The sequence below is a fragment of the Silene latifolia genome, chromosome 1 (genome assembly GCF_048544455.1).
Source record: "Silene latifolia isolate original U9 population chromosome 1, ASM4854445v1, whole genome shotgun sequence".
Taxonomy (NCBI): domain Eukaryota; kingdom Viridiplantae; phylum Streptophyta; class Magnoliopsida; order Caryophyllales; family Caryophyllaceae; genus Silene; species Silene latifolia.
Genome location: NC_133526.1, coordinates 24,505,786 through 24,577,874, shown reverse-complemented (window position 1 = coordinate 24,577,874; position 72,089 = coordinate 24,505,786). Strand labels below are relative to the sequence as shown.

The window sequence follows — 72,089 nt, the reverse complement described above, 5'->3', positions numbered from 1 at the left end:
GATTACGATGAAAATGACTTCAAACTTGCCGAAAAGAACTCCAAAGCAATGTCGATTCTTCAACGTTGTGTTGGTGAGGGGGAAGTTAGTCGAATCTTTGGATGTCCTACGGCAAAATCTATTTGGGATTCTCTCATACTTGCTTATGAGGGGACCTCCCAAGTTAGAAAATACCGTATTGACCTTCTCATGCAACAATATGAGATGTTTAGAATGTCAAAAGATGAGTCCATAAATAGCTTTTCTTCTCGCTTTTCTTGTATTATTAACGAGCTAAAGAGTCTAGAAAGGAATTTCGAGTCCGAGGACATCATTCGAAAAATCCTTCGTAGTCTAACGTCTAAATGGCAACCCAAAGTTACCGCCATAGAGGAAGCCAAAGATTTGTCAACCCTGTCTCTTCATGAACTAATGGGATCACTAATGGCTCACGAGTTCAATCTCGACAAGCATTCTAGTGAGTTTTCAAAGGGAAAGAGTCTCGCCCTCACGTCCTCTCCAAGTGATGGAGAAGACGAGGAGGAAGACGAGTTTGCTATGTTCTCAAGGAATTTAGCCGGGTTAGTCAATGGTCAAGGTAGTAAAAGGTTCAATAATAATCACTTGAAAAAACGCTTTCCTAAGAAACGACCTAGTTCCACCGTGGGATGCTTTAAGTGTGGTGATAAAACTCACCAAATTAAAGAATGTCCCAAGTGGGATGAAATCAAATCTAAGGAAAAAGGAGACAAAGTTAAAAAGGACTACAAACATAGAGTCATGAGTGCTATTTTGGGAATGTCCGACTCCGAGGAAGATGAGGAACTCATCGAGGAGGAACTAGAGGCTAAAATGTGTCTTACAAGTCATCTCAAGGACAAAGTCTCAAAAACTTCAAAAATCGAACACCTTAGATGCCTCATGGCTAATCCCGATGACTCCGAATCCGATTCCGACAATGAGGTAAATCATCTAAAGGCCAAGGCTAGAACTTACTCCAAAGAGAAAGTATGTAAGCTTCTTAACCAACTTTTTGATAAGTGTCGGTTTCAAAATGATAAACTTGATGTCATGCAAAGTGAGATTGAGGAAATTGCTCAAGAGAACTTTAACCTCAAGAACGAACTAAAAGCAACAGATAGCGTCACTGTCACCTCTGAGGCTTACGAGGAAGTAAAGAGAGTCAACAAACTAAACAAACAATTGACTAAGGAACTAGAGTGTCTTAAGATGACCCCCACGGACGTCTCTGACCTTGAAAATGTCAACACCACCTTGGTGATGCAAGTCTCCTCGCTAACCAAGGAGCGTGATGATCTTTTAAAGGACAAAGATGCTCTCGAAAATGAAGTATATGACCTTGTGGTTGAAATAGTAGACTTGAGAGAAACAGTGTCTGAAACTGTTGCATCCAACAAAGACCTAGACAAGTCAAATGAAAACATCAAATGTTTGGTCAGTGAAAACGACCGTCTAAAGGGTGAAGTAGCTAATCTCAAGAAAGAAATAGGAGTCCTTCACGAAAGGCTTACCTTCCTTCAAAAGGGTATGCCCGAATGTAGTACTTCTAGATCCATACTTCACCAAAGATCCGAAGAATTCGTTGATCTAAACAAACGTCTTGATGAAATGACATCTAAGTATGAGGAGTCTAAGGAAAGAATTGGATATCTTGTGTCTAAACTAAATGCTCATACTCATGACTTCATAGTTGGAAAAAGGTCGTCAATAAAAGTTGAGAAGAATGATGAACTTAGAAGAGAAAAAGAAAAGAACATGCATCTTCTCACCAAAGTCAATGAATTGACTAAAGAACTTGTGAAAGCCAAAAATGTCACTAAAAAATGGGAATGAAATCAAACCGTGTTAAACTTCCTCACTAGTCAATCCAAGAGATGTGACAAGGTTGCCGGTTTGGGCTTTAAATGGAACAGTCGGACAGACTGTCACATCCAGAAGCCTAAGACCGACTTTAGGAGAAGAAAATACGTTGGTCTTCCCGAATATATTATTTGCAACTATTGTGGTAAGAATGTTCATGTCCTTAATGCTTGCAAGAAAAGATTCAATGACATTAACAAGAATATTAAAACTGTAAAACAAATGTGGTTTAGGAAGGACACCGTAAGATATGTTGATCACAAAAGGGGACCCAAGTTTGTTTGTGTTCCTAAACTCAAAGTCTAATCTTGTGTAGGGCTTGGTGAGAGGCGGCCGCAATTGGTACTTGGATATTGGATGATCTCGTCACATGACGGGTGATAAAAGCCAATTCCTCTCACTAAAGGCGTATAATGGTGGCATGGTAAGGTTTGGTGACAACAAAAAGGGTGAATTAATTGGCATTGGAAAGGTCGGTAAGTCACCATCTCTTTGTGTCGACAACGTGCAGCTTGTCAAAGGTTTGAAGCATAATCTCCTTAGCATTTCTCAACTAGCTATGTGATAAGGGTAATATTGTCGAATTTAGTGCTAATTTGTGTCGAATATTTGATGTCACTACTTATGAATTAATTCTCGAAGGAAGACGTGTCAAAGATGTGTACTTAACCAACTTGAACACTTTATCCGGTCATACCATGTCTTACATGAGTGTAATGAATAGTGATCTTTGGTTGTGGCATAAAAGGTTTGGACATGTTAGTGCTAAAACTCTTAACACCCTTAGAAAACTTAACTTGGTTGAAGGTTTTCCTAACATAAAATTTGATTTTGACAAAGTATGTGATGAATGTGCTAGAGGTAAACATGTTAGAAGTTCCTTTAAACCTAAAAGAATTGTGAACACACTTCGACCATTGCAACTTTTACATATCGACTTATGTGGACCAATAAGGACTAGGAGTAGAGGTGGTAGTCGTTATGTGTGTGTCATTGTTGATGATTATTCTAGGTTCGTTTGGGCACTCTTCTTAGGCTCTAAGAATGAGGCATTTGATGAGTTTCTAATTTGGTTAAGAAAGATTCAAAACAAACTCAATTTAAAACTTGTTTCCATAAGAACCGATCATGGAACCGAATTTGAAAACTTATCATTTGGTGCTTATTATGATGACAATGGTGTAGACCATAATTTCTCGGCTCCTAGAACACCACAACAAAATGGAGTGGTTGAAAGAATGAATATGACCCTTGAAAGTATGGCTAGAACTATGTTATTATGTAGTAAGTTGCCTAAGAACTTTTGGGCCGAAGCGGTAAACACCGCTTGCTATATTCATAATCGTGTCATGATAAGGAGTATAATCAATAAAACTCCCTACGAATTACTACGTGGAAGAAAGCCCAACATTTCATATTTTAGATGCTTTGGGAGCAAATGCTTTGTTCACAACAATGGTAAAAACAACTTGGGTAAGTTTGATCCACGTAGTGATGAAGGGGTGTTTATTGGCTACTCCGACCATAGCAAGGCTTATAAAGTCTACAATAAATGAACCATGTTAATTGAAGAAAGTGTCCATGTCATTTTTGATGAATCTAGTATGCTTGGACATGTACAAAATGTGGAAGAAGACGATGATGATGATGAGTTCGAAATAGGTCTTGTTCGAAATGACTTTGTGTTTGAGGAGGATGAAGCAATGGACAATGACGCTGATCAACAACAGTCTCAGGCACTGTCACCTCCAAAAGGAAAGCAACATTTCAGGAGGAACACGTGGTATCTCTGCCACTGCTTCCTCTCAGAATGCAACAGATCCAGCGACTGTTGCCTCCACTTCCAGAAATGAAGCAACTCATGGCAGTGTTGATGATGACCATTCCACACAAAAGGAATCAGTCACTGAGACTGACACTGCTGAGTGGGAATAAGAAACCATCGTTCCAAAGAAGTGGAATTATCAAAGCTCTCATCCTCTCTCAAACCTCACAAGTGATATTAACTCTGGAATTCGAACAAGATCATCTCTCAACAATCTTTCTCATCTTGATGAGTATTGTGCCCAAAATGCCTTTCTTTCTCAAATTGAACCTGCCAATGTGACAGTCGCTCTGACTGATGCAGACTGGTTAATTTCCATGCAAGAAGAACTCAATCAATTCAAAAGGAACAAGGTATGACACTTAGTCCCTAGACCGCCTAACCGTACCGTCATTGGTACTAGGTGGGTCTTTCGCAATAAGCTTGATGATTCCAGAGAAATCGTGAGGAACAAGGCTAGACTAGTGGTGCAAGGTTATAACCAACAAGAGGGTATTGATTACGACGAAACCTATGCACCGGTAGCTAGACTTGAGGCCATACGATTACTTATTCCTTTTGCGGCTCACAAAGGCATCAAGCTCTTCCAAATGGATGTCAAAACCGCTTTTCTAAATGGATATTTGGAAGAAGATGTCTTTGTAGAGCAACCTCCGGGCTTCCTAAACAATGATTTTCCAAAACATGTTTTCAAATTAGACACAGCTCTTTATGGTTTAAAACAAGCACCTAGGTGTTGGTATGATAGATTGTCTAAATTTCTAATTGAAAATGGTTTTAGAAGAGGTTCAATTGACAAAACATTGTTTTTGAAGCAACAGTCAGATGAACAGTTGGTTGTCCAAGTTTATGTGGACGATATTATTTTTGGTGCAACAAATGATGTACTCTATGCTTATTTTTCGGAACTAATGAAATCGGAATTTGAAATGAGCATAATGGGTGAGCTAGGATTTTTCCTTAGACTCCAAATTAAACAATCCAAAGAAGGAATTATGATCCATCAACAAAAGTATATTAAGGAAATGCTTAAGAAATTTGGGATGATTAATGGGAGCTCACTTCCTACACCTATGATGTAACACCCCCATACTCCAAGTGCCTTACCAGGACCACTCAGGTATGAGGATGCCACCATCTCGGTTACCCGAGGCATGATATTCATAAGACAATAACGAAACAACTTTAAAAGTAAATAAAGTTTAAAGTGATTACATAGCAATTCCAAACTGATAAAGAGAAATACAAGATTCTCAGACGGTCTACTGCTAAAACTATCAAAGCTACAAAACATCGTCTGACACAGCGGAAGACTTCTAACTGCCACGTGATGACTCATCCCAGCTATCCCATTCGCGTCATACCATACCTGCTCAATAATCGCTCACCACCCCCGAATGGATCACCACAGTTTTTAAAACATTTAAACGGGGTCAGTACTAATCACACAATTCATATAATCCAACAGTAAGATAAACAGACAGCTTAACTGTCACACACACACACACAGCCAACCAATTCCAATCGTCTCAATCACTGATCGTCCACTTTGGACCAACCCGCCGATGGGGGACCGCAGCCGTACCCACCAAATCCCCGCTCCACATAGTGAGCGATAACCCCTGTCCATTAATGTGCACATCCCTTCTGTGGCGGGTTCCACTGAAGGCGAAACTAGGGCGTGAAGCCACTCCCGCAAGTGACCCCACTCGGCCCGAGGCCACGCCTCGCTAACCATCAACAACGATCACAACCACAATCACAATACAATTATTATATCAAACAACCAAACACAATGCATCAACCAATATCCCATTATGGGATTAATGCGAGTAGGAAATCCTACCCGGTAAGCACACAATCGACGGTCTCTCTCTTTGAATCAAAAGCTTCCTCTATGAACCCTCCTCCTATCATTCAACACATAAAGGCTACCAAATCACATACTACACATAAACCCCCAAATCTCTAAATTAGGGTTTAACCAAATCAAAGGAAAGACAATAAAAAGGGTACATAGATCTTACCCTCGACGCAAGGAACTCAACGGTATAATCAACGCTAAGAACTGACCTTCCAAACTCCGGGGATTGCTAATTATGCGATTAGGATGAAGAACTTGCTTGCTTTCTCTCTTAAACAGTAATTTAGGTTTTGCAAAAGTGATTTAGAATAATGACGACAAAGCTTATATACCTTAATCGCATATTTAACAAAACCCGAGAAAATTCCCCGTAAAACCGGCTACTCGATCGAGTACCCAAGGCTACTCGATCGAGTACCCCCCTACTCTATCGAGTACCTAAGGCTACTCGATAGAGTACCCCCTTACTCTATCGAGTACCTAAGGCTACTTGATAGAGTACCCCCTTACTCTATCGAGTACCTAAGGCTACTTGATAGAGTACCCTACAGGTCAGAAACTATTTCTAAAACGCCACTTACCCTTACTCGACAGAGTAAGGCCTACTCGATAGAGTACCCGAAGACTCATAAATACGGAGTATTACAGTCTTCCCTCCTTAAAAAGAACTTCGTCCCCGAAGTTCAACCCATACTCTAAAAACAAACATACTAACTCGATCAAGACACAACAACGTGACTAAGAACTCAAAACAAAACTCCAACCCAAACATGAACTCGTAACACCAACTCCACTAACTATTCCTACCTCCACAACATGGCTCACGATATCGTATCAACTCCATAATATCTCTCTCAATACTAACTCTATACACTACCAAAATACCCATAACATCAAACGGAATGTTACATTCTACCACCCTTAAAAGGAACTTCGTCCTCGAAGTTTACTCAGACTCATAACATCATCCTCCAACTGTCAACACTATATAAAATATTCTCACACTCTGAAGCATCACACTACTACAAGCACGGCCATGGCCTTTTATAAGTATCATCCACAAAACAAATCCCTCCTTTACGCTACGCTAACACTCTACTTCCAATTATATTACAACATGCACCACCATGAAACTCTCTTTTATCGCATCCTACTCCTCTTAAGACAAATGTTACGTCCTCGTAACTCACTAATACTAAATCCTAGCTATATCGTCTCATTATCCTCATCACCACCGCATGTCAAAGATAACCACTTATAATCTAAACACTCGCCATGCATATATCCAAGGCTCTCTTACTTAAACATTCCTCATACCTCAACTCATTCGGCACACCACCTAACCTATACCATAAAACTCTTAGCAAAAATACCATACTAACTCTCCATTATTACTGTAAAACAACATACCTCTCAATGTAAAGCACCTATCTCCCAAACGTATAACTCACGATCCACACTCGTTACGTACACTCACACTAGATCCTCAAATTCTTTCCTTCATTACCGCAAGACTCATACATAACTTAACACGACACTTATTATTCAACACCCTACACTCACTGTCTCAACAAAGGATTATGAATCACCTGCATATATCAGATCATTACCACACCTGTTCTACGAATCACTTGTCATTACCATGTCCACTAAAGCCTTATCTAGAACAAGATCAAAATTACTGTAACAACCTCTCACAACCGTGTCCCATCAACAGAATATCACTATACCATGACAACAGCGAAAACATATACCACTCTATTTCATATCATACTCTACCCTCATTCCCAACTTAACTTGGTAAGAAACATCAATAACAAAACAACTGTCTATCTGTACAAACTGAAACTCACAGGAAGCAACATCAAACAAAACAACAATCTATGTATGACTGGTATGTACTTTCGAAACTCGAATCATAATCATCCTGCCTACTCCACCACAACCGGTGACGGCATCACAACACCGCCACCAACAGCTACACCGCAGTGCGAAAATACCCGCATCACAACACTAAATATCGTGCTCGGATCACCACTCGAGGCACCACAATCGCATTGATAGACATCACAACATACACAATCCCATAAACACTGACTCGGTATAGCATCTCGGACAAGAAAACTTACTCAAGACTGCCTTACTAGATCACAACACCATGTATCATACTGAATAACAGACAAGAATCTCATGCATACCATCCATACCTTTTTACAGAATAAACATATATCATGAATACACATGCAAGTATAACCAGTCATGTCAGACCACCCAAACTATCACTTGTGATCATCTTTCCATTTAGTTACCGTACCCAACATGTATCACAGAACATTCAGATAACAACCTATAATTATCACACTATGCCACTTCTTGTGAGGTCAGAACCTCACACAAACATTTATATATAACATAGACCCATAATCACATCCAACCAATCACTCCTGATCACGTAAGTTACCACTCAACAGAGGTTACCTGTCACCCGAGCTTAACTCGCATGCCCCTCATCACATTCTTCCATTCGCATAACTATCACCTCATGCCATACCATTAATATTCAACCACTAGCGCTCGCCTCATATAACCACATCTTATACTCCCTTACAACCATACATATCAATCTGGCCTTTGTAAAATCAACCTCTCCAGGACTGCTGTCTTTCTTATCTATCATCACCCTTAACCACTAGTGACAACACCACAATACCACCACTGCTCGTATATCAAACCTCTTACACTCATATCAAAACAACACGGTTTTTCTCCTATCTTTGGTTAACATCCCCAAATAAAGAACATCAAACTCATCAACAAAATTACCTCAACATTATTCCCAATACTATCTTAATTTTATCGTCATCTAACTTTCCACCAAAAATCTCATATCGTGTAAATACTCCACCAACTCTTACTCCCTTAATTCCTCGAAACTCATTATTAATCATGTTGTCTTGAAGCTCCCATATAACCATTAACTAACATCCTCATGATAATATCACACATTTCGATGATTCCTTAATTTTATATCACAGAACTCCGGTGCACATTTCCTTAGTTTTACTCCCCCCATTCTTTTCTTTTTACACTCGACAAAAGCAATTAACCATTCAACTCCTTATTACTTCTTCCTAACTCTTTAGTGCTCCGATCACCTTCTCATCACCCCACTCACTTACAAAAAAAAATCAACGTTTAAAGTTCAAACAATTACATCTCCCTTTTTACATCTCTAGAAATCAAAATTCTTTTTATACCGTTAATTGCCCAAGAAAATCACACATTAGTTTCGTCTCTCGATAACACAAATTTCCAAACTCAGTCACTATCTGCAAATCCACCTCGCGATATGTCTCCATTAAGTTCACTATATACCACTCTTCTCAATTCCTCTAGAACGACATTTCATTACATATATTCTTACTCAACTCTATTTCTAACCATCTCCCTCCATAATTCGTTATACATCTCAGGTTGCTACTATCCACATCCTTTGTTTCAATCTTTTCATTCTCACGTTCCTTAAACTTACCTCACTCTTTGCCCATATTCACTTATTCTTACATTACTCAACACACAATCATATCACTCATCCCGTCTCACAAAACATGCTTTATGCCTCAATTAAGCCATACCAATCTCCCTTTTCTTTTTCCACTATCTATCATAACACATAGAACTCATGTCCTCCCACCGAACTCCTACTCACCACAGGTGCCACTCACTACACCATAAGATTGGGTAACTTACGCATCAGGATCAATATACATATAAGACGGTGCATAAAGAAGCAAAATATTACCTTTAAATTAAACATAATATGCAACGAATGTCAAAAGATAAGCATATGACCCAAAACATGGGTCACTAGATCGAGTACAGGCCACTCGATCGAGTAAGTGACTTACTCGATCGAGTAGGTGAAGATCAGAAGCACGTAAAACAAATTATCAGGGCCACTCGATCGAGTAATCGACGTACTCGATCAGTACCCCTACTCGATCGAGTACCAAGGCTACTCGATCGAGTACCTACGCATTTCTCAGCACTGTCCAGTTTTCGTAAAACAGTCATAACTCATTCATTACTTGGTCGTTTTGGACGTGTGACCTATCGTTAGAATCGTAAAAGAACAAGCTATCACCTCCAATTGGGATCACATCAAAATCATTTATGCATCTCAAGTTATAACAGTTTAAAGACAACTTCTTTATAATCGAAAAACACAACTACTTGATTTTACTTCCAAACAACTTAAACAACAACCAAGCAAACAAAACCAGTCCAAAACTCATAAAACCAGTATTCATAATCATAGGTTACTCTTTTCAAAAGCCAAGCAACAACATTTATCATGCACTAGTGCACTACCTACATGCTTTTATTCTATAGCCTCTCGTAAGACAAATCATGCTCATACATTACAAATCCTATTCCATGTTACTAATACATCAATATTACAAATACACTTCGTCACCTAAACATATTCATAATCACAAAATTCGTATGCTCATGCTATTGCCACTCCATCTTTTCCAATCAATTCATCCATTTCAACCACATTCTTCATACAACATGTACATATGAACAATAGTAGGCATATATATTGAAATCATTATATAAAATTACACAAACAAAATTATGTATAATCATATCACATATGAACTACCCCCTTTTTCCACCACATCACTCATCATTCTCATGCACTTTTCTAACAATTCCAACCAACATTGTAAACCAACTATCATGCAACATGCTTTCAATCAACAACATTCCTATATACTTCACCAACCTTTCATTCACAAACTCGATCTTCTACTCCAAACATCCAACAATTACAACATACATCATCACATTCACATACAAGCTAACAAGCAACACATACAACCTTGACATACACCCCCCATGTGACCGGTTCAAAATTGTAGGGCAAGTTCGCGACTTCAGGACGTCTCCCAAGCCTTTGCATTAGCTCCTACAACCTTTACCCCGGGTTCATTTTAATCGACTCCCTATATTCATTAGATTTATTGGTTACAGGTTTCAGGATCGTCGCTCTGATACCATTTGTAACACCCCCATACTCCAAGTGCCTTACCAGGACCACTCAGGTATGAGGATACCACCATCTCGGTTACCCGAGGCATGATATTCATAAGACAATAACGAAACAACTTTAAAAGTAAATAAAGTTTAAAGTGATTACATAGCAATTCCAAACTGATAAAGAGAAATACAAGATTCTCGGACGGTCTCATCGCTAAAACTATCAAAGCTACAAAACATCGTCGACACAATGGAAGACTTCTAAGCGCCACGTGATGACTCATCCCGGCTATCCCATTCGCGTCATACCATACCCGCTCAATAACTGCTCACCACCCCGAATGGATCACCACAGTTTTTAAAACATTTAAACGGGGTCGATACTAATCACACAATTCATATAATCCAACAAGAAGATAAAGACAACCTTAATCACACACACACACACACCCAACCAATTCCAATCGTCTCAATCATCGATCGTCCACTTGGACCACCACGCGATGGGGGACCGCACCGTACCCACCAAATCCCCGCTCCACGTAGTGAGCGATAACCCTGTCCATTAATGTGCACATCCCTTCGTGGCGGGTTCCATGTAAGGCGAAACTAGGGCGTGAAGCCACTCCCGCAAGTGACCCCACTCGGCCGAGGACACGCCTCGAGAACCATCAACAACGATCACAACCACAATCACAATACAATTATTATATCAAACAACCAAACACAATGCATCAACCAATATCCCATTATGGGATTAATGCGAGTAGAAATCCTACCGGTAAGCACACAATCGACGGTCTCTCTTCTTTGAATCAAAAAGCTTCCTCTATGAACCCTCCTCCTATCATTCAACACATAAAGGCTACCAAATCACATACTACACATAAACCCCCAAATCTCTAAATTAGGGTTTAACCAAATCAAAGGAAAGACAATAAAAAGGGTACATAGATCTTACCCTCGACGCAAGGAACTCAACGGTATAATCAACGCTAAGAACTGACCTTCCAAACTCCGGGGATTGCTAATTATGCGATTAGGATGAAGAACTTGCTTGCTTTCTCTCTTAAACAGTAATTTAGGTTTTGCAAAAGTGATTTAGAATAATGACGACAAAGCTTATATACCTTAATCGCATATTTAACAAAACCCGAGAAAATTCCTCAGTAAAATGGCTACTCGATCGAGTACCCAAGGCTACTCGATCGAGTACCCCCCTACTCTATCGAGTACCTAAGGCTACTCGATAGAGTACCCCCTTACTCTATCGAGTACCTAAGGCTACTTGATAGAGTACCCCCTTACTCTATCGAGTACCTAAGGCTACTTGATAGAGTACCCTACAGGTCAGAAACTATTTCTAAAACGCCACTTACCCTTACTCGACAGAGTAAGGCCTACTCGATAGAGTACCCGAAGACTCATAAATACGGAGTATTACATATGATATCTAAGTCCAAATTGGACAAAGATGAGAATGGTAAGAGTATTAGTGATAAGGTGTATAGAGGTATGATTGGATCACTTCTCTATTTGACCGCAAGTCGTCCCGACATTCTTTTTAGCGTTTGTTTATGTGCTAGATTCTAATCAAATCCTAAAGAATCTCATTTCAAAGCGGTTAAACGTATTCTTCGATATTTGATTGGAACACAAGAACTTTATTTATGGTACCCCTTACATTGTCCTTTCGATCTTATAGGTTATTCGGATGCGGACTTTGTCGGGTGTAGCGTTGACCGAAAGAGCACTTCCGGAATTGCCACGTTCTTGGGGCCTTGCTTGATTTCGTGGGGCTCAAGAAAACAAAACACGGTTGCTCTTTCGACGGCCGAGAGTGAGTATGTTAGTGCCGCTCATTGTTGCTCTCAACTTCTTTGGGTAAAACAACAACTTCTTGACTTTGGAATTATTTATGACTCCGTTCCCATAATGTGTGATAATACGAGTGCAATAAATATTTCTAAAAATCCTATTCAACATTCTAAGACTAAGCATATTGAGATTCGTCATCATTTCATTCGAGACCATGTAGAAAAAGGGAATGTTAAACTTATCTTTTGCAAAACCCAAGACCAAATAGCCGATATATTTACTAAGCCACTTGAAAGGAAACAATTTGAGAAACTTAGACTTGACATAGGCTTAATTAATTGTTATTAAATTCATGATTATGATTATTCATTTTCTCCTAAATGATTGACTAATTAGGGACATGTTAGTATGATATTGTTCTTTCTCGTGTTTGCATATTGTTCGTTAATCATAAATTGATATCGTCTTTGTGAATTGGTAATCACTCAACCTCATGTCAAGGTCTATGTTTACATGTACACCACTTTGAAATCTTTATATGAATTGTTTGCATTTCATTAAATTGACCCAACCTACCCTCACCATCCAACATTTATTAGGCCATTTCACCTCATCATTTTCGTCCACTATCAATGACTCAAACCCATATCCTCAAAACATCCGTCCATCTCCTTCCAACTTCCCAAAATCCACCCAATCACGCCTACCAACTATCCATATCCCTACTTACCCTTACCATTTTACTATGGTAAAAACCTCATTCAACACTAAACTAAAGCCTACCCATATGTCAAATCAAACATCCAACCCTACCAACCCTACCAACGACCCTTCACTCTCTCAATCTGACATGGCTAAACGAAAGGGATCACATGCATTCTCAATCACTCCTGATCCCACTAACACCACTGAACCCGAAACTCCCCATGAACCACCACCTATTGCCACCCTCCCTCCTGACCAACCTTTACCACCTGAACCGCCGATCTCCTCTATGATTGGCAAAAGAACCCGAGGCTCACATCGCAAAAACTCTACCTCAGTGGGATCGTCATCTGCTATTATCACTGTTTTGGATGAGGAAAATGATGAACAATCCGAGGAGGAAGTGGATCAAAGGGGAAAAGAAGATGTTCCGGCTAAGTCTCAACGAGGGGGTAAAAGAAAGAGACAACTTGATCTCCCCGACATTAATGAAGAAGCCGAGGGTGATGATGTGAATGTTGAAAAGGAGGATACTGTTTTGGATAAAGAAAATCCGGATAAAACCGGGTCACCAACAAAATCTGATAAGGGAAAGGTAAGGAGTCGGGTCTTGATGAGGGAGACAAGGGTGTGGAGCCTAAGAAAAAGAGAGGAAGACTTCAAAAAGGGGTTCCAAATAAACGAGGGAAACCCGTGACAGTGGAAGAACCGAGGAAACCTTTTTTCATTGATCCAAATGATTCCGTCCCCTTGACTTCAAAATGGGATGAGGACACTTTATGGGCTCAAATCGAAGCTTTGGATCTTCCTCCCTCAATCTATCGTCATTGCAAGAGATTGATTTCTAAGGATGTTATCCACTCAACCCGTGTCTATGAGAAAACTTGGCTTAACCGACCCGCTTTCACCAAGGTCCGAGAAATGATAGCTGCTCAACAGTGGGAAAGCTTAATCGAGCTTAGGGAACCAGTGTATGCTTGTGAGGTTGTTCAATTCTATGCTTCCTTACGAGTTGATGAAACCGGAAAAACCCTCACTGCCAAAGTTAATGGTAAGCCCATAGAACTTTCTCAATCTGATTTTTCTGAAATCCTTAACATACCCAACGAAGGCTATGACAATCTACCCTCTGAAACCTGGCCTGCCCTTGATTATGCCTCACCCATGACCATTGCCAAAACTGTTTTTCCTAAGGCCATTACTTGTGGTGGCGTCGGGAACACTCAAATCTCTCCTCCTCTCCGCTTAATTTTCAATATACTTTGTCGTACCCTTTACCCTTCCGGAGACCGCACTAAACTTTCAATTGCCCAACAATACATCATTTACCACATTGCCACTCACCGCAAAATAAACCTCTCTGGTCTGATGTTTCGCCTTTTCTCGGCCATGACCATAAAACTTTACGACCCCAAAGATTCTAGTGATATCCGTCTACCTTATTGTATGTGGGTTTCCAAAGTTTTGAAAGCTAAGGGTGTGCTACTCTCGACAAGTGTGGGTTGTGTAAACTGTTATGATGTGATGAGTGATGGGCAGTTTGGCAAGATGTTGATTCGAATTGGTGATGATGGGTTGCACCCAATTAAGTCTCGGGGCAAGGATCTTGAATCTGCTTCATTTAGCAAAGGTTCGGGTCCATCTTTGGGAACGGTTCTCAAAGCAGTCCAAGAACTTGGTGCATGGGTTAAGACGGATTTAGAGAAGAAGGATGCTGCTATGGCTTGTGTGGAGGATGCCTTGGCTGGGATTGGTCGTCTTGGGAAGATTGTAGATGGGTTGAAAGGTGAAGTTGATATTATCTCTACTCTCCTCCAAGCAAAGGAAGATGGTCCCTCCGAGGGAAATTCTGATGATGAGTCCTCATCCTAGACCTAACCCTTATCCTCTCAAACTATTTTGCCTATTTTGTTACACCCCCTTCCCTTCATCGTATTATTGGTTTTGGTGGTGTACCCTTTAAACTTGATCTTGCCATGGTGAACAACGTGTGAACTATGTTTAAACTTTGCTTTGTGTTGACTTTGTTATCCTTTCACGATTGCGTTTATCTTTATGTGTTTTCTAACATGTGTTTTCCCATGATTGAACGGTAGCATCATTGCCCTTTTGATGATGTCAAGAGGGGGAAAAGATAAAACTCATGCCATGTCTTTTAGAACTAATTGATTAACCCGTGCCTTGCTCTAAATTTCTCGATTAATCCTTGATATATGGTTTGTGTTCTTATATCTAGTCTATCTTGCTTTAGGTGTTTGCTTTCATATGGTTAACTCTCTCTAATCTACATGCTCTTGGTGATACGTGACTATACATAAAAGGGGGAAATTTTAAACTTTTGATTTGCATTCATTTTGTTTGGACTTGTCATCATCAAAGGGGGAATTTGTTGGGTTCTCTTAATTGATGATGACATATCCATTTTAATTTGTGTTTTCTTAGTTTACTATTTCAGGCTTAATCGATCAATTTGCTTATTCTAATCATTCAAGGATCGTCAAGTAATTGCTACCCAAGACTTAGAGTCATTTGGTCTTGTATCGGTCATATTATGTACAAGTTGGAAGAGTAGAATACTTATAACAAAGATGATGATCGACATACCATTACCTAAGTAATGTGTAATGGTGTTCTTGACTATCTAGTTTGACCCGTCACACTTGAAGCAAACTTTTTATTTCAAATATTTTACGAATAGGCTCTCTCAAATCAGTTTTGGCATTCTAAAATATTTGAAAAGGTGGTATGTTAAAAAGAGTTTGTAAAGACTAGTTCAAAAGATTTCCCTTTTCATGAAACAACTTTTTCTTAACTTTCCATGAACCTTGTTTGGCTCTTTCCTTGTTTATCAATGAATTGTCTTCTTGCTAATGGCATCTCCTCTTTGTTTCTGAAAAGCCACGGATATTTTGAGGCTAAATACAAACTCTCTTTTCTCTCTTTTGCTCCTTAGAAGTAAGCCCTTTTGGTGCTAGTTTGGGAAGGTCAACTTCTCTTGTCTCGTGACCAAAGAACTTGACCACAAACCCTAACTTACATCCTCTTGTCCCTTCTCTATAAAAGGAGCACCACTCCTCACTTTGAAAGCAAGACTTTCCTGAGAATTTTCTTAAGTTTTCAAAATTGGTTTCAAGTTTAAAATCATTTTTACATTTTGCAAAAGCTTTCAAAGTCTTCAAGTGTTACAGTCACAACAACTGTTACTTTAAGTATTGAACTCTTTCACTTATGAACCGTTTGATCTTGTAAGTTATCCATATCAATTCTTGTTAAGAATCAGTCCGTGAAAACTTGATCCTTGTAAAACGTTCTAAGTAAGAGTGTTTAGTTCTAGGACGGAGTAGTCCTTGAACTTGTGTCGCAACCGGAGTAGGTTGTTGGTGTCGCAACCGGAGTAGGTTGTTGGTCTTTTTATTGTACGGGTTTTTAGTAGTCGGAGTAAATCACTAAAATAAAAAGTAGATTGGACGTAGACTTTTGAGTATTAGCCGAACTAATTCAAAAATCTTGTGTTCTATCTTTGCTTACTCTTATTCCGCTGCATTTATTCTTATCAAGCTTTTTTGTTTGCTTTACTTTGAAGTAATGATTCTACATCTTTGTCACATTCGTTCGTAGCTTGTACTTCATATGTTAAGCGATGAATATGTGAAAGAACCATTGTTACCCTCACAGTTCAAAGATGCGATTTACTTTTCAATACTCGTTTAATTCGTCAATATTAATCGATGTATTCACAACTTCTCCACATTATCAAACAACTTACTTTAATCCAATAAAGTTTAAGTTGAAATTTTAAAATAGTACCTAATTTACCCCCTCCCCCTCTTAGGTACTTGAATCCATAAACTCTTCATAAGTACATTAAAAAATAAAACTCTATAACTACCTTGCATACATTGCACATGATCTAAACTATTACTCCGTATTACATTACTTCTTCAAAACATCAAGAGTATAGAAAAAACAATCGCCTAATCGGTATAAAGCGTATCAAAAGCAATATGATGTGTATCCATTGCCTACATATCCATTGATCTAAATTCATTTTGACAATTATTAAGATTCCTCAACGGATCGGTTTTAATAAAATGTCGTGCCTTCTCAAATTCCCTATAATTTAATCTAAAAAAAAAAAATAGAATAAGCTTTAGCATAATCAAATTGGATTAAACAATTGGATTAAATTTCGACAATTAGCATCAGCTTTAGACGGTCCATAGTATTTGCAAACAATGATTTTTATACCATGTAGAAGAACAAACTCAATCAAGATCAAGAGTTTAAATGGATGACCGAAGGCTCATGAAGTATGAATGACCTATACTCCAATAACTAGTTTTATCCCGTGTAAAATTGCAACCGTATTTGGTTATTAAACTTCTTATTAAAAAGTTTAACAAAATTACAAAATATTGAAATCAGAATTTCACAAAATCAAATTTTAAAGTACTAATCAATACCATACATGAATGAAAAGTAATAGAGTTTATACATAATTTAACGACAGTATAAATATTGGGAAATCTTTATTATCCCATTTTCAAAATCATTATAAAACAATATTATTGTTTGCTTTTTATAAATTTGAACTATTAAATAAGTAATTCACCACAATTCTTAAAGCGAAAAAAAACTTCAAGAAAACATGAAAAAAACATTAATTTGATCATAATTCTTTGTTTGGTAGGAACCAACTTCTAATTGGAATTGGACAGCAATTATATGTGATGTTACCCATTGAAATTAACTTTTAGCCAAATTAATTTTGATGAGTTTGGAAAATTGGGAAAATGAGAAATAAAGATAGTAGTGGGAAGTTTTCTATGGTCATACAACACAAACAATGCGAGATGCGGGTCCCACATTTACTGAATTTTTAGGGAAAAAAAAGTTGTATATGATAATGTGGGTGAATGAAATTGTTTTAAATGTTCTTGATTTAATAAAGATCAATAAGTCTTGCTTGCGACGGGTCGGATCTTGCGACGGGTATTATGTGAGTGGAAATGGGTAGAGGGGACAAGGTGGGCACCCACCCCATGTGCTTTGTCTCTCACCCTTATGGGTTGTGTGTGAGAGAATATGGTACCCGTCTCTTATTTGTGACGGATACCTCCGTCACAAATAAGAATTTGTGAATAAAGATAAGATAGATGAGGCATCGAGTTCAACTAATTAACTAGGTAAAATCATAAAAAGCACGGTAGTACTAATGACATGAATTTGAATTTCGTCTATATTATACCCGGAGGACGGAGCCACTACGGAGGTATATGAGTAACGTGACTCTGATTACAACAAAAAAAAAAGGTAAACATTGACTTAACCTTTTTTTTCGGGAAAATTCACGCGGTACTTTAAAGGTTTGACATTTTGCATGAAATACTTAATTTTTTGATCAAAAAACTTTAAGAGACAATAACTCGTGTTTACGATCTCAAAAGGTGACGTTTTTTTCTTTTCAAATCGATCATCTTTTTTATAACTACGATTTGAAAAAAACTGTCGAGTTTGGAACTCATGAGTCATGACCAAGAGATATAATTACTCGAAGTTTGTTCGCTAAAAAAACATGATATCCAAAAATTCCTAGCTACGGGATCTAAATACGACAATTGTGTTTTTTTTTTTAAATCGTAGTTTTCAGAAAGATAATCGATTTGAAAAAACCCATCATTTTCTGAACTCGCAAACACTTTGACCTATTTGAGTTTTTCGAATGAAAAAACTGGATATATCGTGTAATGTCAAACTTCAGGGTTACCGCTTAAATTTTCCGTTTTAGAAAACATGTACTTCCTCCGTTCCATTTATTTCTTTACGTTTGCTTTTTCGACACTATTCACTACTGAGTAGAATCTCCAATACAGCTTCTAATATATAAGATAAAAGATAGTCATGTGAGATCTTGTTTTAATCGTCTCACTGAATGGATCATGAAAATCAAACTTTATAATTTTTAATAACATGTAGTTGTAGATATGAAGAAAAGAAAACGTGCATTGACATATCTATATAAAACAACACAAATTCTCATTATAGACGGACACTATCCGTCTATACGTATAGACGGATACCATTTACTCTCACAAAATAAAAGTGGGAAGCACATGGGGGTGCCCCACCTTGTCCCCCCTACCCATTTTATTAGAGGTCTTTACCCGTCTGTTCGCCCCACCCGTCTATACCAAGACCTATTGATAAAACAAACGTAAAAAATCAAATGGAACCTAACAAACATTGACCAATCTTGAATCAAAGAAAAAAAAACATTTGCTATAAAGGGAAAGAAGAAAAGGTAAAGTAGCAAGTTGTAGTTGGAAGTTACTCCGTACGTGGTTCAACTCATTGTCTACACAATTTCTCTCATTTTCAACACACAACACAACTATCCCCACCATTGTTCCTTTGATTCTAGTATCCCCACCATTTTAGTACACTTCATACTCCATTATATTAATAATAATACTATAAAATCATCAATTTTTAAGGAGCTATGGACAAATCAAACAAACATTCCAAGGACCCACGAAAGAATATTAACATGGTAATTATCAAAAATTTACTACACTTTTTTCTTTGCTTTAAATTTACTGTTTTCGAGTTTCTTTGTATGATTTCTGTGTAAATTATTTATGGGTTTGAGTTTTCTTGATGAAATATGAAGTGGGTTTTGTTTGAATCACGGTGAATTTAAGTTTTGTTGCTTCAATTTTCATTCTTGTTGCAGTACATTGTGTAATTTACTGAATATAAATGTGGGTTGAGTTTTATTGATGAAATGTAAAGTGGGTTTTGTTTGCTTTAAATTGACTATTTTTGAGTTTCTTTGTATGATTTCTGTGTAAATTATTTGTGGGTTTGAGTTTTCTTGATGAAATATGAAGTGGGTTTTGTTTGAATCACGGTGAATTTTAGTTTTGTTGCTTCAATTTTCATTCTTGTTGCAGTACATTCAATTTTTATTGATGAAATGTGAAGTGGGTTTTGTGTAGATTAGGGTGAATTTGTGTTTTGCTACTTCAATTTCCATGTTTCGTGCCATATTTGTATGTACAAGAGGATTTTAATGCTACATTATGAACGAAGGTTTTTTTTTTCAATCTCTTGTGTCTTTGGGTTTATGTAAAATTCTTGATATTAGGCTTACTTTACATTTTGTACGAAGCGTTCTTGCTTCTCGGTTAACTATAGGGTTTATGTGTTGGTCGCGTATGTAAAACCGTCTTGTATATGTGTATTTGTGTAACTTAAAAGAACTTCTTGAAAAAGGGTTCCTTTTGGGGGAATTAAAATAATGAGTAATGCTCAGTATAATGAATAATTTTCTGCTTAGTTTGATAAGTTGTGTCATAATGTCATATAATATGTTTGTTCAATCTTTTTTTTTTATTATATCTTTCCTCAGAATTGATACACCCATAACAGCAATCACCTGAACTTTATTGTATAAAAAAGTGCAGCTTATTGGAGGAGGGGACAGCACAAAATCCTAACATTTTGTACCATCTATAACCCATTGTTTTTTGTACTTATCAGCTGTAGTTTGATGGTTTTTCTCCTTGTGGATGACCCATGAAAAGCACAGTGGCATGGTATTTTTGTGTAAAGCGATGCCTTTGTCCTAAAAGAAATTTGGAGTCGACTAACATGAACATGGTAAATCAACAATGTTACTCGGTGCCTCAAGGGCTCCTGAAAATAACAGTGTAAATATTAATTGAAAATGAAAGAATTGGTCACTTTCTTGTGTTTCCTGCATTTTCTCTATAGTGGCTTCAATGTTAACCTGGTTGTTTGTTGACATTTTGTCAAGACAATCAAGCTGAAACTAAAGGTTTGAGAGTGTTATGGTCTTATGGGTGCATTTTGTTCTAGTCACTGCAGAAGCAAATGGATTAGGTTCTTAGTTTGATACTCCTTCCGTATCAATCATTTTTTTTCCTTTTTATAATCTTTGTGAGGGGTATTTTCATCGAAGGTAAATAAATGATTGGGACGGAGGAAATATAATCTAAAACTATTTCTGGGAGCATAAATCCATCAACTTCACTTTTTTGCTCCTTTATCTTCCTTGTTCCCATTTATGCATTTTGCTCAGAGAGAGTCAAACATACTACTTTGGAATTTTCAATTTGAAGGAAGTTAAAAATGTCCCTTAACACTGTATGTTCTTGTTGTATCATTGACATCTAACTCTACTGTGAGTCTTATTAGAATAATTGAGATAATGTTATAGTTTTGGAGTTAATAAGGCCGCAGCAACATGTTTACAAAGCATGTTTGAGCAAATTAGCATAGAGCTTATGTTGAGGTTCTCTTAAGAGTTGATGGGATACGAAATGCAGGAAGGAACATGGTCTCGTGCCATGAAGTTTTGCTTAGCTTGTTTAGTTTATTGAGCTCTCTTAGATTGTGACGCGTGTAATGAATTTTTGTTTTTCATTAACTGTTGAATTCTATTCCAAAACCCGGGAAAGGGTAAATGTGAATTTTAGTGATGATAAAAGTTAGTTTTTGTCTTGATGACTTTTTCGCTCCTGCATGATTAGATTATTAATGTGTTCAACTACGTTAATCTGCAGAAACATCTTATCCTTTTCTGGCTGCTTTTAGTCGGTTAAGTTGTCTCTAAAGTTCGTCTGGTTGGTGGGGGTATGTTGCTACCTTGCTGGAAATCCAAAATGTGCAGTTTAATTTGCAGATAATGTCTCATGTGATACACATAGCATAAAGCTTGCATTTTATTTGTGGCTTTACTTCTATGAATACAAAATCCACTCATCTCACTGAAACGACTACGTTACTTCCCTCTAACCACCGCAAAAAAAAAATGTTCATAGCAGTGAAACAGTTGTCGAGGAGGAGACATACTTTATTGGTTTAATATTTGCCTTTAGTTCATTGCTTAGCTGTGTATGTGAATATGTGATGATTGTAACATAATGAAGCACATATGCCATGAAATAATGTGCTAATTGTCTTTGACTGCTCATGTAGCTATTCTTCTCTGCAACGAGCATATAGTCTAAATCGTCAGTAAAGACAGTAATGATCAGTTTCACTCTTTCCTTTATATACATGTGTTTTGTTTTATGTTCAAATTAGATGTAGCTTAATGTTACGAATTGGATTGCTTAGCTGATTTTCACTCTTATCTGATCTCCAGCTCAAACCATGTGAGATTTGCGGAGATATTGGCTATCAGCCCATCAGCATTTGCTGTAGATGCAGGATAACACGTGAACACCCGTAAATACCCCTTATCTTCTAACTATTTCAATTTCCTGCATAGATCTTTTTTAGCACACATGTTTATGATATCTCTCTTTGTCGATGTTTCTTGCTGAAACTGTTGGACGCCCTCACCCTTTGCAAATTGCTATCTTTTGTTTTCCTGATCTTTGGCTACTTGTAATTTCCATATTAATCATTTACATGTGGCGTTCTTATCAATGTTTGCTGTAAGTGGGGTCCTAATATCAGGAAACGAGGTTTCTAGAGTGATAGAGGTGTTTGATTGTTAGTTTGCTGCCAGTTTATGCGCGATTGCAGCTTGGTCTCTTGTCGCCTGTTAGTTGTTGGGTTGTGCTGCCCTGTTTTGTTGTGGAAGTAGTCTTTTGTGTTTTTCACAACCTTGAGGTTTGTAAAACTACATAACGACACGAGATTAATTTAGGTGAATGTTGTCTAAGAATTCCACTTCTTTTACTTCATTTTGCACCATTACGCGGACGTCCTTCAGTGTGATTTAGGGATGCTCTTCGAACCGTGATTCCTGCATTATTTTAACAGTACGCTAATAGGGCGTGTTGACATGGGAAGAGGCTCCATCAATATCATATTCTTGTGTAGTTTGGATTTAATTATAATTCATAGAAATATTAGTGTCTTGACTGCTCCATTCCCTTATACAGATACTGTATGAAGATAATGCATTACGGTAACCCTAAAGATTGGGTTTGTGAAGAATGTGAGTTAGGAGATCAGAGACGTGCTTGTTCTTCAAAGCCTAGTATCTCCAAGTTAGGAGATCACGCACGTGCTTGTTCTTCAAAGCCTGGTATCTCCGAGTTAAGAGATCAGACACGTGCTTGTTCTTCCAAGCCTGGTATCTCCTTTGCTTGTTCTTTCCTGGCTATTGACCTCTGCAGTATTGTTAAAAATGTTCTTCATAATTGACTGCTGACTAATTCAGTAGCTTTTACATGGTGGAATTTTATGCAGGTCCAAGCAAAGAGCCTAATAACACAACCACAAGAGGTAAGATAATGAAACCACCTCGCAGCAAGGTGCAGTATTTACCCCCTGAGGATGCTAAGAGGCTGAAATCTGGTGCACTGAAAAAAAATGTAGCTTCACAGAGCAAATTAAATTTGTCATGTAGACCTACAGTGAACAGAACACCTCCACCCAAGCCGGAAGCTATTAAATGTAGTACAGTGAACAGAACATCTCCACTTAAGTCGGATGCTATTAGATGTTCTACAATGAACAGAGCACCTCCGAAATTCAGTGTGAAACCAAATACTCCCGACAAGCCTCCTGCCATAAAGCTTCAAAGTCCTAGCCATCTGCCTAACAGTCAACAAGATAAAAAATGGTCGAGTTCTAAAGGTATTAGATACTCACTACTTCATACTCCTATTCGATTCATCTGGATTCACTACATTTTCCTTTTTTGGGTAAATTTCGACTGTAAAAGATAAGTTACATGTCCGGAATACAAGATAAGCTGTGAACGTTTGGTGCCTGTTTCATAAAGATTTGTAGCAATGGGGCTACGAACTTGTGATCCCATTCATTGTTTGTTTGGATACTGGAAGTAAATGATTGTAGTAAGGTTTTGTTCTATTGAGTCTTGAGCATAATGTCACTGTTTCATAAGTTTTTCTGAAACGTTCTGAACTTTTCCGAACATTCTAAAATTATCTAAACATTGTTGAACTTCTCTGAATTTATTTTTGAAAAATTCTGAAGTAATGTGAACTTCTCAGAAAATTAGCAAAATGAGTTGAAAACTAAGAACGGGGTGAGAATGTGAGACCCTACTGTGCTCCTACAGAAGGTCGAAGCGGTATTCATACCTTTTTTACTTCCATTGGTCTCCGGATAACTTTTGTTGACGAAAATACAAAAAACTAAATAGGCTTAGAATTTTTTCTGGATCATTTCTACGAACTTCTTCAAAGTACCTTTTACTTTGTTGTTTTAATTTAAATATGTATTTTCGACTTCTATCAATATGTGACGGTTATAGGATCTTTGTGTCAGATACTGAAAAACATGTGGCTAAGAAACAGCGTGTCCGGCAAGATTCACCCTTGGCTATCCGGTCAGCTAAAGAGGCTCAAACATCAAATGCCACAGAGGAGGAGAGAAGTAAGCATCACGTTTGACTTATTTCTAGTACATAGCTCCTTAATTAACTCAAAAAGTGTGCCTCTTAAATCTTAATCCATGAATATCTGGAGAAAATATACTCGTTGATGCCAAGTAATTTGAGACTCGAGTGAACCAGGTAACTCAAGTAATCAAGGAAATGATATGACCCCTTTACGCTGCCATGCGGTATTTACAAATTGCAAGTCTCATCCTCGAGAGAACTCAATAAAATAATTCAGTTCGTTTTTCAATTGCTTGTACGATGGTGAATACTTTCTTATATCAGTGAGCAATTGTAGACTTTGTACTAACATTGTTGCAAGTCGAGAGCCTTTTGTGTTATGCAACAATAATAATAATCTTATTTGCATAAATGTTGTAAATACTGCTCAATTAGCTAATAGCTGTGAAATGTTTTCCTGAATCTGTTCTCGTGCATTTTGTACTTGATAAAGGAGCTGCACAGCCTTTTTGGCGGAATCCTTCAGCTTCTAAGCCATCTCCGGGAAAAAATATCAAACCTAATGCAGAAAGAGACAATAATAATCCAGGGCAGATCTCACGACAATTAGTTCAGGATTTACGTCCTGTGAGATCTGGTAGGTAGATTCGTGTTTCGTTCTTCTCAGGGCATACTTTCTCAAAAAAATGTGAAATTATGCTCATGAAACTCTCTGTCTGATGTCAAATCTAGTTTCTATTCCTTTGTTGTTTCGCCAATATATTACTTAGTGGGATTATTAGCTCTAGATGCAAAATTAACACTCCACTGGTTTTGTTGACATTTTTTTTCCAGATAAAGGACCTTCTCGACAACTCTACAGAGACAATTTCGCTGGGATGCCCGTGCCTTGTGAAAAAGTTCAATGTAATACAGAACGCGTTATTAAAAATGCTGGGCATGGCTCTATGCAACATGTCCGTCATTCAATTGCTACAAGTTCAGGTAAGTCTGTGTTAGTCTGGGCCTATGGGAACTCCCCTACAAAAAGTGAAGTACTCCTTGCGCGTTGGAGCTATGATCCCTTTGTTCTACGAACTTACTGGAGAAATCCTTAACACAAAATGGTCAATTTGACACGTTCCTCGTACAAAAAAAGGCACCTTGGTTATCGTAAGCTTTATGGATTTCGCTTTTTTGATAGCATGTAAGATTTGTGTTGATGTTCTTCGTATAAAAAAGTGCACTAGGTAGAATAATTGTGGTTTGTGTTGATACTTAAGGGTAAAATTTTGGTTTTGAAGGTAAAGAGTCTTTGGAACATGGGCTGGAACTTGATAGATATCTTCCAAACCATCCTGCGGAGTTTCCAACATGGGAGTAAGTCCTTTTTCATTTTTAATAGAACTTGCACGGAACATTTGAACCTCATTTTTGCATTCCTTCAACAGGGGAAGGTTTAATATCAGCATTGATGATGCTGATTTATGTCGTTCCATTGATGGGATTCGAGCACATCCGTCTTGCAAGGTGCAGAGGAAGGCGTATGATTTGTCCCGAAAATTGCCTGAAGTACTTGAGTTTGAGCTACTACCTCGATTGAACATCTGGGGGAACTTGTTTGATTATAGTGTCCCTGATTCACGAGACATTGGGCTTTATTTTCTATCCCCGAAAATGTAAGCTTAAGAGCTTTTGCTTTGTTTTATCGCTCTTTATGTCATGAGTTTTGGATTCTGAATAACCAATTCAATATAATTGCAGTAGTACTCTTCTGGACTACATGTATGAGCATAACATGCTCTTAAGATGTCAAATTGACGGAGTGGAACTATTGGTTTTTTCTTCACAACATCTAGCAGAATGTTCTCAAAGTAAGTTCATCTTTGGATTTATGAACTTTCATAGAAACTTATATGCGACCGTGTTATAGGTGATACCAACTCTTTAACCTTGTACTTAAATGAGGAACGCGTATGTATTTAGGTGAGACACAAAAAAAAATCCAATAGCTTTTTATCAAGCCTTTCAACTTCTGGCTTCGGAAGTTGTGATCTTCTATACCCTTTGGTGATTGTCTGTTTTTGTTGCAGCAATAAACAAGAAGTTTTTCTTGTGGGGTTTATTTCGACCACTTGAAGATAACACAGAAGCATTAGGCAGACTGCTAAAACTTCCCAAGGACGGCAATGCGGGCTCCACAGTGGTACCAAAAGCCCCCAATAATGCAAATGCGGACCCCACAGTACAGACAGTACGAGAATCTTCCAGGGACGCCAATCCGGAACCCACTGTACAGGCGGTGCCAAAACGTGTTAGGAACACCAATCGAGGACCCGCAGTACAAGAAGTTCAAAAACCTGCTAAGGACGTTATTCTGGATACCACAATGCTGCACAGAGTACAAAAATCTGCTAAGGACGCCTATCCAGGCCCCACAGTTGACAAGCTGACTCCTGTTAAACACGAAAGGCTTGACAGGGACCAACCGTTGGCAACTTCATATCTGCAGGATGAGTCGGAGTCTGACAGAGACCTGGAGCAACTTGGACAAGTTAAAGTAAAAAAAGTACAGGCAGTACCAAATTCGTCCAAGGATATCAATCTGGATCCTACAGTAAAGGCGGTGCCAAAACGTGCTAGAAACACCAATCAAGGACCCATACTACAGCCAATTCAAAAACCTGCTAAGGACGCGAATCCAGGCCCCACAATGGTGCAGGCAGTACCAAAACCTGCTAAGGACGCCAATCGAGGCCCTACAGTTGAGAAGCTGACTCCTGCTAAACAAGTAAGCCTTGACAAGGACCAACCTTTGGCAACTTCATATCTGCAGGATGAGTCGGAGTTTAAGAGGTGTTTTGACAAATTCGTGATGTTGGCTCAACCTGAACATGTTAAAGTCAAAGAAGAGGGTGGGAGCCCAGGTAGGTAGCTGATAGCCTTAGACCTAATTAGAGAGCAACTTATGCCAGGTAATCAATCAATCACGCACTACTATGTCTGTCGATATTACGATATATAGGATAGGTCGAGTTTTTTCTGTATTTTGGTCCAAAAGAAACTTCATATGCCATACTCGAGTTTGTCCGGCGTCACTTCATATCAGTGCTAAACCATCACGGTAATGTGCGGAATTTTTGGGTTGCCTGATATGAATGTCTTAGAACTAGTTTTGACAATGCAAGAAGGCAATAGGAGCTTGAATTGCAACACATCTTCTTCGATTAGAGTTTGATTCTAGGGAATATAGCAATGTTAAAACTCGGTGTACGCCACCTTGTGATTGTGCAAGTTGTAATTTTTGACACCAAATGGTACAAACCAAATATGCTTCACGAGTTTCATTCGACTACCATAATATTGAATTTCGACTCGATTAAATCTCTGTTTCTTTCCTTGTCCTCTCTTACAAGTTACAACTTCGGATGATCGTTTCTTTTTCACCTTTCACAAGTACTCCGATTGTCTCGCAATAACGTTCATACATAAGGTCCCATCATTATATGCTGAAAAATAATGAGACTTACAAACCTTATTGTGAGACACTCAGAAAGTGGGTGTACTCCTAATGTATCCAACAACCAACACTAGTAACTTATGTTGATCAGATGGTCTAGCTTGTGACGGAATAGTCCCGTCACAAATGAGAATTTGTGTATGTTGCTTTGTTGCTAATTTATCAAGTAGTTTTATTTTAAAAATTGTTAAATTGTTCTATTGTTATAACAAAACCCAAAAAAATATATTCCTACTTGAATTTGTGAGTCTCGTTTCATGATGGTGTTTGCAAGGATTATTAGGTATCATAATAATTGGTAAAATTACACACAAAAAGAAAAGTGAAATTTTTACCCTTAAAAATAAAGAGAGTGACCCTAAACTAATGTCCCTCATATAACACAACAATATAATCATCATTTTTTAACACACACACCTCTTTTTTATCATTTATCATTTTTTATTTTTTGTGAAGGGTGATTGTTTTAACACAAATTTTCATTGAAAACGCACACTATTCGTCATAAGTTGGAGACGATAGTGCTCCTCTCACAATATGCAAGTGGCAAATCAAGTGGGAATTAAATGGAGCACCCCACTTGCCCTTCCACTGTGAGAGGGGCACTATCCGTCTTCGGTTTGTAATGGATAGTGTCCGTCTTTAATGAGAGAAGCTGTTGTTTTAATTAAAAAGGGGAAATAACAAATAAGACGGAACAAGTATGTTGTATAAAAAAAACATTAATTATTATACCAACTGGACACTCTTAAAAAAAACAAAAAAACTATATAAGGTACCCAAGTTTTCTTACTAAACATACTAACTAAGCAATATTATGAATTTATGTTACTTCAACACTTCACTTTAACTATATCAAAACTTACATTATAGTAGTAACTTTTAGGAAATACAAAATAATATGAATCTTTTCTATGACTGTCCGTATTTACATCCGATAATTACTAATCAGTACCGTGTTACATCGAATCGAAACTTTGAGCCGAGTCGGAGTAAGATAGCCGAGGTCCAAGCATCAGGAGTCAGGACTATGACTAGGAGTCTAGGACTAGAAGTAGAACTAGAACTAACAAATGTTAGTCGCAGTCGGTATTAAAGCTCCGAAAGTTAGGGTTCGTTGATAAAGAACACAAATTGATCGTATCTCCATTTCCACAATCTACATCTTCCAAGAATTCAACATCCAACAAAAATGGCGATGGCAGCTTTGAGACGCGAAGGACGTCGTCTTACTCCTATGATCTACTCTAATCAAATTCCTACCATTCGTTCTTCTCTCCTCTCTCACGAGTACGCCCTCTCTTTCTCATTCCATCTATCCCTTCGTTTTTCGATTTCTACGCTTTTGATTTTGCTGTTTTGTTGTTAATTCACTGATTGAATTGATCGGATTGCATTTATCTGGAAAATGTTTATCTCATTTTGTGACATTTGATTTTGTTGATTTGGAATATACCGTCAATCGCTCCCATTTTTTGATTTGTTGATGAACAAAGTTTTCACCTTTTGATTGAATTTGATAGATTAATCATTTTTTTGTGATCGAATTAGTCTCTTGTATGGTGGTTTTGCGCAACAGTGTGTAAAATGGATCACCATTTTGGTTTGAAAGAATCACAAACTCTTAAGAAGTGGTACAAAAAACTATTTAACATAATTTCTTGTTTAAGACGGGCTTACACAATAATTTGTGATTTGTATGGGATGGGGGAATGTCAGGTTAGCTGAAAATGTAACAAATTTTGAGTCATGTAAATTGTAATGGAGCGGTTTTTTCGATTGTAAGGAGTAAGGACCCTGCAAGCTTTACTATTGACTGTTAGTGTGTGGTGCTTTTTTTTTTTTCATTTGAAAGAAATCGGTATCATGGAGAACTTGGTATCCTATTACCTATACTGATTAGAACAGTATGGCAGGTTATTATAAGAATGAAGTTGTGAGTAGTAGAGTTATGGAGGATTTAGTGTTTCGCAGAATGAAAATGGTAGGCGAGATTGTTTCGGGGGGTGAATACTTAAACGGAGTTTGACATAATTGTATATGATGGAATATTTGAGATATGGAGAGTGATATTTGCGGGAGTGTAAATTCTTCTACGATTGGCCGGACGATAATGGTATTCCTATGTTGATTTTCGGGTAGATGTCTGAGAATCTGGTACTAGGGTTGGCATGAGGGTCTATTTTTTATTTCATAATTGCATTTGAAATTCTGGTACCATGTTAAGAAACTATCCTTCAAATAAAATTTATATTTGCTTTGCGTAATTAAAGTTTTCATTTAGCGGGTTTTGTTTTGCAGGGAGCAGGTATCTCCAGGTGTTCGTTATGTTTCAACTCAAATTGGTGAGCACTTACAACTGAAGTTAGATGTTGGGTTGTAGCTGTTGTTACACATTTTTGTGCAATCATTGACTTTGATCTTTAATTTTTTTTTTTTTTTTTTTTTTTTTGCAAATACAGTTAGAACCCGCATGAAGAGTGTTAAGAACATCCAAAAGATCACAAAGGCTATGAAGATGGTTGCAGCCTCAAAGCTAAGACAAATCCAATCAAAAGCTGAAAACTCACGTGGCTTATGGCAACCTTTCACTGCACTTCTTGGGGACACTCCCAGTAAGCAGTTAATTTACATTTATTTATGTTCTGCCTGAACTTCATTATTGATTACAGTTAGCAGAGTGATTGTTACATTGCCTTTTCTGATATGCTAAAACGCACAGCTGTGGAGAATTTTCTTTGCAGTGTGTCTGAGGATCAAATTTGAAAGGTTTTGACATAAGTGGTGCTATAACTTACATGTCTTTGTCTTTTCATAAGTGGTGGGATAAAAAGAACTGATTTTGTTCTTAGGTTTTTCTTGTTTGTCTTTTAATGTATTTGAAACACTCCTCATGAGTCATGATATTTGTCTTCTTGTTATTCCTCCGGCTATATTGTTAGTCATCTTCTGGTAGATTCAAGATTTGTAGGTCAAATGTTGAGATGTCTAGTTTGTATTTGCTTAATGCTTGGCTATTAGTGTTGTCCTGGCTTTTCTGGTTTTGGCACAGGATGTATACTAATTTGCTTGCTGACTTAGGTGTTGATGTGAAGAGAAATGTGATTGTTACGATTTCCTCAGACAAAGGTCTCTGTGGTGGAATCAATTCAACTTCTGTCAAAACAAGCAGAGCAGTCCAGAAGCTGAACGCTGGTACTGGTCTACTTAAGCAGTTATTATCGTGAACTTAATTTTCACCCGCTGGCACTGTATTAAATAGATCGTTGTGGCCTAATATTAGTTGTTGCAAGAAATGTTGCCCCATAAATACAGCTTATACCACCTCAAAATGCGGCCGTGATAATCATCAAAAGGTTTACAGAAATCGAATATTTGAGTTTTTTACAGGAAATTTAGTGACGCTTGGAGGAGGGAAAATGAGTCCCCCCCCCCCCAACCAACTTGCTAACCACCATCCCTCCTTGCTCCCTCAATCCAAACAACTGTTTCCTATCATGCCTATCATGCATGCTGGTTAGGTTTCCTCTATTACTCAGCTACAAATGTTGTGGAACTCTGTTGCTGCAGGTCCAGACAAGGAAAATAAATATGTTATTTTGGGAGAGAAAGCCAAGGTGCAGCTTATTCGTGACTCAAAGGATAAGATTGAGCTCACTGTGAGCGATCTGCAGAAAAATCCTCTGAATTATACTCAGGTATGATTTCATGGTTGAGCAACTCACGTTAAGCTTGTTGAGAAATTGTGCAAACTTTTGCCATGTTTGTTTATCTGCCAGTTTATTGTGTCATTCTGTATGGGTTCTCAACCTGGTGGTTTTATTTTAATTGTATTTGAATTTCAAATGTAGGAATTAATTTTGTTTTACTGGTTACTTATCTTGTTTGTTTAAATCCTTGTTTTATGGACTCTGTCAAGACCTTAGATTTGCCTTGCTCAATATGCCTTAAAGGTGGAAACTATAGCTTAGCGGAATTATCATGAATGTAATCCCTGATCATTGGACTTATTTATCTGGAATCCTTCCTCTTTTCATATAGCCACTCTCTAAAGAAGTTGATCATGAGAGGGTATTTGGTAAAATGGTGCTCTCATTAAGTTTGTTTTCCATATTCCTGAGTTAGTTGGTTTACTTTCACGAAAATGGTTCACCTTTCCTTTACCAAGTAGCAACTACTAAACAATCTTTCAATTTTTTTTTTTAAAGGTGTCTGCAATTGCGGATGATATCTTGAAGAATGTGGAGTTTGATGCGTTGAGGATTGTATACAACAAGTTCAGTTCGGTTGTATCATTTCTGCCTACGGTGTCCACTGTCTTATCTCCCGAGGTATAGTTTTCAGCGGGATGAAAAACTGCTATTTCTGTTATTTATAAGTAATAACATAAGCTGTTTCTTTGTGTAGACTGTGGAGAGGGAGTCTGAGGCTGGTGGTAAGCTTGGTGATCTAGATTCTTATGAGATTGAAGGTGGAGAATCAAAGTCGGAGATACTCCAGAATTTATCAGAATTCCAGTTTTCTTGCGTAAGTATTTGTAGCTTCCATTTCGTTTGATGCCATGATGGAGGTTGGTGATATAACAATGCTCGTATTAATTCTGGTAGGACCATCCAGGATCTTCAAGTATTTGCCTTTTTAGTGTAATTTTGAGAGTTTAGATCTTAATCAAATGTGTTACTAAGGTTTTATATAGGATTTTGAGCTCCTTAGACCCTGATGGTGTACTAGTACAGTCGTACTACAATGCATTTGAATCCTGTTTGGTATATTTTCTATAGCTCAAACTTCATCAATGTCTCAGGTGATGTTCAATGCGGTCTTGGAGAATGCCTGCAGTGAGCAAGGTGCGAGAATGTCTGCAATGGACAGCTCTAGCAGAAACGCTGGGGAAATGCTTGATCGTCTGACTCTCACCTACAACAGGTCTATTCTCCTTTTTGCATGCTGAAATTGAGCACTAATTTTTTTTTGGGTCACATCCTGCAATTTATTCAATTTTAAGGGCATTCACAATGGTAGGAGGTCCAAATCAACTCGTGCAATTGCCACATAATCAGTTTAAAGACCAACTTCTTAAACCTACACGTCAAAATCTCTAGCAAATTTTTTAAACAGCTGGTCTTGTGTGAGACTGTTGTATGCATACAACCACATCCTAAATTATATTGTGAATTGAGGGATATGTCGTGAAATGAGGTTGGTGTATGCATACAACGGTCTTGTATGAGTTTATGTTGATTAATGTTTCAATAGCCTCTGCCTTTCTCTACTTTCCCCTTGCAAAAACTGAAGAAGCAATCCTTTAACAAAGCAGCTAATCCTGATAAGAAGTGTTTGGTGGTTTGGTTTTCCGGTGAATCTCCTTAGGCAGGAGCGGATCTGTGGTTGAGGGTTGAGGGTTGGGGATCCTGGGTTCAATAATTTTTTTGCATTTTGTTCACTTTTAAAGTTTTAAAGTTGAGAAAAAAATGTATGATAATGGCCGCTTATAAAATATGTTCAGTAGGACACTGTACAGAAATTTCATGGTCCACCATTCTGACCATTGTCCCGGGTGTTAAAAAACGATCATTGTGGATGCCTAAAAATATGTTATTGATCTGAATTCTAATGTTTTTGCCGTGGACATATATTGAATCATTCTTCTTTCATTGGTGACAGAACTCGCCAAGCATCTATCACCACTGAACTTACTGAGATTATTTCTGGAGCATCAGCACTGGAGACTTAAACATGAACAATTGTTACTGTTGCTTTTGATGTTGACGACATAAGTTTGACTTTGTTCAGGCTTTTTCACTGTCTCTTTGGTGAACATTTATAATAATTCCGCTTCCATCTTTTTCGGGGACCATATGGAAGTGATTTCTTTTTTTTGGATGATTTTGGTGTATACTGGAAAACTCTGTATGATGTTGAGAATGAAATTGTTCAGAAGCTGGCATTAATTCTGATGTGCCGGCCTTGTAATTTTCCCTGCATTTATGTAATATATATTGCCTTCCTTGAGAGTTGAGTACCATTTTTCTCATTGTATTCGAATTTTTGAGTCGTTCAGTTCCACAAAACTCCCTCTCCATCAGGTCTTTGACCACCTGGATTTTGACAACAATTTAGGTCAATAAATTATAAATCCATCAATCCTCTCGTATCAAAGCCTGTTTATGTTTTAAGAATGAGGGATATTGTGGTCCTTTAGGGGTGTTACTGATTTTCTGATGTACATTTACTGACGTGACTGAAAGTAAATGGCGCTTCACTAAGCTGAATCCGGTTGAATTAATTTAAAAAAAGACATCGTTTACATTGCTATTATTGTCACGGCCGAAAAGAAGCACAACACTACATAAAACAAATATGATCAAATGAACCAAAATTCCGTGCTTGTATAGCTATAGCTCAAGTGTCGTTTCTTGTGAATTTTTTCTATTACATACTTCTGAATGTAGGTAAGTCAGCATAAGCAACTGCATTTGTACGCATTCATGCTTGCGCAGTAACAATTATCAGCATTGGTTATTCTGAACATGACCACCATAGAGGCGCGCAACACTGGTTTGATCAAAGAGAGTGCAATGTGCATCATAGCCATTGGTCGAGAGTTCTGCAAAATTGCATCCGATGGGTAGATAGCATTCAGGTGTGCCCTAATTCTGTTGATGGAGTCTTAACACTATTGTCATGCCAAGAACTCAAAGGTGATTCTTCACTCCATAAAAGGGGAGAAATCTGCTCGAGTTTAAGTTGGAAAACTTCGCAGAATTCTTTTACAAGAGAGTTATGGGCAATTTCAATCAGTACTGAATTGTCAGCATTACGCTTATCAGAAGATGACCGATCATAGGATGTCTGAGCTCCTCTAAGCAGCTGTTCAATGCTCCCAACCTGTCGGTCTTGTATACCGCAAGGTATAATTTGCTGGAAGGGTGCTAAATCTGTAGAAACATTCAGAGCTAATCCGTGGTATGCTATCCACTGGGATACCCGTATCCCAATTGCTGCCAACTTTTGATTCCCTGGCACATATCAGTGAGGTCAGTGACCTGGAGAAAGCTACCAGAATTAAGTAACTTCTCACTGCAACGCATCAGAGAGGGTAGGTTCATGTTACTTTGACACATACAATAGTATCCAAGCATATGGCTCGGCTTTTTTATGGAAAATCCACAAGTTTTTGGCCTAAAATGAAGTGTCCCAGTATCAGACCCATATCCAGGAGTCCGTGCGGGACATAAGTGATATCTCTATTAAGTTCCCGTTTTGCATAGACTACAATAAACAAACATTTCATACTGAAACTGAAGTTTTGCTGAGAGATGCATTCTTATCCTAGAAAGGTTCAGCAAAATGACCAGACCAGGAAAATGTACCACGATTGTGTATCATAAAAGCAAATGATGATCTTGTTTCTATATAGTACTACGTATCAAAGACGTGGTTTTGGTAGCATGATAAAAATGTTACCACAGCCAATGTAATTGCTTGTGAAATTTAGAAGTACCATATTGATTTAAGAACGGTGGTCGGCAAAGAGGGGAAGACAGTAGAATCCTAACAAATAGTGTCCGAGTTAAGAAAGCAATCAAGCATTCACACCAACCCAATTTTTTGGTCGCGAAACAATGTATTTAAATAATATATGCACAGTTAAGAAAACAGTCATACCAACCCAAACACCAGTTAAGCCCTCAAGCCGTGAAGCTTTGATAGAAAATGCAGAGGATAGAACACGAATCACCACTTCCTCGAGAGTCCTGAGGTACCAATGGAGATCCATTTTGTGATTTCGCAGATTGATAATAGGGTACATAACTAGCTACAATAAAAGATGCATCAAGTTAGCAAAGAAGACAGACAGGGCCATAAATCATAATATTATAAATTTGTAATCATTCAACAAGCACAGAGAACTAGACACGATCAAATATTTGCGATAAAGCATCAAACAACGTATCATATATTCCAACTCATTTAAGATATTCAGTGGAGTAATGATACTCTTCAATTACATTTTCTCTAATATGCCAAATTATAAAAACATGATGCATTCATTGTAGCTGGCATAGTGACAGCGAAGATGTTAGTACAAGCATGCAATCTCAGGAGATGTAATACAGAAATCCAACGCAAGGGAAAAGAAGCATCAACAAATTCCTAACAATGGGAATAAACCTCGTATAATTCCATGCGGCAGAATAAAAACTACGAGAGAAGTCCAAAGAAGTAACATTCAGTACCTGCCCTGGTCCATGGTAGGTAACTTCACCGCCTCGTTCAGTTCTAAAAACATCATAAGGAGGGTTATTGACATCAAACTTCATGAACATCTCCGAACTACCAGTACCAAGGGTATAAACGGGTGGATGTTGCAGTACGATCACAGTATCAGGACACTCGATATTTTTCTCAATCAATGTCTTCTTCTCTTTGACGATAGCTTTCTGCAAAGCCCATGCCTTACCGTAAGGTACAAGCACATTGTGTAGATCAATGTAATCACACCTATAGCACATAGATGCACCATGACTAAGTCAAGACTATCATAAGTCTATACAGTGATATTGTGTGTCACAAGATAGACTAGTTCATAAGTCTATACATGCCATGTGAAACAAAATCCATCAAAAAAACTCTATAAATGAATTTAATCAAACCTTTTCAACGCCGCGCATCTTGACTTGAAATTTGTGCTATAGGAGGCCTGATTGGATGGCAGGCCAATGCAAGACTCATGAGAACTACTACTCCATTGATTGTGAATTGGGTAAGATGCGCATTGAAGGCCAGGACTTATTGGCAAGACTTGATTCATTGTGTATTCAGTAACATATTATTGAATGAACAGCCTGAAAAGTCATCAAACTGCGTCGAAATCCAAATGCTACAATATGGAAGCTGTCATGAATAGCAGAAAAAATCCTGTTAATTGGACGAAAATCATCATCAAGTAGCAGTTAATCAAGAGTTCAAGAGTTTAATCTATTTTTGCCTAATAGTTTCACTTCCCCCACAATCTATGCTCAAAACAAGTGAAGCAACTGAGAAACTGATCAAAACAAATACAGTAAGATGCATAATGACCCTGGCCCATTGGTCCATACAGCTCTATCCAAGTAGCAGCACACTTAGCACTCTCCTCCCTGTACTAGCACACTCAAACACCCCTCTCCGGAACAACAAATGGTCAATCCATCCATAGTCAATCACATTGTTGTTAGCTTGCCATAACTTCATCCAACAATACTACGAAATACTAATGAGCCAACAAACCTCAACATGACTGTACCCAAACTGATCCTATTTGTGTCACTTTAGGGATTTGAGCCTCAAGAAATCACCAACTCATAACCACGAGGCAATACAATATAACCCGCTAATCAGCAAACCAGTCAAACTTCACCCTACCCAATTATTAAAAACAACAACATTACTCAAGTGCCTCAATTAACTCCCGCTAATTAAGGGATAGGGGGGAAGGTCAGATGTACCAAGTGTTACCCTTGTGCTAGCTGTAGAATATACAAGATAATATCAATGCAAGATAAGAGCAATCAAGTATTTTTAGTATTAAATCATCATCTTATTTGTAGAGAGATTTGTCAGTAATTACTCCCAGAATTACCCATATGTGTACAGCTAATTGATTTCAATCATCCTTGATCTTAGGCTAGAATTATGCTATTCTGTACGTAGGTATGTATATGATGCATGTATAAATAAGTCTTCTTGTATCAATAAAATTCATTCAAGTTTCAACCTTTCATGGTATATAGAGCCTTAATCGATCTCATCCCTACCCACACACAAAACAGCCGCAACAACCACCATAGTAAACCATGAATCTGCCATCCCGAATCCACACGAAACCAACAAACCCCTTACCCACATCAATTTCAGCAACTGCATCAAACTCGACTCTCTAAACTACCTATCCTGACAGTTCCAAATCTCTCACCTTCTCTTTGGTTATAGCCTGCTTGGCTATCTAGATGGAAGCACCCCAAAAACCCCTGCCACCATCGTTAACACCAACAAAACCGAAACATCAAACCCAGTATACCACACTTGGCAGAAACAAGTTCGACTCCTACTCGGAGCACTCAAGGGCACCCTATCACAGGCTCTCCAATCCCTCATAGTTCGTGCCACGACTTCGAAAGAAGCGTGGGATACACTAGCACACACATACGCCAACCCTTCATGTGGACACATCTTACAACTCAAAGACCGTCTTGAATCCATTGTTAAAACCAATGAGCAAACCATCACTGATTACATGAAGTCATGAACTCTATAAAATCATGTATCCATCAGCCAGCCCTTCCCGAAGATGTCGTCTCAAAGCTCTTCAAGGGCCTCGATTACGACTCTTACAAACCTGTCATGGACACCGTGAGAGCTCGTGACACTACCATCAGTTTCAAGGCTCTTCACGAAAAACTTATCCAACAAGAGCTACTTATCAAACAACAATCCCCCACCAGACAGCATTCCTTCCGTACCTATCACCGACAATCCACAACAAATCAACCCAACCCCAACCCACGCTACACCAATAATACTCACAACTCCAATCCTGCTCCTTTCAAAGGCAAATGTCAATGGTGCAGAACTGTCGGTCACGTTGTTTCCTAATGCCCCATTTTCCAACAACTCTACCCACACATAACCTTCGCTGACCTCCCTCAAATCGTGGCCACCGCAACCAGCCCCAAGCAAACACTGCTACCACCAGCCTTCCCCACCCCAATTCTGCCTGGCTTTTCGACAGTGGTGCCTCGCACCATGTCACACACGACCTCGATACCCTCACTCTTCACTCCCAATTGCAAACATAGGTGCCTTCTCTATTACAACACCTCATTTATTTCATTTTAAAAACGCTTTACCTGTTCCGCAAATTTCTCGAAATATTTTTTCCATCTCTCAATTATGTCATGATACTAATGCATATATTGTTTTCTCGCAGAACTCCTTTTTTATTAAGGCTCACTCGAAAGGGGCGACTCTCCAAGGACCTGCTAAAGACGAAGTTTATGAATGAAACCCAACACCCCACGACCATGTAGCTATTACTAGGCCCTCACCTCTATCGTGGCCTCACTGATTGAGACACCCTACTTATAATATTATTAAGCTCATCAATAATAAACTCTCGTTTCGAATTTCTGATTTTGATTACTGTAACTCATGTAACATCAAAAGAGTCATAAGCTTCCATTCTATAATTCTACATTCACGTCTCATATTTTCCGATGTTTAAACCGCACCCGTTGAATCACCTGAGCACTACAAATACTAAATTATTTTTGTGGATCACTTTAGCAAATGCATTTGGCTTTTTCCAATTAAAAAGACGAATAATATTTCTCGACTCAATCCCAAATAAGCCCAATTACAACCTAATCCACCATATACAGCAACCAAGATTGGAATCAATCAGTAGCAATAAGAAATGCAGCATGATTTCATCATTTAATATAGTTCGAACAACAAAAATGTAAATTCATCAAAACAGCAACCAATTAATTGATCAAAATCATACAGTAGTTCAGAACACGATAACACCCACATGATAATTTCGAAAACTACAAAAGTAAGATGCTAACTAATCAGACATTAAGAGTTTAAACAATTGAAATCAATCAAAAGCTTAGCATTATAAACAAAATGAACCCCTAGAAATTCAGAAATTGAACTTACAAATCGTAAGGAAAAAGAGCGAAGCATTCAATAAAACCCGCCAACCCGGGATCAATAAAACCCGCTAACCCGGGATCAATTGGAGAGGTAGGAGAGGGAAAATTGGGAATGCTGGGGGTAACAACTATAAGTGAGTTTTGGGTTCTACTATAACAACAAACTAGAGTTTAGACCCGTGCATTTTATAGATTTTTTTTTTTAATAAATTACTTATACTAGTATAATAGTGCTATCTTATTAATTTTTCAATTTTCATATTTCTCGTCACGGTATATAGGTTGAAGGTAAGGATATTTTGGTCTTAAAAAACGAACTTAAGTCACAAAAATTCAAATTGGCATCAATTTTCCGCTAAAGTCAATATTTTGATTATAATTTATGATCAGAAGTACTATTATGGATGTGATTTTCAAAAACAAATTATAAAGCCGTAATTTCAAAAAGTGATTTTTAAAAGGCTGCAATCAACAATTTTCTCTAGTTATTATTCTAATTCAAGATTCAAATTATAATAATAATAATAAAAAAAACAGAAAAACGATCAATGATTGATCAAAATTCCAGATTTGAGGCGATACATTAGTTCTTTGATTTAAGTTAAATAGGTCTAACTTAATTATTAGTTCAAGTTAAATGGTCTTTAATTTAAACACTCATTGTTCGAGATATAAGTAAATTACGAGCAAATATCCCATTGATTCAAAGTTTAGGCGGACTTTTAGGGTGTGTTTGGATAGCAAAAGTGGAGGGAAAGGGAGGGGAGGGAGAAGGGGGGAAGAGAAAGGGAGGGAAGGGAAGAGGAGGGGAAATGGGATGTAGGTGTTTGGATACAATTTCCTTCCAAATCTTGCCTATTGGGGAGAGATTTTGATTTGCCTTGGAGGAGGGAAAATGGATCCCTCCCAATCTCTCCCCCTCCATTTCTCTCCACCCTTGTTTCCTATCCAAACAAGGGATTTTAAGTCTCCTACTCTCCCTCCCTTTGCTTTCCCTCCAAATCCATCAATCCAAACATACCCTTAGTCAATTATCGTTGCTAATCTTGTCTCTTTCGTCCATCCTTGAAGGCACGAGTTCGAGTCCTCTATCCAGCATTGTTCTTTTATTTAAATCGCTTCCGCATTCATATCATATATGGTCATCAGTCGAAATATCCGACGGATCGAAATGATTGAAAAGAAAGGATATCCTTGTACTAATTCACATTGCTGTAGCCTTATCTCAATCTTATCGGTGGTTATCGTTCGTAAACAACTTCTGCAACCCGTATTAGCAGCGTTTCGAAATGTGCAGGCTTGTAATTTCATCAGCTCCAAAAAATTGTGCCCAGTGATGGGCAAATGAATAGGTTAAATGGTCAGCAAAAACTGTCACCTATTACTTGAAGGCATCGTCGTCTTCTTTTACAGTGAAACACAATTTTCCATTCTAGTGATCTCTATTTAGTGACACCATAGCCTTTTGAGCCCTCAAAATAGCAGGAGAGCCTTGCCTAGCTTTCTCCACTATCTGCATTATCAGCATCATGTCGTCATCATCGTTATCACCATCACTGTCATAACAATCGTCCGTGCTATCTTCACTTGACGGTATTCCTGTTATACTAATAGGCACTGCTTCCTCTCTTCTCCCGGCAAGCCACGTGTGCTTGTCCTCCATATTTTGCTTATTTGGACTTTCAACTCGGATCTGGAAAGGCTTTTCTCCTGGTCGTTTTACCTTGTTGAGTTCCTCAAAAGCTTCATTGTAGGCATCGAGTGCATCCCCTGACAAATTCATGACGAGAGGCTGTGAAATGGGACTCCGAGTCTCTCTGGTTCTCGGACTGCATTTCGAAGAGGATGATCCGCTATTTGAAACATCTCTCAAATAATTACTTCTCTCGACTAATAGGTGATTTATCTGGTTATGGCTCTTAGCCAGCTCTGTCTCAAGCTCTATTATCTTCTCTTCTAATCTTGATTGAATGACGTCATGCAAACGTAAGCTGAGCTCGTGAGGTGAGACACCATCTTGGGCTGATTGTCGGATCGGGGTTGGGGTGCTGTGTGAGCCTCTGTCAACGGTAGGTTCCGAGCTGGACCTTCCACGTAAGACGTCGATCTGTAGTTCTCCGTGCACTAATTCCGCAATTAAGTCCTGGTCAAATCCCTGGTTCAACTACATTGAGATTGGAAATTTTATTAACAGCAGAATAATTTAAGTAACTAGTGTGAAGCATGTATGAAATCTGTACGATTTCACATGGTTTTTATGCAAAGCCTTTCCAAATCCACAAACAGGTAATAAAAAAGTTGACACACTTAGACCTAGCAAAACTGAGCCAACCTAGATTGACCCAACCTGTATTCGAACAGATGATCCGAAATGTGACCTGAAAGGCTGAAACCAAAACTGGCCCGAATTTGAATACCTCGACCCGACTCCTATCCTCTAAATGACCGGACAATAACACAACTGAAATATACCCGAACCCAAAATGAATCGACTTTATCTAAATGCAAAATACCAAACCCGTAGCAGACTCAAGTGATCTATTTGCCACTTGCCAGGACTTGCTAACACTCTCGCGCAACAGTAGCAACATTATCTTAGTCTGTTATCTGAAGCTTTTTATTTCCTATAAGCAGCAGAACTTTATCACATGTGTTTGACAGACAATTGGTAAGATGGTCTTACAGTTACAGGTTGAAATCTTTAATCCTTTAGATAAAAAAAAATTCAAACCAGTAGCTTAAAACTTCCTATTCCGATGGGCCATCTCAAACAAAAGTTTCATTACATTATACTTCGAACAAGTTTGCAATCAGAAACTCATTATGCTACTAGATATCACGAATGAAGCTCACATTTTATGTTTCAATGCAAATAATAAATCACGAAACAACAAATTTAGATAGAGTTTTGAATTTTGAATCATTGAAAGTTGAAACTAGTCTTACCTCTGATGACATGATTGATCCTTTCATGCACAGCTCGAGTCTTTCCAGTTCAGCTTCAAGCTCAGCTTCGATGTTACTGATTGAAGCATCTTCCTTAAGACAGGCCGATTTTTCATCAGCATATCTTGATAAACTACTCATATCTGCTTTGTTGGAAAAGCCATCTGGTTTCTCATTGCTACTCAAAACGCCGTGCACATCCAGTAAATCGTCATCGTTGACAAGCTCTTCCACAATTAAAGCATCTTTCATCTCCAGCTCTTCTTGAAGATCTTCGACTAAACTTTCACTTTGCCTCAAGCTAAACTTCAACTTCTCTAACTCCACCTTATTCGCTATTATAGTAAAAAGTATGCCGATTGACATCCCAAGGCAGAAACGTGCTTGCCCATTTGACAAAACTGGCAGAATTAACAGTTAGGAAGCAAGACATTAAAAACATAATGACCCAAAAAAGAGAACGAATTTCAATATAGCAACAACAAAACAAGCCTAAAGTATCTCCTCGCCATAAGGTGAAGAATGTCATATGGTTCAGGATACAACTATTTAAATCAGACTACAGAATCTTAGGTTTTAAAAAGTGCAAGCAGCATGCCTGCGCCACGGTGGCGAGACACAAGGAACAAGGCAAAGGCATGTGCCTCATGCACACGACGCGAAAAAAATAAAATAAAATAAATAAATAAAAAATAAAATCTAATCTGCATACTCTTTTTTGGATTTTAAGGAGGTCAACATGTAAATAAGTAAAATCAAGGGAAATGGGACAAAAAAAGGGCATAAAATAAGGAACAAAAAAAAAACGGAAACTGCGCAGTAGTGCGGCTCACCAGCTGCACCACCTTACACAACGTACACCAAACGCATCTCGCGGGTCTTGTCTAGTATCACACTAATCCTTACGCATAGCCATTTTGTAATCTAAGAACATCATTAAAGCCTTCTAGACTTCTAGTTATAAGTGAAACAGTGACTATATAGAGATCAAACGCTTTAAAAAGGAGCGAAACATATGTTCATCAATCATCATTACAATTTGTCAGCGTGATACAGAAATTGATACCAGAACGTACCCATTACGGAGTTACAAGAACAGTACCTGCCTGGGTATCAAATTGCATGATGTTGCTGCTAAGATGTGATTTTTCCATCCGGCTCTTATCGTTGATTTTCTGTGTTGAGCAATCCACTGCGTTAATTTGAGGCAAACAAGGAACCCCAATCACATCATTATCCGCTTTCGGGGGAACCTTTTCGTGTAGCCTACCCATGAATTTACCATTTGGTCTACTGATTATCCGTTTTCCATCACTGACCAGAAAAGGCCTCAAAGATGGAGTACAGGGAGATGAAAGTGGGGTTAAAAGATATTCCTCTATTTCAGCTTGTTCCTTATGCATTTGCGCCATTACGCAACTATCCAAAGAATTGTGAGGGTTAATATACTGCAAATGAAGTCGTCTGCTGCTTCTCTGAGACTTCTTGCTTGGAGCCCCCAATTCCCAAGTACTATCCTCAGGTATACCACTCATATCATCCCTAAATTCCGCAGAAAACATGGATTCGGAGGGAAAGCTTCCGTCCTCATGTCTTCCAATGCCTTGTTCATGATTCCAAGTACTATGACTAGTTACTTCTCTCCTTGATGTTTCGGATAATATTTCATCACCATTGCAAATTTCTGATCTTTTTCGTGACAACTTCTTGATCGGGCAAGTCTTGTCACGTATTCTTTCAATCAATGACGGGATTTGAGGCTCATTTAACTCGGATACGTCTTCTTTATCCCCCGAAATGTGCTGCCAGTACTTGGCTATATATCCAGCACCAGCAGCAGCAGCCACTACCCATATATCCATTTTTCACCCGTATCTCTCAAAGACTGCCCAGACGGGGTTCCCAACCCGAAATCGACAAATCTAACAATCAATCTTTAACATCCTCTATGCCATCCAATTTCCATGAATCCCATCATCCAATCAAACAAACTACATATTCAATACAGCTCATTCTCAATAACAATTTTCTAAACAATAATAACATTTTAATTATTACCTTCTATTATAATCAGTAACAAAATTTCATAAACCCTAATTATAACTACATCCCCAAATCTTCAAATGCAGAAATAAAAAAAAAAAACCATTACTGAAAACAATAAAATGAACACAAAATAAGCCCAAAAACTTAATTTGCAGAAAGAAATCAGAGAATTTGAGAGATACCCAATTGAAATCAACCTATGAACTGCAGAACCCAACAATGACAGATTGAACAGAAACCCAGTTGTGTATAACAAATTGGATTCTTCAACGCATAACCGAGAACATTAAGACTGCAATTTCGTTGAAAAAGGAGACAATGTTTAGTTGGCCAAAGACAGTGACTTTATTACTTCTGTTCTCCGAACAAAGTGAGTTTGGTTATGCTTTGTTTGTTGTATCACAGGCTCCACAGCTTGCTTTGGTGTCAAGGGATGAATCATCATATATCATATCGGGAAAGTGGTGTTTTACCCTCATAATATAATTGTGAAATTAACCCCCATAACTTTCAATTGAAATGATTAGGCCCCGTAACTTACATAATAGGTGAAATTAAACCCCTTGTCAAAATCTCGCGAGAAATTCAATTTAGCATATCACAAAAGTAAATGGTTATATTTTTATGAAAAATACAAAATAAAAGTTTAAATTAATAAAAAAATTATAATATTTTACGGAAAAAAACAGATTATTATTTTTATATAATTTCAATTTTTGTACTCTACAATTTTTGTAAAAAAAATTCAATTGCAAAATATTTTGTTAGATTGTTGTCTTAAAAATTAAAAGTCGGAATGATTTCATAACAAAAAATATAAAAAAATATAATAAAAGGGTAAAAAAATATATTAAAATTTTTCTATTTTTCAACATTTTAAAATAATTCACATAACACTGTTAATTGTTTATTTGTTTTTTCAAAAATCATACCGAATTACATAGGTATTTAAAAAAAATTGTGTGTTTTCGTAAAATATTTTAATTTTTTTATCTAATATATATGCTATTTTTTTAATTAATTTTTTAAACTTTTATTTTGTATTTTTCATAAAAACATAACCATTTTTACTTTTATGATATGATAAATTGAACTTCTCGTGAGATTTTGACAAAGGGGTTTAATTTCACTTATTATGTAAGTTATGAGGCCTAATCACTCCAATTGAAAGTTATGGGGGTTAATTTCACAATTGCACAAAGTTATGGAGGTCAATCAACACTTCCCCGTATATCATATCATCATATATTTCTTTAATGCAATAGCCAAATGGGCTGATGCATAGTTTTCATCTAGAGTTGATGTGACAGTTAAATAAAGCACAACTAAATAAAGAAAAAACAAAGACTAATTGAAATCTGCCTTTAATAAAAAAATTATTACTAAATATTATATTCAATCTTCATGTTCAATGATCTTTAATACGTTATAAATGTCTCATTTTATGATATATTAAAATCTATTTTGAAATACATTTAGCTTAATTTATAAGACTTATAAATTACGATTACAATTATAATTAAAAGAGGATTAACAAGTGATTTTCAAAATATATTTTACGAAATTATTATTTTCTTTTCCGAAAATTAGCCAAAATTATTTTGAAAAATACTACGTATTTTTTTAAATAGACGGAATTTTAGATAGTCGTAGCCTATTTCGAAAAGATTTCAACTACATTTAAATATTACAGTATAAGATATAATTATTTTATGATACCATTACTCAAAGTATATTATTGGACACAGATAAGGAAAAACTGTAACACATATAAATTACATGTGACGAAACACTTTATATTAAAAAAAAAAAAATACATAAATATCTTATTGGGTTCTTATATATTTGAGACAGATAAAGTTAATATAATAGAATATTTATAAATAGATAAAGTAAACAATCGGTATGTTGGGATAAAAGAGATTAATTGGTGAATTTGGTAAGCATTCACAATAAGAGAAAAATTCTTAGGTGTACCCCGGATATGACGTTATAATACACTTAAACCAATAAGAATATTATAATTATAAACAGTAACATCCATTGTCTTAATAAATGAGCGGTCTCATTGTTTAGGCGTACAAAAACATAGTAGACTTATACACATAAGAAACTTTGTGAGTAAAAAATCGAGAATATACATAAGTGACAAACTTTCTGATGTCATGATCACTTCACTTATACCAGATAATGTTTTTTATATGTCAATAAGAATAAATAAGAAGTCATAATAAATGTGTATAAGGTGATCGAGTACATTAAAACAATGAAAAAATATTCAAAGCCTTACAAATTGTGAGGGTTACGAACACTCTGAAAAAATAATTTCAATCTCAAAATATTAGTTTTTATGAATATTAATAATGAAATAGTAATCTTTTATACTAAATATTTTAAACAAGCCCGTGAATTTTCACGGGTTTAAACCTAGTTTAAGTTAAAGGACTTAAATTAAATATCTGAAATACCGTCTTAAATCTGTAATTTTGATCAAATCTTAGATGTTTTTGATCAAATCTCAGAAACTACCTTATATTTATGCCCATTTGTGAACAACTATCTTACTTTTTTTTTTTGGCTTTCAACTACCTTACATTTTTTTTTGTTAACACCTACCAAAAATAAGACTCAGGCCACTTTAGTCGAAATTCCGGTGATGACTTGGCTTTCTCACGTGTGAGGCTCCAAATTTCCCTCTCAAATGAAAATACCCTTCCTGTCTATTTTCCCTCCCATTTTATTCCTCTAATTTTATTTTTCCTCCAATTTCCCTAATCTATACCTCTCACTTCTCTCACCTCTCACTCTCCTCACTTCATTTTTTTTCCATATTTTCTATTCTGTCCTCTCTTATTCTCCCACTTCTAAAAAAATTAAAAAGGGATAAAATGTCTACCTCATCCTCAAACATGGTCATGAAATGCAGATGTGGGATTCCATGTGCAAATAGGACTTCTTGGACATTCCAAAATCCGGGAAGAAAATATGTTACTTGCAAATTCTACAAGCCCGATTCCAATAGTCGTGGTTGCGGATTTTTTATGTGGGTTGATGGAGAGATGACTGAGTGGCAAAGGACTATAATTAATGATTTGTTGAATGAAAATAGAAGTCTTAAAAGTGAACTCCGACAAACGGTCAAAGAGCTTGAAGAGATTCCAAGAGATCAGCTTGATGCGAAGAAGCTTGAAGAACTGATGAAAGAGTTGGTTGAATTAAAGAAGGGAAATAAGAAAAACAAAATTATTGTAGCTTTTTTATTCATGTTAATTTGTGTTATTTGTGGTAAATTAGCTTAATTTTAATTTGTTGTGATGGATATTACCCCTTTTTTACACTAGAATTAGGGGTATGTTCTTGGTATGTTGGGTAACATCCCTTATGTACTGTTTAATTATGAAATGGAGTACTTCTATCTTGTTAATTATGTTAGCAAATTAGTACTTTGATGCTGGTAACATTACTAAATTGGAAGGTAATTAAATGAGAAATTGGATGACCAAAAGAGCTCTATTACTTGCATTAAAATTGTAGCAAAGCAAGGCTTAAATAGCCATTACATTCAAACATTGTTGACATTGTAGCAAAATAAAGCCTAAGCAAGCAATTACAAAAGGTTTAGAAAGAGTCTTGTTTCCCCAACATTCACTTAAACTATCTATTACACTGCATTGAAATAGGATGTTTCACCAAACTTCAGTGCACACCAGAGGCTGGAACTTCAGAGATCGAGCTTTCTTGGGTGTTTTGGCTTGGACCTGGAGTAGTGGCAGTTTTCCTTTGCTTTATTGTCCTTTGTGGTGGCCTAGAAACACCAGGGTTTTTGCATCCCTTCATATTGTGACCTGCTTGTCCACAGTTACTACAAGTCTTCTTTGTCCCTCTTTTCTTCACAATTTGTCTCCCTTCATTCTCCCCTGCCTCCTTTCTTCTTTTCTTTAAACTTGGTCTCCCTGGCTGCGTCTTATAAGGAGGGGGTAGTGGTTCAAGGTAATCAGTCCTCTCCCACTGCTTTGGACCTGGAAGTGGTTTGATATGATTTGCATATGTCTTCTTATACATTTCTTTTGTGTATGCCTCATGCACTAAAGTCTCTAGAACCATCCTTTTCTTTTGGATACAAGCATAGGCATGAGAACATGGGATTCCTGTTAATGCCCACTTACCACAATCACAAGTCAATTTTTCTAAATCCACCCTTACTCTTTCATTTATGTTAATTTCCACCTCAAACTCAAACAAACCAGATTGAAGCATCTCATACTTTCTACTCTCCTTTGCTGCTCTTTTCAACTGTTTTGCTGCAGCTGGCATAAGGGGGGCTTCAACCTTATCAGCCCCCTCCCATTTCATGAACATTTTTTTCATACAATATCTTCTTATCCACTCCATAATGGATAAAACAGGCTTGTCCCTGCACTTTCTCAAGCATTGTTAAAACTTTCACAACAATTATTTAGCATCATAGAAGACTTACAGCTAGTGCTAAATGCATGCCTACACCAGTGTTTTGTAGGTATAGCACTTAAATAAGCATGGGCACCAACTGACATCTTTTTAAGCTCATTCATATGTTGTTCAAACTCCACCTTAGGTTTATTAAGCTCATTCATAGGTACATCAGTTTGTTATGCTAACATAAACAAAGTAAACATTTGACATAAACAAATTACCTCGGTATATGCCCTGGCTGCCTTCCAGAATATTTGTTTATAGGCTTCACCTGCCCAATTTAGCTTGAAATTTGACCATATATGCCTACAATAAAATCTTATCTCTGCATTTGGCACAACTGTTGCAAAAGCTTCAACCAATCCCTTCATAAAAATCAAGAAAATTTGTAAATATAATAGTTCTAAAACTCACAAAGAAAAAAATCAAGGTAATGTGTAAATATAACTGTTGCAAAAGAAGAGTAAGTAGACTTTACCTTTTGTCTGTCTGATATAAAGGTAATGTTCCCAACTGCTGGTTCAATATCTTTCACTAAGAGATCTAAGAACCAAGTCCATGAATCTCTATTTTCTACCTCCACTATATCCCATGCCAATGGGTAAATATTACAGTTAGCATCTTTACTAACTGCTGTAAGAAGCTCTCCTGGGTAGGGACCCTTCAAATGGCAGCCATTCACTCCAATAATGGGCCTACATCCAGCCAAAAATCCCTTCTTGTAGGCATCAAGGCACATATACATTCTCTTGAACACTAGGGGTGGGTTCTCAACATTTCCTAGCTGGACAAACACTGAACTGCTCTCATTACACTTCTTCACTGTGTGAGCATAATTCCAAATATTTTTATATTGCTCGTCTGCTTCCCCATAAATCATCTTCAGAGCTTTCTCCTTAGCATAATATGCCTTGTAATAACCCACCTCAATCCCCAACTCCTTTAACAGCTTCTTCTGAAAGGTGTCTACCTTTGTCTCAGGTTAAAGCCTCCAATAATCTAGGTACCTCTCTGCCAAATAGAGGGAAGTACACTTGCTAGTGTGGTCAATCCAGCCACAGTTATGAGGTAGTATTAGGCTTTTTATTTGGAAGGTCTCCTCTTTACTAACACTTCTTAGCATGAACCTTATAAGTGCACTTCTTTTTCTCACCACATGTACATTCCCCTCATTTTCCTCTCCCCTTTACCCAAGGACACTTGCATCTGTGTCTACAATACACACTCACCCTCTCACTACCATTGTGTAAAAGGTAGTAGTCATAACCATTTTCAACAGCATGATATCTTAAAGCTTTTCTAAATGTGTACACAGATGGAAATTTCAATCCTAAACTAAGCTCAATAGACCTTTGAAAGTCTGTATCATGATTAAAGACAGGGTAATTATTTACCTCATCATCAGATTCATGTTCACTTTGGAGTTCATCTTCAGAAGACACTAGATCTGCATCATTATCCACCAAATATTCAAGTTAAATATCATCACAGCTAAGGATATTAGAGAATATTATCATTAGAGATTATTAGGAAAATATATTATCAATACATAATATATTATAGTTAGGATATTATCATAGGAATATTCTTGGAGTATTCCCCAAGATAATCTCCTATATATTATACTCAGTTTTATCAATAAAATTCACCTCATTCAGTTATATCTCTCCTCTATTATTAACAAAGGAATCACCACCCAAACCCTTCAATCCTCTATGCACAGTGCTTGAGATCTCTTCATCCACATTTTCAGTGAATAAGTCATCATCTTCTTCATCATCTAGATCCCCCTCACTCAATACAACATTTGAATCTAACTCATTATAAGATTCATCACCACTACTCTCCTCACCTTTTTCAACTGTTTCCTTCCCTCTATTTCCAGCTGCTGTAAATGGGTTGTAGCTGCCGTTTTTGGTCCTTATAAAAGGCAGCTTTGGTCTCCAAGGGGTATTTATTGGGAGGTTGTCTTGTAATGTAGGGTTGGCAGTACTCTCATTTAAAGAATCTTTGTTGGGACCACCAACTTCATTATTACCCTTATTTTTCTTTCTTTTAGGTGTACTTTTTTTACTTGATTGTTTTGCTGAAACTTCTTGACCTCCAACAGTTACATAAACATTTACAAAGCCATTTATATCCTTAGTTTCCATAGCAAAGGTATGTCCTTATCACTTTGAAGCCTCTTCTTACCAGCAATTAAGCTTAATCCATGCCTCTTAAACCATAATTCCCCCAAATCACCATAATTCAATTCATTTTTAACAATGTCAACCAAGTTAAAATAGCAGACCTCATCCATATCACATTTCATCAATAATGCCCCATTTACATACTCAGTTTTATATTTCTTGGTAACAAAATGCCCACCATGATAAATTCTCAAATTTGCCCTAAAATCGTTGCTTCTCATCCCAAATTCAACAAAATTACTGTAAAAATAGATTACTAATTAACAGTAGAATAGAGTAAATCAAATTAGCAATTAAAAGAAGATAAATTACTCAATCAAATATCTAATTAAAACAAGAACTACAATAAACACATAAATTCGTATGAGTAATAGATTATTTGTAGTATAAAATAGTTTAATTCAACTCTACTTAAACGAATAAATTAATGTACAATTACCAAATAAAAAAAAGGAGAAAAGTAGATACATACCTGCCAGCTAGATTAATTGAAAGTGACGGTAAAGAAGAAGAATGCAGTAAAGATGGTGATAAGGGGTTGATGAGGTAAGTGAGAGTGAAAAATGAAGGGGATGGAAGAGGAATTAGGTTAAATTGATATCAGGTAGGTAAGCAAAGGGTTAAAGGCAATAAAAACAGATGAATGAATAATTTGGAGCCTCACACGTGAGAAAGCCAAGTCATCACCGGAATTTCGACTAAAGTGGCCTGAGTCTTATTTTTGGTAGGTGTTAACAAAAAAAATAAAAATGTAAGGTAGTTGAAAGCCAAAAAAAAAAGTAAGGTAGTTGTTCACAAATGGGCATAAATATAAGGTAGTTTTTGACAAAAAACCCTAACTTCAATTATATAAAAATTGGTGTGATAAAGGCTTCTATTTCTTTAACAAATGGGCTTGTGTAATTTATCCCTAAACATTCAACTCCTAAAGTCATCAACTCTTATAGAATTGAACTCAAGACCATGTATTTTTCAGTTAATTGCAACTCACTAATTCAGTTTCATACCATTGATATTATTTTTATTTATTTTTCCAAGGGTTCTTTTTTACCTAATTTCCTCATATTTTTCGGTTTTTACATAATACACCTCATTTTGCCTTCCGTACTTGAAAGGAGATTGCAAACTTCAATTGCGAAGTTGGGTTAATTTGTCCCAAGCCTTTTTAAAGGTGTAATTTATCCCCAAACATTCAACTCCTAAAGTGTATAACTTTTTTTTTTTTTTGGATAACGTAAGAAAACTAGATTGATCATCTGGGATAGGACCAAGCTATCTCATCATTTCGAATGATTGAGGTAAGTTGAAGCCACCGATTTTCAAACCACCTCGAAAGAGTTGGACATAAATATCCAATAGAAGTCATAAAGTCAGCAACCTTGTTGGCTCCACGGAAGCAATGTTTAATTATGACTTAATCGAAACAATGAAAGTCTAATTTCACATCATTGATAATACTAGAGATTTCCCAAGGAATTTGCCAAATACTACGAATTGAGTTAATAACACATCAATTATCACCCTCCACAATAAGCTTTGAGATTTCTAAATATTTAGCTGCTAAAATGTCTTCTTTTAAAACAAGAACTTTCGTAACAAGAATACTATTGGATCCGCATTTTTTTGCTCCTAACAAAACGACATTACCATTATGATCTCTTATAGAATATCCTGAAACAGCTTTATTGCCTTTTATTATCGAACCGTCAAAATTTAACTTTAGTAAACCTTTTATAGGTTTTTCCCATCATATTTCTTCCTTACTAGAATCGGTTCTAGTTGACTCGTCTTTTTCAGGATTATTGAGATCCTTATGTCTAGTCTAGTAGATCTTAATGCTATTATTACATATAGTGATAAGTTTGCTAATACTGATATGAGCATTGTTAAAGATAATGTCATTTTTATAAAACCAGACATTATTCCACCAGATAAAGATAAACTTAATGAAGTCATCTTTTGGAATTAAATCTTTGAGATAATTGAGTTTCGTTACAAAACTTTGATAGAATCGAACTCAAGACTATGTCTTTTTCAGTTCACTACAACTCACTAATTCAGTTTCATTCCATTGATATTATTTTGGTTTATTTTTCCAATGATTTTTTTCTGCATTTTTTCGGATTTTACTTAGTACTCCTCATTTTTCCAAAACGTATTGGTAAGGTGGTATCTCTAAAAATATCCAAAATGCACTAATTTGCCTCTTTTTTTTTTGTCGGATTGAAAAAGGGTAACTTATAATACCCAAAAGATACAGAACAAGCTAGTCGACTAGGTGGCACTAGAAACCCGACTAACAAATCTAGTGCTACAAAGCCAAACTTAAAGATAACATAAACACTAATTAAAAGTAAAATTATAACAAAGCGAACTGGAGTAATGAGGGCAGTGTGATGAAGAAGAGATAGAGCACAAACACCCACGTCCACGTCATCATCAACACTAACAAATCCCATAGGCCAACAGGACGGACCAGGTGCATTACGCCACAAGAGCGTAGAAAGAAAAGGGGAAGAACAAGCCGAACAAGCTCGTCTTTAGTGGAGAAGAATCTCCTACACCATAATGATCGACCCCAACAGTCCAAAGACCAAAAACCCAAGGAACGGAGTACTCTGATAAGACGGACAAGATGTGACACCCCCATACTCCAAGTGCCTTACCAGGATCACTCAGATATAGGAACATCACCATCTCGGTTACCCAAGGCAATGATAATCATAAGACAATAAAGAAACGTACTTTAAAGTAAACATAATTTAAGTGATTACATGTCTCAAACCAAAACTGTCAAAAGAAATACAATCAATCCAAAACTGTCTATTAATAAAACTGGTCAACTAGAGGACATCATCTGACACAGCGGAAGACTCTTCTAATTACAAGTGATGACTTATCCCAGGTATCCCACAAGCATCATATCAAACCTGCTCAATAACTGCTCACCATCCCCGAATGGATCACCACAGTTTTTAAAACATTAAACGGGGTCAGTACTAATTACACAATACAAACCAATACGAAACAAATGCCAAACAGCTCAAACAACACATCAATCCCCAGTCTCCATTATCAATCTCCGCACAACTGACTACGCACTAAAGTGTGTAGTCCCGCGCAGTACCCATCGCAATGTACTCCACACCGATGGGGGACCGCCGTTCCCACCTAAGCCCCGCTCATCTCATCGAGCGATAAACCCATATTCATTAATGTGCACATCCCTTATGTGGCGGGTTCCACAGAAGGGGAATCAAGGGCATGAAGCCACTCCCGCAAGTGACTCCACTCAGCCAGGGACGCACCCCGAAGATCACAAACAGATACAACAACAACAACAATCAACGATAATCAAACAACAACCGTCATAACCACCAACTATATACTTTAACAACAATCACAATGAAACCACCAATCACATCGTGTAATTAATACTGAGTAGGGAAACCCTACCTAGAAAGCAATCACAAACTCAAACGATCTAAGCGGTTACTCAGAATCTCTCCTCAACAAAGCCTCCTCCTATACATATATACATAGAATTACTACCTTAACCATATGATCATAAAAACCCCAAAATCCCCAAATTAGGGTTTAATCAAACTCAATGAAACAACATAAAAACTATACAAGGATCTTACCCTCGACACGACGAACTCAACGGTGTAAAAAACGTGATGATCCGACAACCTTAGCCTTTGGGATCTGATAATAACGCGACGATGGAGACAACATAACTCCTTTTTCTCTTTGAAGGGTTTTTATAAAAAGTAAAAGTGATGAATAAAGTGACGGAAACCTTTAAATATGAATCACGCGTTATTAACAAATCCCGTAAAAAACAACCCGTAAAAGTAACTTACTCGATCGAGTAAGTAACTTACTCGATCGAGTGCCCCTTACTCGATCGAGTGCCACACTTACTCGATCGAGTACCCATCAGACAGACTACTGTTTCATATAAAAACATACTTACTCGACATAGTAAGCCCCACTCGATAGAGTACCCATATACATAGAAAACCGTAGTATTACAGTCTTCCCTCCTTAAAAAGAACTTCGTCCCCGAAGTTCAACCCATACTCAAAACAAACATACAAACTCGACCAAGACACAACAACGCAACTAAGAACTCAAAACGAAACCCCAACCTATAAAATATGAACTCTTAACACCTACTCTACCAACTATGTCTACCTCCACAACATGACTCACGATATCGTATCCGCCACATTATAGCCTCTCTCGACACTAACTCCATACACTACCAACTACCATACACAAACGCTGCTAGCTCCGTTTCACTAACATATTATCCATTAGAAAATCCAATATCAACACACTCATAAACATCAAACGGAATGTTACATTCTACCACCCTTAAAAGGAACTTCGTCCTCGAAGTTTACTCACACTCATAAACATCATCATCCAACTGTCAACCCTATCAAAATATTCTCACACTCCTAAACATCACACTACTACAAGCACGACCATGGCCTTCTAACAACATCAACCACAATATATACAACTTCATTCTTTATGCTACATCAACACTCTACTTCGAATTATACTACGACACAATCATTAAACTCTCTTTTATCGCATCCTACTCCTCTTAAGATAAATGTTACGTCCTCGTAACTCACTAATAGTAAATCCTTAGGTATATCTTCTCATTATTCTCATCACCATCACATGTCAAAGATAACCACCTATAATCTAAACACTCGCTATTCCTATATCCAAGGTTCTCTTACTTAAACATTTCTCATGCCTCAATTCATTCGGCACACCACCTAACCTATAACACAAAATCCTTAGCTTAACCAAAACTTCACTTGTTCCCTATTACCGCCAAAACGACATAATCCTCTATACGTGCACCATTTTCATACTCATAACTCACGATCCACAATTATTACGCACACTCTCACTAGACCCTCAAGTTCTTTTGGTTCATTACCGCAAAACTCATCCATAACCTAACAAGATACTAAGTTCCAACACCCTATACTCACTGTCCCAATAAAAGATTATGAACCACTTGCAACTTCCAGATCCGTACAACACGTGTTCCACCATTCACTTGCCATTACTATGTTTACCAATGCTTCATCTTAAAACAAGATCAAAATAAATGTAACAAGTTTTCACAACTGTGTCCCAACAACAGAATATCACTATACCATGCCAATTTCGAAAGCCTACACAACTCTCTTTCATATCATACTTCTATCCTCATTCCCAAACTGAAACTGGTAAGAAACATCAATAAACATAACAACTGTCAATCTGTACAAACCGAAACTCACAGGAAGCAGCAGCAAACAAAACAACAATCTATGTATAACTGGTATGTACTTTTGAGAACTCGTATCATAATCATCTCGCCTATTCCACCACAACCGGTGACGGCATCGCAACACCGCCACCAACAGCCACACCGCAGTGCGAAAATACCCGCATCAGAACACGACGTACCATGCCCGGATCACCATCCGAGGCACAACAATCACATCGATAGACATCACAACTACATACAATTCCCATAAACACTTACTTAGTATAACTTTCCGGACAATAAAACTTACTCAAAACTGCTTTACTAGATCACAACACAACATATTATACGGAATAAACAAACAAGAATTTCATGAATATCATCCATACCTTTTCACGGAATAAACATATATCATGAATACACATACAAGTATAACCAGCAATGCAAGATCAATCAAATTATTACCTTTTGAATATCATTCAATTAGGTTACCATACTCAACATCAACATATACAACATTCAGATAACAACTTTATAACTATCACACCATACCACTTCTTGGAGGTCAGAACCTCACACAAACATTTATACACGTCATAGACTCGTAATCACATCCAACTAGTCAATCCTGATCACGTAAATTACCATCTGATAAAGGTTACCTCTCGCCCGAGCTTAACTCGTATGCCCCTTATAACACATTCTCCCATTCGCACAACAATCATTTCCTGCCAAACGTAACCATACCATTAACACTCAACTACTAGCAACTGCCTCCTACAACCATATCTTATACTTCCTCACAACCATTCACATCAATCGGGTCTCTACAAAATCAACCTCTTTAGAATGGTCATCTTTCCTATTTATCATCACCCTTAACCACTAGCGACAACATTTCAACACTACCACCGTTCAGACATCAAACCCCTTACACTCACCTCTAAATATAACAGTTCATTTCCTATCTTCGGTTATAATTCCACATAACTAAAATCGAATTTACCAACAAAATTTACCTCAACATTCTTCCCAATATTATCCTTAATTTTTATCGTCATCTAACTCTCCACCAAAATCTCATATCGTGCAGATACTCTACCAACTTTTTACTTCCTTAATGCCTCGAAACTCACGACTAATCGTGTTGTCCTGAAACACCTATATACCATTAACCAACATCCCCGTGACAATACCACACATCTCGACGATTCCTTACTTTTATATCACATAACTCCGGTTAACATTTTTCTCAGCTTACTTTTTACCCTTCTTTTCTCTTTACACTCAACAATACCAATTAATAGTTCAACTCCGTATTTCTTCTATCTAACTCTTTTGTGCTCCGTTACCTTCTCATTGCTCCAAAACTCGAATCCCATTATTTCATATCAGTATCATCTCACTCTTTCTTACCATGGATCTTCTCTTATCATGCTATCACTCACACTTATCACCAACCAATCTATATGGTCAATCCACTCCATCTCGTTTTTTTTTCAAAACTCATTTCATACTGTTAACTACCCCAGGAAATCACACACTAGTTTCACCTCTTGATAATACAAATTCCCAGACTCACTCAATATCTGCAAATCCACGTCACGACATGTCTCCACTAAGTTCGCTATATACCATTATTCTCCATCCCTCTACAACGATTTTTCATTACATACATTCTTACCTAACACAATCTAACCCTCTCTCTCTATAATTCCTTACACATCTCAAGTTGCTACTATCCACATCCTTCCTCTCAATCGTTTCATTCTCACATTCCTTAGACTTACATCATCCCTTGCCCACATTCACTTACTTTTTTATTACTCAACACACAATCATATCACTCATCTTATGTCACAAAACATGCTCTGTGTCTCAACTAAGCCTTACCAATCTTCCTTTTTCTCTTTCCATTATCTATCACAGCCACATGTAACTTATGTCCTCCCCACCGAACTCATACTCACCACAGGTGCCACTCCTTACATCATAAGATTGGGTAACTTACGCATCAAGACCGACACACATGTAAAACAATGCACAAGGAAGCAAAAGAACACCTTTGAATTAAACATAATAGGCAACGAAGTCAAAAGATAAGCATATGACCCAAAACAGGGATCACTAGATCGAGTACAAACCATTCGATCGAGTAAGTGAGTTACTCGATCGAGTAGGTGAAGGTCAGAGACACGTAAAACAAATTACCAGGGCTACTCGATCGAGTAAGGGTTACTTGATTGAGTACCAAGAGGTGCACTCGATCGAGTGAGGGCCACTCGATCGAGTACCTTACGCATTTCTCAACACTGTCCAATTTTCGTAAAACGGTCATAACTCACTCGTTTCTTGGTCATTTTGAACGTGTGACCTATCGTTAGAATCGTAACAGAACAAGCTATTCCCTCCAATTGGAATCACATTAAAATAATTTATACATATCAAGTTATAACAGTTTAAAGACAACCTCTCTATAATCGAAAAACACAGGTACTTGATTTTTACTTCCAAACAACTTGAACGACAACAAGGTAAACAAAAACAACTCAATACTCATAAAACCAGTATTCCTAATCACATGTTACTATGTTCTAAAGCCAAGCAACAACATTCATCATGCACATAGATTATTTAACATGTCAACCATGATTTACCCACATGCATTTATTCTATACCTTTACATACAACAATAACATAATATACGACATAAAATGCCCTATTCACATGTTACTAACATAGCCGCATTGTAAATCATCTATCCCGCAACATTATTATTCATCACATCTTATCACATATGAACTATTTCCTTTTTTCCACCACATCACTCATCATTCTCACACACTTTTCTAACAATTCCAACCAACATTGTAAACCAACTATCATGCAACATGCTTTCAACCAACAACATACGAAATCACATCATCACCATCCTTTTTTTTTACACACTCCCCATTCTCCACATACATACATCCACTGATTCATGCCACACATCACTATATAGTTACAAAATTCACAAGATAAACACATAGCGATCCCGACTCATATCCCATGGTGACCGGTTCAAAATTATAGGGCAAGATCGCGACTTTAGGATGTCTCCCAAGTCTTTGCATTAGCTCCTACAACTTCTACCCCGGTTTCATTTTAATTTCACTCCCTATGTTCATTAGGTTCATTGGTTACAGGTTTAAGGATCGTCGCTCTGATACCACTTTGTGACACCCCCATACTCCAAGTGCCTTACCAGGATCACTCAGATATAGGAACATCACCATCTCGGTTACCCAAGGCAATGATAATCATAAGACAATAAAGAAACGTACTTTAAAGTAAACATAATTTAAATGATTACATGTCTCAAACCAAAACTGTCAAAAGAAATACAATCAATCCAAAACTGTCTATTAATAAAACTGGTCAACTAGAGGACATCATCTGACACAGCGGAAGACTCTTCTAATTGCAAGTGATGACTCATCCCAGCTAGCCCACAAGCATCATATCAAACCTGCTCAATAACTGCTCACCATCTCCGAATGGATCACCACAGTTTTTAAAACATTAAACGGGGTCAGTACTAATTACACAATACAAACCAATACGAAACAAATGCCAAACAGCTCAAACAACACATCAATCCCCAGTCTCCATCATCAATCTCCACACAACTGACTACGCACTAAAGTGTGTAGCCCTGCCAGAGTACCCATCGCAACAAGTACTTCACACCGCCAGACCACAGCCGTTCCCACCTAAGCCCCGCTCATCTCATCGAGCGATAAACCCATGTTCATTAATGTGCACATCCCTTCTGTGGCGGGTTCCACAAAAGGCGAATCAAGGGCATGAAGCCACTCCCGCAAGCGACTCCACTCAGCCAGGGACGCACCCCGAAGATCACAGACAGATACAACAACAACAACAATCAACGATAATCAAACAACAACCGTCATAACCACCAACAATATACTTTAACAACAATCACAATGAAACCACCAATCACATCATGTAATTAATACTGAGTAGGAAAACCCTACCTGGAAAGCAATCATAAACTCAGACGATCTAAGCGGCTACTCAGAATCTCTCCTCAACAAAGCCTCATCCTATATATACATACATATAATTACTTGTGACACCCTCATTCATTGCGGAAAAATAAACACGTAATAGAATAAAACTGCATGGATATGTTTGTAATAGGTTCATTTGGGTAAAAACCTGTAATTTTTAAAACCCGAACCTGTTATAAGCGTATCAAAATGGGAAGGTGTCAAACATGCAAGGTCTAAATAAATCTCATAAATAAAACATCGCTAAAGTCGCGAAACAAAGTTATACAACCCAAATATGAAAAAGGGAGACATATGTCCCTAAAAACGTATATGATATAAAAAGTGTTTAAGGGTCACAATAAAATAAAGTCAATCTAGGTCCCAAGGTTACTTTGCTCGCTAGCTCGTCCATGTACCCCATATATGCATCACCTACCTGTCAATCGCATTTTATACAAATACGAAAGCCACAGTCAGTGGGGAGTAACTCCAAGTTCTCCCAGCCACGAAATGTCATAGTTAATATAACAAGTAAACATAAGAATATGAATATGAACAACACATAGCCTTAGCATACAAATGCAAGACAATCGTGCTTATCATGTGAACAACAATATAACAACACATAGTCCTAGCATGTGAATACTAGACCGACTCATACTACACTATCATGTGAATCACATAACATCCGGGAATCCAAACTCTATCAACCATAGCCGGCTTGCACACTACTACAAATACAGGCAACCACAACGGCCCTTTAACAACGCTTATTCACGAAAATCATCAAAACACGTTGTAGAATTTATTCCGCGAATTTTACCAAACTTACTTACAACGGTTATGGGTTGTTAACCGTTGTTATTAGTTTTAACAACGGGTCATACTTAAACAACCGTTGTTAATGAAAAAACTAATAACAACGGTTAAATTTTAACCGTTGTTAATGGTTTGGCGCCAAATTAGTGAAAAGTAATCACAACGGTTATATTAGAACCCGTTTTTAATAAGTCTTAACAACGGTTGTAGACTCAATAACCGTTGTTATTAATATTATGAAAATCTTAAGAACAACATATTGCTTTATTCTGCTATACGCTACAAACACAAACACAAGCTAATACTGCTACTATATCATCCTCCATTCCTCCCTGATCGTCTCTCTGTCTTCATCTCCGTCACTTTTGTCACGTCTTCTCTCCTCATCGCGTGTTTATCAATCAGGTATATATATGTTTCTTAGCAACGCTTATAACTAGATATAGGATTTTTTGGGTTATTATCCAATTTGTTGATAATTTAGCTTAATTGCTTTCCTGAATTTCGTTTATTTGTTTGCCTATTATTGTATTTTCTGAATTAGTTGCCTATTATTACGAATGTAGAATAATGACTCGAACTTGGATGATTGATGCAAATATAAGTGACCGCACCTACAAGGATGGTTTAGCTGAATTTTATGAATTCGTTTCGAACAATTTGAAAGGTTCTTCTAGTATTGCATGTCCTTGTGAAAGATGTGGTAATATTAGCTATATGGCTTTTAGGACATTAAAATACACCTAGAAAAGTGGAGATTTAGTCGATCCTATACACTTTGGATTTTTCATGGGGAATCATTAGAGGAAGAGAATAACTCGGAAGAAGATGATGTTGAGGTACACGAAAGGCTAATCGATGATCCCTGAGTTTGCCGAGTTTTTGAGTTGGAAGTAGAGAAGTTGAATGTTGGGTCTATAGATAATGAAGAGAATGATGATGAGTCCATTGCTTTTGAAGATGTAGGTGATGACACTAGTAATTGGGATGACCTTAGCAACATGTATGAGAAGTTGTGTGAGTCTGAAGCACCTCTTTATCCTGGTTGTAAGTTCACAAAATGTCGGCTGTGGTGAAGTTGTATAATATCAAGGGGGCAAATGGGGTGAGTGACACGTGTTTCACTAGTTTTTTAGCCTTGATAAAGGAGTTGCTTCCTGATGGTAATGTTCTACCTGTTAAGACATATGAGGCGAAAAAACTAATAAGAGGAGTGGGTATGAAATATGAGAAAATACATGCATGTCCAAATGATTGCATATTGTATCGGAAATTATATCAAAACTTAACCAATTGCCCTAAATGTTTGGAGTGGCGTTATAAGGATAAGGAAGGGATCCCGGCTAAGGTGTTGTGGTATTTTCCATTGATACCAAGAGTCATAAGGATTTATGCGAATCCCGATGATGCAAAAATGTTAACTTGGCATGAAACAGGAAGAATAAATGATGGAAAGCTAAGACACCCGGCAGATGGTAAGCAATGGAAATCTTTCGACGCTAAGTATCCCTAGTTCGGCAATGAACCTAGAAACTTACGTCTAGCGTTGTCCACTGATGGAATGAACCCACACGGAAACATGAGTAGCCAACATAGTACTTGGCCAGTAGTGTTGGCTATTTATAACTTACCTCCATATGTGTGCATGAAAAGAAAGTATTTGATGTTGTCGTTGTTAATTTCCGGCCCTAAACAACCTGGAAATGATATAGATGTATATTTGGAACCTCTTCTAGATGATTTGCGATTGTTGTGGGATAGTGGGATAGAAGTATTTGATGCATATAAGAACGAAACTTTCAATTTGAGAGCGATGTTATTGTGTACAATAACTGACTATCCGGCTTATGGCGACCTTTCTGGGCACACAGTTCATGGGAAAGAGGCTTGTCCATTGTGTGGGGAGGATATCGAGTCTGAATACTTGAAGTCTTCTTGTAAGTATGTGTATATGGGAAATAGGAGGTTCTTGTCTCATGACCATTGTTATCGCAAGATGCAGAAAGCATTCAATGGAAGACAAGAACTTCGTCAACCTCCTAGAATTTTGAGTGGGCATGAAGTTTATCAGAAAGTAAAGCATATTGAGATAAATTATGGGAAGAAGATTATGGGCTCTAAATTGTCTACTCGTGGGTATAAGAAAAGATCCATATTTTTTGATAAACTTCCATATTGGCCTGACCTGGAGGTCAGGCATTGCCTCGATTTCATGCACATTGAGAAAAATGTCTGTGATAATATTATCAATACCCTTCTGAATGTTCCTGGTAAAACAAAGGATAACGCCGCGGCTAGGGAAGATATGGAAATGATGGGTATTAGGCTAGAGTTGGCACCACAGAAGAGAGGTAATCGTACATTTTTACCGCCAGCAGCTTTTACCCTTTCACGGAATAAGAGAAAAGAGTTCTGTGCATGCTTGAATGGAATTAAAGTGCCACATGGTTATTCGTCGAACATCAAAAGCCTAGTGTCGATGCAAGACCTAAAACTCACCGGGTTAAAGTCACATGATTGTCACACTTTGATGCAACAATTACTACCTGTGGCTATTCGTTCCATTTTACCTGAAAAGGTAAGATATGCTATAACTAGATTCTGTCTCTTCTTCCAGTCCATATGCGAGAAAGTCATCGATCCCGATGACGCGGATTCATTGCAGGACCTCGTTGTAACCTCTCTTTGTCAGTTGGAAATGTATTTTCCACCCTCTTTCTTCACTATCATGATTCATCTGACCATTCACTTGGTTAGGGAGATTTTGTACCTTGGGCCCGTGTACTTGAGATACCAGTATCCTTTCGAAAGATTGATGAAAGTCTACAAGGACTATACATCTAATCGGTATCGTCCGGAAGGTTGTATTGCTGAACGCGCTATTTTAGACGAAGCTCTTTCATATTGTTACGCTCATCTCTCCCCGAAGGAGTTGATTGGCGTTCCTAAGAATCGTCATAGTGATTGGATGACCGGAAAAGGTATTAGGGGCCGGGTTGAAAAAATTGTGACACGTGAAATGTTGCATTTAGCACACACATATGTGCTAAACAACGAAGATGAGGTGCAACCTTATATTCAACAACACAAAGATGAGCTCAAATACGATCACCAAAACAAGACCGAGAAGTGGATTGCGAACGAGCATACGAAGACGTTTCCGGAGTGGTTTAGGAATATTGTCTTACAAATGTATCGATCAAACCGGTGATGACATCTCTCCTAGGTTACTACGTCTTGGTTTAGGTCCAAATGCCAGGGTCACCTTTTACAACAGTTTTGCCATTAATGGATATACTTTTTACACCGTGAGCAAGATGAGGTGAGCACAATGCAAAATAGTGGTGTGAGTTCAGAATTTGAGGCAATGCACTTTGCTACTTCAAAAGATAAAAAGCCTATTTGGGGAAAATGCCTTTATTATGGTGTTATTCAAGAAATATTGGTACTAGATTACATTGATTTTACAATGCCTTTGTTTCGATGTAACCGGGTTGATAACAACATCCATTGTGTTCGAAAGGATAAGATGGGATTTACGTTGGTCAATCTGGGTAAGGTTGGCAATAATAAGGATGATCCTTTCATAATGGCATCCCAAGCTAAACAAGTGTTCTATGTCACCGATCCTATGGATAAGAAGTGGTCAGTTGTACTGTCTATAAGGAAAAGAAGGAGTAGTCCATCTGATAATGATGATGATGATCAGGATGTCGTTTTTGAGGGAATGGATGGAGTCTACCACCTTTGTATCTTATTTCGACGATGTTGACACGATCATGAGGACACCGAAAGCATCTATATGCGTGATGACCATGGTGAAGGTATTTGGGTTAACGAAGAAACTATGACATCCAAGAAACGCCCCGATCCCGAGATAGTTCATCGGGACACATACGGTATGCATGCATCTTTGGTGTAAGTTGTCTTATTTTCTTGATCTTATTATTAGATGTGGATGTTGGTGTTGAAATTGCTGAATAATGTATTGTTACAGTTTGGACCGTAATGGAATTACGTAATTTTTTTAAAAAAGAGGTTCAACAATAACAACGGTTATATTTAAATTACCCGTTGTTAATACTTTCAACAACGGGTGTAGTACCTCTACCCGTTGTCAATGATTTTTTGACTTATTTCATTTTGGCGCAAATTTGGTGAAAATATATTACAACGGGTATATTTTAACCGTTGTAATAAAGTTTTGACAACGGTTGACTTTTATTGACCCGTTGTTATTAACATATAACAACGGTTCTTCTTTGAGCACCCGTTGTTAATAGTTTGTCTTAATAAAAAACTAATATAGAAACCCATCCAGCATGCCATACACAAACACACACAACATTATTACTCCAACCGTTGGTATCCTGTGTTAATTCTCCTCTCTTCCTCGCTTTTTACATTCTCGTCGCCGGCCGTCGCCCAGATTTCAAGCCCGATTCCGTTGCCTTCCCTTATCATCCCCGCTCGTTCTCTTTATCATCATCATCAACAGGTATGTTCACTTTAATTTTGTGTTTCGTCATTAGGGTTTTAAGACGATCATCTTGTTTCTTTTTTCATGCATCTGTTTGTTTTTCGTCTTCTTTGTTATCTTTATCATCCCGCATCATCTACTTTACTCCTCTTATCAGGGTTTAGGATTTTAGAAGCTCAATCTGTTGTTTTAAATTTTCATTCCTATTAGGGTTTAGGGTTTTAGATAATACTCTGCATGTACGTTGTTAAGTTGTTCATTTCCAGCTATATCATTGATATTTGGGTTTTAGGATTATCATGGGTGAAAAACGTAAAAGAAGTCAAAAGAATAATGAGCCTGGTGATAATAAGCCTGGTGAGAGGGGTGCTACGAAGTGCAAGAAAGTCCTTGCAGCTATAGCCGCTAAACAGTAGTTCCCAATAACATGGAGTGAGATGGGTTTCCCTCTTTTGGTCCAAATGCGGGTCTTTTCTCCGTTGGATTGGTGCTTGCACAAGACAGTTTGTGCCTATCCATTTAGATGATGTTAGAACTTTGAATCCAAAATTGGCGGAGTTATACTTGGCTCGTGTAAAGGAAGGCTTTATTATACCCGATAAAAGTCATGATGAGTATTTAATGCATAAGGCAGCGGATGTCCACAGGCAGTGGAAGTGTGGCGTTGCTAGGGATTGGTTGTATGTGGACAAGGCAATGGGGGAGATGCGTAAGAGCCCACCGGAAAACAAGTGTCCCACCATCAAGCAGGAAGAATGGGATCTTTTCAAAAGATGAGAACTGCGAGAAGTTTCGGGTTAAATATCCTCGCCTTTTAACGATTTACCTATCATTTTTTTAATTAATGAGTCCTTTATATAATCTTTTTATTATCTCATCTACTTGCGCTTTTATATAATTATTTGAAGGCCGTTAGCAAAAGAAATCGTGCTAACATTTCATGCAAGAAGGGGAAATTCTATGGTTCTCGAGGCGGTTACAGAAAGATAGAAGAGGACCTCGTAAGTAGCATGCATTATTGCCCTGTGAGACTTTATTTTTTTAATCACACTTGGACTTGCTTTGATACACATTTACGTGTATAAATGTTACCATGTTAATGTGTAGGTGGCAAAGGGAGTGAAAGAGGTGGATCGGCATGTAACTTATAAACATGGGCACACGCCTAAAGGATCCCGGTCGTCGCATGCCAAATACGATGAGGAAGTTTTGGCCAACATAGTAAGCATTATTTTATTAAGACGAGTTCATTACTAACTTTATTATTTTAGTCACAAATATAATTTGAAGTTTATTTAATATATTATAGGATAACGTATTGAAAGAGGTAGAAGAAGGGAAATTCACTCCCAATGGTCGTAATGACGTTCTTGCTAGAGCGATCGGCCGACCCGAACATCCAGGTCGTTTGAGGGGCGTCCGTTACAGGTTGGAGTAACGAAATATTATGGGAAAACGCCCGAGATAAAGAAGAAAAGGAAGACTAAGTCCGAGAACGCCGACATGGTAACATTTATTCTATTATTTTCATTTAAGTTCAATTCACATGTTATTGTTGGGATAAAATTGCTGACACATTACATTCTTGGCAAGCACTTGATTAATGGCATCCGTACTACTAAAGTTGAATGCTGGAGGTAAGCTTTCCGAAGAAGAAGTGAAGATGATGGAGGATGTCATTTCTAAAGGGGGTAATAATAAGGTACAACAGATTGGTGAAGAGGCCGCTACTACCTTGGCAATACATGAGAAGGAAGTATCGGTCAACGAGATTCAGAAAGATCAGGTACCTAATAATGCTTCTGAAGTTGTAACAACTAAAGCCGATCAGGTACCTAATACTTCCTTATTTTTCTTTTTTTTTTTTTTGGGTAAGATCAGGGGGTGTGTTCACTGCCAACTTCTGACATGGTGCCATTGAATTGGTTAATTTTATTAGGTAAATAATGGGTCTGAAAAGGAGATGCAACTTGATGAGAAGACGGCTGATGGAAAACAGCATACATCCCCTTCAAGTCAGTTCCTGTTTTTTGTAAGGTATGCATGAAGTGTTTAATTAGTTAAATTTATATGAATGTTGAAGTTTGTGCAAAAATCGGCCTCGAGACGAAAGCGTTTTTGCAAAATCTTTTGAATTTCAAGCGTTTTTGCAAAGATATAATAATGTATGTATGTGTATATTCTTCAGGCCGTAAACAAGAGGCCAGTTATTCTTGCTGACCCTAATAGAATCGAAAAGCCACATGTGCGTGTTGGCCGGGGTCTCGTAGAAAACAAATCTGCAGCAGCGGAAACTGTAGTTCATGGCGAAAAACTTTTGCCGAATCATAGAATAGTAGAGATAACTACAGTCAATCCAGGCCATGAAAAATTTCAACTGCCTGTCCCAGTTCGTGACGACATTACCATTCTGGGAGATGCGCTTGGAAGTTTCATCCAATGGCCTGATACTCACATCTACTTGGCGAAGATATCTCCGCCGCCTCCGCCTGAGCAGCGGAAAGCAGTTGGGGTTAGAAGAAATACCTTTATATATATATATGTGTTACATTTTTAATTGTTGAATGTTTTTATATGTTAAATTTATATGTTATTTTTTTTTTGTAGGGAACAAAAAAGGCGGCTTTGGCGGATAAGCCTAAGTCCACAGACATGCCAACGACCTCGACTTCACAACAACTTGATGAGGTATGTATTTAATTAACTTCTCCATTTTTTTAAAAATTAACCTCGCTCCCTTTATTTATATTTTGTCTGTATTTATAAAAAGCATGGTAATTTTGTGTAGGGGACAAAATCAAAGACTCATTCTTTCCCGGACCAGAAAGTTATTAGGACTTTAAACTCCACACAATATAAAGGGAAGGATTACATGCAAAAAGTAAGAACGGTGACGATGAAGAGACTGCATGAGGAGGCTGGCCATCGCATAGCCACCGAGCAATTGATAGTTATTCCGCTCGAAGAGGATATTCTAGGGGCTGAGCGCCAAGCACATGTATCATGGGATGTGCTAGCCGTATGGGCTGGCCTAGACCAGATTGATGTCCAACACATATTTGTTTGGATGAAGTAAGTTTCTTAATAAATAATTTCATAGTCTAATATTCTGACTACTAGATAGTGTTTTAAATACCGGAATTAATACCGTAATAATGTAGGATATTGAAATTGAGAGTGATCCCCGAGAAGAATATTCCATCTGATCTATACGGATTCCTGTGCCCCTATGTTTTATCTTTATTTATTCCGGATTTCACGTTCGAACAACGGGTAGATTATATTGCTCAGCAATTGGCGACAACCAAGAAGCTGATTTTTGGCGCTTATAATGAAAAAGGGTAATAAACAAATTAATATTACGTTTCCCCCTACAATTGCATTTTCATACCTAATATATGTACTTGTTATTAATAATGATGATGTCTCTTGATGTAGGACTCATTGGGTGCTAGCAGCCATCATGCCGACAAGGAATAAAGTTTTCTGGTTGGACTCTTTACATCATCAACCAAGCGAGACTTTTAAGCACTTGATTAATATGTAAGTTTATAATACTGATTTATTTATAATAACATTTTCATTTTTTATTTATAGAAAAAAGCTCTTTCATATTTTTGCCCCTAAAAAAATTAGTTTCTGCCTCCTTTTTTATTTTTTAAAAAAAGGGCCTTTAAGAAGAAAAGAGCAAACGAAAGCGGGATCAACCCACGGAAGATTTCGATGTTGGCCCCGAATTTATTACGATAACAGGGGTACGTGCTCAAATACAATAACATTAAGTGCAAAATCTGTGTTTAATACTAATTAATACAATACCTAAAGTTCAAGATTCTGATGTGAGCCTTCTCTCGTCTATTTTTTTTATGTAATAATAGGCCCCTCGCCAGCCAGATAGCATACAATGTGGATACTACGCTTGTCGGTTCATGTTGGAGATTATTAGGCGAAGATATCTCGTTATTCCAGAAAAGGTTAGTAATAATTTAAACATGTGTTTATTACTTTTTTTTAAATTAGAGCTAATGTTGTCTTCTTGCTTTGCTATATATATATACCATGATGTTGCTAATGTTGTCTTGCTTGCTGCTATATATACCATAATGTCTTCTCTTTGTTTTTGCCGCGGTATGCAATCAACAGATCACAACAGATTGAGCAAGTACTCAAGTGTAGATATAGACGAGGTAAGAGACATGTGGGGCAACTACGTCTTAGAATATATTAGCTAGAAATGCATATACTCAGAGTTTAGATCAACTTATTAGTAAATTTTTTGTTGAAGTTAGGGAATGATTAGTTCATATGTAAATTCAACTCCTTGTAAGTATATATATATATATATGATGCAGCTGCTGTTGTGGTTGAATTCACAATCTATTGAGTTCTGATGAACCCAGCTGTGATTTATGCTGGTGCTGTTGACATATATGTGCAGGTTTTTGAATGATATGGCATGAAACAAATTTATTTTTTCAAAACATTAGGAGTTTGTAATAAAAACGGTTACTAAAAAAAACCGTTGTGAATACCTTTCACAACGGTTAATAAAAATAACACCGTTGTGAATGACATTCACAAATACCCGCGCATAATATTCAACAACAGGTTTTAATCGAAGAACCGTTGTTAAAAGTCTTCACAATTTTGGAGGTAAAATTACAACAACGGGTATTAAACAAAGAACCGTTGTTACTAAAAATTTCAACAACGGGTATGTACCATAAACCCGTTGTCAAAAGTCTTCACAATTTTGGAGGGAAAGTTACAACAACGGTTATACATACGACAACCGTTGTTATATGATTCCCTCCAAAATTTTGAAACACTTTCCACAACGGAGAACACCCAACAACAACGGCTTTTAACCGTGGTGAATACTTTAGACAACGGTTTCACTAAATAAGCAAACCGTTGTAAATACCTTCTACAACGGGCGCTTTAACAACGTCCGCTTTCTTATTTTACAACGGTTTTTACCCGTTGTTATAGGCTGTATCTGTAGTAGTGGCATCTCACCTTCAATGATTCATAGAATCATCAAACAAGAAAGGACAATATATCTAGAGACAGGCATAAGTTCCTAGTACAGTCAATAGTCACTCTGTAACTCGAGTCTATACCACGAGGTAAGGTAAACACCCTAGTCCTAAACTCGCGCTTGAGACCTAGCGACATGCGGAAAATACCGCATCCAAGACCCATGATCACACACATGAGTACCCCTAAGGAGTCCACCAAAGGGTTGGCTAGTACTTAAGCTGACCACATACTTCTACGAGTACGTCAGGAGGTCATGCCCTAACTTGGATATAAACCCACCAAGCTAAGACACAAAGGTTATTAAGCCGCAAACATACACTCGTCAAAGACTATAATGACCTATCTATGACGAAGGCCGAAATACTCACCTAGGACCTAGTCCCAGCTTGAATACTTTAGCCCACACCACACAAGACAAGTAGGACACCCAATTAACCATAAAAGGGGCAAAGAGTCCAACCTTACACACACAAATGATCATACACACCCTAGCATATGAAAGGCTACGCAAGAGCATATTCAGCTGACAATCCAACAATATCTCCAATATCAATAACAATCCAAATTCCAGCTAACCAACAGTACCCTAATCCATGAGAACAAGCTAAAATGGCAAAGAGGCAACAAGACTCAGGCATAAGGCATCCAAATCATCCAACAACCAACATGTGAAATGATAATTACAAATATCAAGGCATAACATAAAACATCCAATAACAACCAATCTCACCTCAAAGACAAACCCTCGACCCGAGTCCCGCGACGGGTCATCGGTCAAATCGAGGCTGACCGGTTTAAACCTAATTTGACCAAACTCGTTCGGTCAATCTGGCCCAGCTCAGAGTCTTGGCCTACTTTGGCCCAAATCACCATATCATTCTCATGCCATTTTCAATTTCTGTCATGTGAAAGATTATCAACATAAGAAAATATATTCCAACTTACAAAGTAACTAATTCCACAAAATTCTCGCATAATAAAATAGCATAAATAACCGTCTCACACAAGGGTAAACTTTTCTATAAATTTTAATCGATAAAACGACGCCATTTACTCATACGGACTCCGAATTGAGTGATTCAAGTGGCTAAACCACC

General features: G+C 37.5%; 4 protein-coding genes and 1 long non-coding RNA gene across 12 annotated transcripts; 2 read left to right on the top strand and 3 right to left on the bottom strand.

The window, feature by feature from the left end:
- Positions 1-19,373: 19,373 nt before the first annotated feature.
- On the top strand, positions 19,374-27,831 carry LOC141601518 (PHD finger-containing protein 6-like). 6 transcript variants are annotated; one of them, XM_074421824.1, is made up of 12 exons: positions 19,374-19,668; positions 22,291-22,373; positions 23,039-23,232; positions 23,349-23,738; positions 24,396-24,503; positions 24,962-25,105; positions 25,303-25,452; positions 25,752-25,827; positions 25,899-26,126; positions 26,212-26,321; positions 26,541-26,970; positions 27,296-27,831. In XM_074421824.1, exons 1-12 carry the CDS (start codon positions 19,618-19,620, stop codon positions 27,321-27,323), a joined length of 1,992 nt encoding a protein of 663 aa, XP_074277925.1. In that variant the 5' UTR covers positions 19,374-19,617; the 3' UTR covers positions 27,324-27,831. The 6 variants fall into 6 exon arrangements, with proteins under 6 accessions (XP_074277925.1, XP_074277921.1, XP_074277910.1 ...); XM_074421820.1 differs by having other exon boundaries at positions 19,427-19,668; positions 26,541-26,988; positions 27,302-27,831; XM_074421809.1 differs by having other exon boundaries at positions 19,435-19,668; positions 26,541-27,831.
- A 1,194-nt stretch (positions 27,832-29,025) lies between these two features.
- Positions 29,026-33,979, top strand: LOC141601506 (ATP synthase subunit gamma, mitochondrial-like). Its single transcript, XM_074421795.1, has 9 exons — positions 29,026-29,257; positions 30,269-30,312; positions 30,430-30,582; positions 31,049-31,162; positions 31,538-31,665; positions 32,176-32,298; positions 32,375-32,494; positions 32,772-32,893; positions 33,632-33,979. The coding sequence occupies exons 1-9, from the start codon at positions 29,160-29,162 to the stop codon at positions 33,699-33,701; spliced, it is 972 nt and encodes a 323-aa protein (XP_074277896.1). The 5' UTR covers positions 29,026-29,159; the 3' UTR covers positions 33,702-33,979.
- Positions 33,980-34,230: 251 nt separating this feature from the next.
- LOC141601511 (octanoyltransferase LIP2p2, chloroplastic-like) lies at positions 34,231-39,821 on the bottom strand. Of its 2 annotated transcripts, XM_074421801.1 has the most exons (5): positions 39,674-39,821; positions 36,625-36,865; positions 36,208-36,472; positions 35,636-35,786; positions 34,231-34,986 (listed from the first exon to the last, which is right to left on the bottom strand). In XM_074421801.1, exons 2-5 carry the CDS (start codon positions 36,780-36,782, stop codon positions 34,607-34,609), a joined length of 954 nt encoding a protein of 317 aa, XP_074277902.1. In that variant the 5' UTR covers positions 36,783-36,865; positions 39,674-39,821; the 3' UTR covers positions 34,231-34,606. The 2 variants fall into 2 exon arrangements, with proteins under 2 accessions (XP_074277902.1, XP_074277903.1); XM_074421802.1 differs by lacking the exon at positions 39,674-39,821 and having other exon boundaries at positions 36,208-36,411; positions 36,625-36,713.
- Positions 39,822-40,341: 520 nt separating this feature from the next.
- Positions 40,342-45,088, bottom strand: LOC141601496 (uncharacterized). 2 transcript variants are annotated; one of them, XM_074421789.1, is made up of 4 exons: positions 44,844-45,088; positions 43,718-44,606; positions 42,616-43,016; positions 40,342-41,833 (listed from the first exon to the last, which is right to left on the bottom strand). In XM_074421789.1, exons 2-4 carry the CDS (start codon positions 44,475-44,477, stop codon positions 41,102-41,104), a joined length of 1,893 nt encoding a protein of 630 aa, XP_074277890.1. In that variant the 5' UTR covers positions 44,478-44,606; positions 44,844-45,088; the 3' UTR covers positions 40,342-41,101. The 2 variants fall into 2 exon arrangements, with proteins under 2 accessions (XP_074277890.1, XP_074277887.1); XM_074421786.1 differs by lacking the exon at positions 44,844-45,088 and having other exon boundaries at positions 43,718-44,835.
- A 3,068-nt stretch (positions 45,089-48,156) lies between these two features.
- Positions 48,157-49,475, bottom strand: LOC141656588 (uncharacterized). Its single transcript, XR_012548540.1, has 2 exons — positions 49,335-49,475; positions 48,157-49,250 (listed from the first exon to the last, which is right to left on the bottom strand). It is a non-coding gene; the product is annotated as an uncharacterized LOC141656588 (long non-coding RNA).
- Between the last annotated feature and the right edge of the window lie 22,614 nt (positions 49,476-72,089).

Coding starts and splice junctions, on each gene's coding strand:
- LOC141601518 (XM_074421809.1), top strand. CDS start 19,618: ATGGACAAATCAAACAAACATTCCAAGGACCCACGAAAGAATATTAAC. Junction 24,504..24,961: donor TGCCACAGAGGAGGAGAGAA/GTAAGCATCACG, acceptor TACTTGATAAAG/GAGCTGCACAGCCTTTTTGG. Junction 26,322..26,540: donor TCTAGCAGAATGTTCTCAAA/GTAAGTTCATCT, acceptor TTTTTGTTGCAG/CAATAAACAAGAAGTTTTTC.
- LOC141601506 (XM_074421795.1), top strand. CDS start 29,160: ATGGCGATGGCAGCTTTGAGACGCGAAGGACGTCGTCTTACTCCTATG. Junction 31,666..32,175: donor ATCCTCTGAATTATACTCAG/GTATGATTTCAT, acceptor TTTTTTTTAAAG/GTGTCTGCAATTGCGGATGA. Junction 32,299..32,374: donor CCACTGTCTTATCTCCCGAG/GTATAGTTTTCA, acceptor TTCTTTGTGTAG/ACTGTGGAGAGGGAGTCTGA.
- LOC141601511 (XM_074421801.1), bottom strand. CDS start 36,782: ATGAATCAAGTCTTGCCAATAAGTCCTGGCCTTCAATGCGCATCTTAC. Junction 35,787..36,207: donor CCTACCATGGACCAGGGCAG/GTACTGAATGTT, acceptor CTTTTATTGTAG/CTAGTTATGTACCCTATTAT. Junction 34,987..35,635: donor CTTAACTGGTGTTTGGGTTG/GTATGACTGTTT, acceptor GATATGTGCCAG/GGAATCAAAAGTTGGCAGCA.
- LOC141601496 (XM_074421789.1), bottom strand. CDS start 44,477: ATGGATATATGGGTAGTGGCTGCTGCTGCTGGTGCTGGATATATAGCC. Junction 43,017..43,717: donor GCAATTTGATACCCAGGCAG/GTACTGTTCTTG, acceptor TAATTCTGCCAG/TTTTGTCAAATGGGCAAGCA. Junction 41,834..42,615: donor GATCAATCATGTCATCAGAG/GTAAGACTAGTT, acceptor ATCTCAATGTAG/TTGAACCAGGGATTTGACCA.